The sequence below is a fragment of the Xenopus tropicalis genome, chromosome 1, assembly GCF_000004195.4.
Source record: "Xenopus tropicalis strain Nigerian chromosome 1, UCB_Xtro_10.0, whole genome shotgun sequence".
NCBI classification, from domain to species: domain Eukaryota; kingdom Metazoa; phylum Chordata; class Amphibia; order Anura; family Pipidae; genus Xenopus; species Xenopus tropicalis.
In genome coordinates, this window is record NC_030677.2 from 207,064,867 (window position 1) to 207,136,955 (window position 72,089).

The 72,089-nt window shown below is 43.9% G+C and overlaps 1 protein-coding gene across 3 annotated transcripts; it reads right to left on the reverse strand.

Moving 5' to 3' along the window:
* Positions 1 to 1,112: 1,112 nt before the first annotated feature.
* slc14a2 (solute carrier family 14 (urea transporter), member 2) lies at positions 1,113 to 33,425 on the reverse strand. 3 transcript variants are annotated; one of them, XR_004220804.1, is made up of 10 exons: positions 33,323 to 33,425; positions 15,934 to 16,105; positions 14,945 to 15,134; positions 14,591 to 14,719; positions 13,538 to 13,730; positions 11,056 to 11,203; positions 10,004 to 10,138; positions 8,135 to 8,184; positions 5,165 to 6,237; positions 1,113 to 1,258 (listed from the first exon to the last, which is right to left on the reverse strand). XR_004220804.1 is itself a non-coding variant. In XM_031894938.1 (9 exons), exons 1-9 carry the CDS (start codon positions 33,380 to 33,382, stop codon positions 6,055 to 6,057), a joined length of 1,260 nt encoding a protein of 419 aa, XP_031750798.1. In that variant the 5' UTR covers positions 33,383 to 33,425; the 3' UTR covers positions 5,019 to 6,054. The 3 variants fall into 3 exon arrangements, 2 of the variants coding, with proteins under 2 accessions (XP_031750798.1, XP_031750799.1); XM_031894938.1 differs by lacking the exon at positions 1,113 to 1,258 and having other exon boundaries at positions 5,019 to 6,237; XM_031894939.1 differs by lacking the exons at positions 1,113 to 1,258; positions 33,323 to 33,425 and adding an exon at positions 29,516 to 29,579 and having other exon boundaries at positions 5,019 to 6,237.
* Between the last annotated feature and the right edge of the window lie 38,664 nt (positions 33,426 to 72,089).

The window sequence follows — 72,089 nt, forward strand, 5'->3', positions numbered from 1 at the left end:
ATAATGAAACCAATGCTGTTTAGGGACCTTCTTGGATGGGAACATTGTGCCACTGGCCTAAAGCTGTTCAGAGAGTTTCTGTTGTTTTACAGAAACAGCCTTGGGGCCTCCATAGAGGGTCTGGGGGGGCGATGGTTCCAGCCAGAAGACCTTTCAGCATATGATTTGTATAGTATGCCTGTTTATTCTCCTAGATATTCCTGGAACCCTTCTGTTATATTTCATTTTCCATTGAAAAAAATTTGTTCACTTCTGATTCATTGTTTTCATCCAATCAGGAGAGAGCATTCCTAATGTGAAGACTTCCCAGAATGTCGAATACCGAACACAGAGATTTTACTTATATCTTCAACTTTGATCAAAGAATAAAAACAAATTTTGTGGAGTCAAGCGCAAGGGGGTGGTATAGTCAGTTTATTATATGCAGCTTTTTCATTGGGGTAACTATAAAGTCACGTGGGGGGCATAGAGGATGGGGAGCCTGCACTGCAGGGTCTGCTTCCTTTATAGCTGTATAATAAGCCAATAGAAATCCTCCTACCTTAGCCACTCTCCTACCTATGGCCAGGGAGCGGGGAAAGCAGGTGGAAAGTTCCAGGCAGGAATCAATGTGCACTGGGCCCCTCTGAAGACTTTTATGCTGGGGGGGCCCAGCACGTCAAGTTACACCACTGAGCCTTTTGTTACCCCTTATTGCACCCTGACATTGTTGGTTCCCAAATCGTGGTGCCCCTTGACCTAGGGAGCCCCAAAGCAGTGGTCCAGCCTGAAGGCCAATGATGCGCCCTATTTGGGGTATATATAAGTGTAGATATTCTCCTGTACTAAGCACAATTCAGAGGAATGTGAAGGTGTAGTAGCCTTATAGTAAAGTGTTGTATCTGGTATTTTTCCACTCGCGGTACCCCGTGTTTCCTTGAGACAAAATATTTCCTTTCCATCATACCTTTATACCCGAACTCAACCGCACCTTGCCCTCGGCGTGACTATTTGTTCTTATGGCCCCGGAATCTTTCTGCTCGGCCTGAGGAGAACATTCCGCAGCTTCCAGTTCCGCAAAGTAAAAATCCTCTGTACTCGAGCGCCGGAATAAAACAACAAACAAGGTTGTGCCATATTTGCTTAAAGGGAATTTAATTTTGATGTAATTTCTAGACATTTGTTTTAGTATTTGTATAATTCACCGGATCGAACGCCAGCAATTGTATTGCTCATGTTCCTGTCCTAGAGATATAATAGTAATATAACCTATATTTACCTACACTCGCTATAGTATTATATACTACATCATACTAATGACGAAAGCTTAAAAAAAATATATATATATGAAAAAAATGTTTCTCAAGGTGCTTAAAAAATAATACTTTTTTCATTTATAACATTTAGCCTAAAGTCAGCATCAGGGCCCGTATTATTTTCCAATTCACAGTTAAATTCCAACCTTGAATGGAATTTCTACTGCCAGCCAATTAACAATGTAGGTAATGGAACTTTCTAGATTAAATTTGCTCCATCTGTAACTGCTCCATCCATAACTACTCCATCTGTAACTGCTCCATCCATAACTGCTCCATCCATAACTGCTCCATCCATAACTACTCCATCCATAACTACTCGATCCATAACTGCTCCATCTATAACTACTCAATCTGTAACTGCTCAACTGCTCAATGGCACTCTGCAGCTCCAACCCGGCCCAAGGAAAGTCTCCCATAGGGCTCAATGGCACTCTGCAGCTCCAACCCAGCACAAGGAAAGTCTCCCATAGGGCTCAATGGCACTCTGCAGCTCCAACCTGCCCCAAGGAAAGTCTCCCATAGGGCTCAATGGCACTCTGCAGCTCCAACCTGGCCCAAGGAAAGTCTCCCATAGGGCTCAATGGCACTCTGCAGCTCCAACCCTGCCCAAGGAAAGCCTCCCATAGGGCTCAATGGCACTCTGCAGCTCCAACCTGGCCCAAGGAAAGCCTCCCATAGGGCTCAATGGCACTCTGCAGCTCCAACCCGGCCCAAGGAAAGTCTCCCATAGGGCTCAATGGCACTCTGCAGCTCCGACCCGGCCCAAGGAAAGTCTCCCATAGGGCTCAATGGCACTCTGCAGCTCCAACCTGGCCCAAGGAAAGTCACCATACCCAAGCTTGAATGAGGAAAAGCCTCCCATAGGGCTCAATGGCACTCTGCAGCTCCAACCCGGCCCAAGGAAAGTAACCCATAGGGCTCAATGGCACTCTGCAGCTCCAACCCGGCCCAAGGAAAGTCTCCCATAGGGCTCAATGGCACTCTGCAGCTCCAACCTGGCCCAAGGAAAGTCTCCCATAGGGCTCAATGGCACTCTGCAGCTCCAGCCCGGCCCAAGGAAAGTCTCCCATAGGGCTCAATGGCACTCTGCAGCTCCAACCCGGCCCAAGGAAAGTCTCCTATAGGGCTCAATGGCACTCTGCAGCTCCAACCCGGCCCAAGGAAAGTCTCCCATAGGGCTCAATGGCACTCTGCAGCTCCAACCCGGCCCAAGGAAAGTCTCCCATAGGGCTCAATGGCACTCTGCAGCTCCAACCCGGCCCAAGGAAAGTCTCCCATAGGGCTCAATGGCACTCTGCAGCTCCAACCCGGCCCAAGGAAAGTCTCCCATAGGGCTCAATGGCACTCTGCAGCTCCAACCCGGCCCAAGGAAAGTCTCCCATAGGGCTCAATGGCACTCTGCAGCTCCAACCCGGCCCAAGGAAAGTCTCCCATAGGGCTCAATGGCACTCTGCAGCTCCAACCCGGCCCAAGGAAAGTCTCCCATAGGGCTCAATGGCACTCTGCAGCTCCAACCCGGCCCAAGGAAAGCCTCCCATAGGGCTCAATGGCACTCTGCAGCTCCAACCCGACCCAAGGAAAGTCTCCCATAGGGCTCAATGGCACTCTGCAGCTCCAACCCGGCCCAAGGAAAGTCTCCCATAGGGCTCAATGGCACTCTGCAGCTCCAACCCGGCCCAAGGAAAGCCTCCCATAGGGCTCAATGGCACTCTGCAGCTCCAACCCGGCCCAAGGAAAGTCACCATACCCAAGCTTGAATGATACGATTTTGTTGCGCAAGTTTTGTGGCAAAGTACGAAAAAGTCGCGGAAGCAACGAAAAAGTCGCACAAGGTACGAAATTGTCGCCAAAAATACGATCATTATGAAAAAAAGGCATTCGGACGCATTCAGAGCATTTGTGGATTAGTAAATGTGCCCCTTAGAGTCTGCGGCCAGGAACCCTAACACTCTATATAATTAATATTGGCCTGTTCTGATGGTGAAACCCCCTTCTCTCCAGTCTCTATAAATAACATGTCCTCCTGTCCCCCGACCCTGTCCTACCATGGCTTAAATATTGATATTTACTCAGATCTTGTATTAAATGTGCACATTCTTCTACCTGTTAAACATCTCCTTTTTAAAGCTCCTCTTCTCCGTGTCAATAACCCATCATGTCGAGCCTTTCCTCATAGTTTCAGTCACCCATTGGCCTAACTTGTCATCTAAGATCAATATCTCCACTCCGCCCCCGCACACCTTACTGCTGCAAGTGGCAATTTCTGGAGAAGCAGAGAGGGTTGTTGGCAATCGCCCAAGACAATTTGCTGAATGTGTGAAACTGGGGGTTCAAACGGAGGTCCCCCGGTCGCGGGAGTGCAACTTGCGGTACAATAGTTACTGTATAATGAAACCAATGCTGCTTAGGGACCTTCTTGGATGGGAACATTGTGCCACTGGCCTAAAGCTGTTCGGAGAGTTTCTGTTTTTTTACAGGGGGCTTACATACTAGTTCAAGTCTCATTATGGTTAGTTAGTAGAGGCAGCACTTGCTACAGGGGTCTCTCTAACAAATCCTCTGCCCAGGCCTCTCTAACCGCCATCTTTACTGTAGGTGGCAGCCAATGCCTCATATGGCTCTATAAGCCTGTTTAGTGCAATGACTGTATATCATAACATGATTGTAACACTAGTACAGGCATACTATACAAATCATATGCTGAAAGGCCTTCAGGCTAGAACCATTGCCCCCAGACCCTCTATGGAGGCCAAGGCCACAGCCTTGGGGCCTCCATAGAGGGTCTGGGGGGCGATGGTTCCAGCCTGAAGGCCTTTCAGCGTATGATTTGTATAGTATGCCTGTTTATTCTCCTAGATACTGTATTCCTGGAACCCTTCTGTTCATTTTCCATTGGGGAATGTCTTGAAAAAAATGTGTTTACTTCATTCATTCATTGTTTTCATCCAATCAGGAGAGAGCATTCCTAATGGGAAGACTTCCCAGAATGTCGAATACCGAACACAGAGATTTTACTTACGTCTTCAACTTTGATCAAAGAATAAAAACAAATTTTGTGGAGTCAAGCGCAAGGGGGTGGTATAGTCAGTTTATTACATGCAGCTTTTTCATTGGGGTAACTATAAAGTCACACGGGGGGGGGGGGTAGCTTTATAGCTGTATAATAGCTGTATAATAAGCCAATAGAAATCATTCCACCTTGGCCACTCTCCTACCTGTGGCCAGGGAGCGGGGAAAGCAGGTGGAAAGTTCCAGGTTGGAATCAAAGTGCACTGGGCCCCTCTGAATTTTTTAATGCTGGGGGGGGGGGGGCATTGTTGGTTCCCAAATCGTGGTGCCCCTTGACCTAGGGAGCCCCAAAGCAGTGGTCCAGCCTGAAGGCCAATGATGCGCCCTATTTGGGGTATATATAAGTGTAGATATTCTCCTGTACTAAGCACAATTCAGAGGAATGTGAAGGTGTAGTAGCCTTATAGTAAAGTGTTGTATCTGGTATTTTTCCACTCGCGGTACCCTGTGTTTCCTTGTGACAAAATATTTCCTTTCCACCATACCTTTATACCCGAACTCAACTGCACCTTGCCCTCGGCGTGACTATTTGTTCTTATGGCCCCGGAATCTTTCTGCTCGGCCTGAGGAGAACATTCCGCAGCTTCCAGTTCCGCAAAGTAAAAACCCTTTGTACTCGAGCGCCGGAATAAAACAACAAACAAGGTTGTGCCATATTTGCTTAAAGGGAATTTAATTTTGATGTAATTTCTAGACATTTGTTTTAGTATTTGTATAATTCACCGGATCGAACGCCAGCAATTGTATTGCTCATGTTCCTGTCCTAGAGATATAATAGTAATATAACCTATATTTACCTACACTCGCTATATTCCATGAGTACATCATACTAATGAAGAAAGCTAAAAAAAAAAATATATATATATGAAAAAAATGTTTCTCAAGGTGCTTAAAAAATAATACTTCTTTAATTTCTAACATTTAGCCTAAAGTCAGCATCAGGGCCCGTATTATTTTCCAATTCACAGTTAAATTCCAACCTTGAATGGAATTTCTATTGACGTGCCAGCCAATTAACAATGTAGGTAATGGAACTTTCTAGATTAAATTTGCTCCATCTGTAACTGCTCCATCCATAACTACTCCATCTGTAACTGCTCCATCCATAACTACTCCATCTGTAACTGCTCCATCCATAACTACTCCATCTGTAACTGCTCCATCCATAACTACTCCATCTGTAACTGCTCATCGTTTCAACCATTGCATGCTGGGACTCACAATACAGAGTATGTCATTTCCATTCCTGGAGTGGAGACCCTTTCCTTACAAATACACTTCTCTTTAGACAACAATGGTTTCTAATACCTGTAAGCTATTAGGTAAGGGGAACTTGACCAACTATTGTACATCCAAGTGGGGAGCTAGAACCATAAATAGTCCAAAAACCACTTGGATTTAACTTGTTAGTGAATGTTTACACCATGGATACATATTGTATATTTCCTTATTGACTTCATGTCAAATATTAAGGTCCTTCACAGAAGGTCCCCTATTATCCCGTGGATGAGCTTTATGGTTGTCCCTGTGTGCACTGGTTATAGTCTTTGAAGCAAGTTCCATCACTGACTGTCCATGGTGGAACGCAAGTGCTAAATGTTCTCCCAAAATACAGTATATGTTCATGGTTGGGAGTCAAAGGACTTCCTAGAAGATAAGTCAAGCCCAGCAGGGAGGGTTCTTCATTCTAAACCTTGGTGTCTCCGGTTTCTTTCTTCTCCTTTTGCAGGTTGAGATAATAGTGCCTGTTTGCCTCAGGGTAGGTGACTTTACACAGGGGTAGTTTGTAAATAGCACGGTTATTTGTGGTCATTAACAAGAAGGTGAGCGCCGACAAACAAAACGGCCAAGTGCATGAAGGCAGTCGGACCTACAAAGAAGAAATGTATATTTGGTCATTCCTGGGAAGGAGGCTGATGGATGTTAGCATTTGTAAGAATTTTTACATTTGGTTGGAAGAGTAACAATAATCCAACCCTGACCAAACCATGGAAGGACCTGATGAACTCCACAATGATGGACATCATCATATTTTAGCTACTCAAACATATCAAAGGGCAGTTCCTATAAAATGAGTTTCTAGTGATTGTTACTTAGGTTTAGGTGTGCACTGGGCCCCTCTGAAGACTTTTATGCTGGGGGGAAAGTGGGGCGTCAAGTTACACCACTGAGCCTTTTGTTACCACTTATTGCACCCTGACAGTGTTGGCCCCAGGGCCAAACAATCAAATTATCCTGGATTCTCCCGATATTGCCCACCCGTAGGTGGGGGATATCGGGAGAAGATTCGCTCACTTGGCGACATCGCCAAGCGAGTGGATCTGCCCGTGTATGGGGACCTTTAGTCATTGTTATGACAGGACTGTACAAATGTTTCCTCCAATAGAGATGATGCACTTATATATGGGCTTATGTAGAAATACAGCATTTCCCACAGAATTCCAGCATCATTGTCAACAACAACCATAGCCAATTGCTTCTAATTCACTTTGCTCAGGGTCAGTTGTGTTCATGCCCCACCCACCAGGGGGACCACTTCTGGGGGACCCTAGTCTACAGTTGATTAGAGCAGTCTGAATGGGTGCATTGCTAGGTGCATCTATGGGCACAGGTACCTCTGTATATAGCATTAATGCACTCAATTTTGTATTGATACTAGTGCTTTGGACTTTGCTCTTTTATTTATAAATAAGCCCTACATTCTCTAGTCCAATGGGCTCCATGACAGGTAACTGTATATAGTGTTTCAGAGAAGGGACTACAGCAGGGGTCCCCAACCTTTCTTACTCGGGAGCCACAGTCAAATCTAAAAAGACTTGGGGAGCAACACAAGCACCATAAAAGTTCATGGAGGAGCCAAATAAGGGCTGTGATTGGCTATTAGGGGCCTCTATGCACCCTATCAGCTTACAGGGGCTTTATTTGGTAGGAAATCTTGTTTTTATTCAACCAAAACTTGCCCCCAAGTCAGGAATTCAAAAATAACTCCCTGGTTTGGGGGCACTGAGAGCAACATCCAAGGGGTTGGGGAGCAACGGTTGGATATCACTGGACTACAGCTTTAATGATTGGGTCTACAATTTGATCTACATCTTAATATCACAGAATATTATATTAAATGTTCAACAACCAAAAAGTAGATTTGAACCATAGAAGATAGCAGTAAGAGAATCTCCCTTCTTAAGCCGTACAGAGAAAAGTACTGTAAATTCCTTCTTTGGTGCCTCATTGAATGATATGGTGAGAGTTGTGTCTTTATTATATCCTGATGGATAACTTAGTAGCTGTAGTCTCTTTAGACTGTTGATGTAGTAAGATTTCCCTCTCAGTTCTGGCTATGATGGTGTGACCGTGGATAGTGTGCAAGTCATTTATAGAGTTCTTATCACTCGAGTTGCCAATGAGGCCAAAGGTATCACGACATATGAAGATAATACTTGACATTTTTGTATCCATATAACCTGGAACCACTTTGCTCCATTCGCTACCGGAACGTGCCGCTTGCTTTGTGCTTTGGTGCCAGTTATGTCTCGTATGTTTGTAACATCTAACCCAACTTTACCCTAGTGCTATTACCATTTACAGTAGTTAATCTTCAACTGTTCATATGTTTAGGTTTATATGCGGCACGGTGTCTTCCAGTTGGATCTGGGTCGATTTGCCTCTATAATTGCCCCTTGGTAAAGAGGAGCCACTTGTCCCTTAACAACCTCAAGCATTTAACAAGGCAGAAGACATTATCTCTACTTTTAACATAAAATACTTACCACGCTCATCATATTGGCAATGGCCGCCCCAAGGTATGCACAGAACAGAGCTGCAAATGGAAGAAGTGAGAATGGAAAACCAATAAGAATAGAGTATTAAGTTGCCAGAGTACAATGCATTACAGTTAGAGCCCAATGTAGACATATAGGGGGCATACAGGGTACTATATAATAGTAATATACTGTATGTGCCTTTGGGCTACTTTATTGGAGCTGCCCATAGATCCTTTCTGGTTCATGAAAGCTCAATAGGATTTGAGTAGCCAATCGCAGCTCTCACACAGGTTATGATATGCATTTCCCCCTCAAGCCCACTTGAATGGCTGTCTGGGGACATTTTCAATTATCATAAAATGTAACTTTTATATAGTGGGTAGATCTTAATAGGCTGATGCACAATATGGCAAATAAAAACATTTAGCCATGGGAGATATGATGGCTTTGGGCTACTGAAAGTCAACTGAGATAATCATATAGCACCACATGATATAATTCCCTGGTACAGGTATGGGACCTATTATCCAGAATGCTCAGGACCTGGGGCTTTCCGGATAAGGGATCTTTCCATAATTTGGAACTCCATACATTAAGTTGACTAAAAAATCATATTAACATAATTTAAACCCAATAGGGCTGTTCTGCCCCCAATAAGGGGTAATTATATCTTAGTTGGGATCAAGTACAGGTACTGTTTTATTATTACAGAGAAAAGGGAATCATTTAACCATGAAATAAACCCAATAGGGCTGTTCTGCCCCCAATAAGGGGTAATTATATCTTAGTTGGGATCAAGTACAGGTACTGTTTTATTATTACAGAGAAAAGGGAATCATTTAACCATGAAATAACCCAATAGGGCTGTTCTGCCCCAATAAGGGGTAATTATATCTTAGTTGGGATCAAGTACAGGTACTGTTTTATTATTACAGAGAAAAGGAATCATTTAACCATGAAATAAACCCAATAGGGCTGTTCTGCCCCAATAAGGGGGTAATTATATCTTAGTTGGGATCAAGTACAGGTACTGTTTTATTATTACAGAGAAAGGGAATCATTTAACCATTAAATAAACCCAATAGGGCTGTTCTGCCCCAATAAGGGGTAATTATATCTTAGTTGGGATCAAGTACAGGTACTGTTTTATTATTACAGAGAAAAGGGAATCATTTAACCATGAAATAAACCCAATAGGGCTGTTCTGCCCCAATAAGGGGTAATTATATCTTAGTTGGGATCAAGTACAGGTACTGTTTTATTATTACAGAGAAAAGGGAATCATTTAACCATGAAATAAACCCAATAGGGCTGTTCTGCCCCAATAAGGGGTAATTATATCTTAGTTGGGATCAAGTACAGGTACTGTTTTATTATTACAGAGAAAAGGGAATCATTTAACCATTAAATAAACCCAATAGGGCTGTTCTGCCCCAATAAGGGGTAATTATATCTTAGTTGGGATCAAGTACAGGTACTGTTTTATTATTACAGAGAAAAGGGAATCATTTAACCATGAAATAAACCCAATAGGGCTGTTCTGCCCCAATAAGGGGTAATTATATCTTAGTTGGGATCAAGTACAGGTACTGTTTTATTATTACAGAGAAAAGGGAATCATTTAACCATTAAATAAACCCAATAGGGCTGTTCTGCCCCCAATAAGGGGTAATTATATCTTAGTTGGGATCAAGTACAGGTACTGGTTTATTATTACAGAGAAAAGGGAAATCATTTTTAAAAATTAGAATTATTTGCTTATAATGGAGTCTATTGGAGATGGCCTTTCTGTAATTTGAAACTTTCTGGATAATGGATTCCGGATAAGGGATTCATACATCTGTACTAGGATAAATACAGTACTGAGGTACCTACCACACGAGATCGCCAGCAAGTGGGTCTGCCAAGTCAGGGCGTAAAACATGCCTCCGATTGCAATGCAGGCCAGAACGGAGTTGTAACCCCACAGCCCAAAGTAAATGTTCTGAAATGGCGCTGACAGACTCAACCCTGAAAAGCAAAAAAAAAATAAATAAATTAGGATTTAGTTCAATTGTCAAATAACTCATCTTATAGTTGGATGTTGTGTATTAGAGCTGTTGGTGCACTCCAGTGGCGTAACTAGGGTGTGCTGGGCCCCCCTACAAAAAAATGTTTGGAAGGGCCCAGCACATACCTCTCCCTACTTGAACCCCAGCCCGCTCACTGCTCCCCCCCGCTGGGGCCTCAGTAATATTCTGAGACAATTTGCAATTGGTCTTCATTTTTTATTATTTGTAGTTTTTTAATTAATTTGCTTTTTGTTCCTCAACTCTCAAGTTTAGAGTTTCAGCATAGGTTATATGGTTGCTAGGGTCCAATTTACCTTCGTAACCAGGAAGTGGTTTGATAGAGTGACTGATATATAAATAGCAGAGGGGCTGAATAGAAAGATAAGTCATAAAAAGTAACAATAACAATAGAACTGGAGCCTCACAGAGCAATAGTTTTTGGCTGCCGGGGTCAGTGACCCCCATTTGAAAACTGGAAAAGTGCAGTTGAACTTATGAGGATATGCATTGTTATGATTCATTGTGGCCAAGTAATCTCTAATGTGTTTATTACCTCTGGGGGTCATTAAGTCCCTTGTTTATTTAAGATTTATAGTTTGGAGTATTTTGGGATGTCCCCATGTGTTAATTACCCATTTATTTAACTACAAATTTATCTGGAATTGACTTTTCATGTAAAAAAGAATTTGAGATTTAAAAAAACAAAAAAAACAAACAAACTCGAATTCGCAAACTCGAAAATGGCTAAATAAGCCCATTAGCGCCATTCTATGCGCATTCGGGATATTGTTTTTATCGTTAGCGGTGAAGTAAGTGGCCGATAAGAGGCGCGTGTTGTGGTTACAGTGAGTCTGAATAGGGAGAAGCCATTGTTACCTGCCACGGTCCCCAAAGCCGACCCGATAGCCGCGTGCAGGCAAATAATGGGGGACGATAAGAACAAAGCCGCCAGGAACATCCCCCCGGTCCATGCGTTGTCGCAGCCATAAACCTGCCCAACACCGACCGGAATAGACTTTAAGAGCTGCAAGAAAAATATTGACAAAGTGGTGTTATCTGATGCCTTTACAATTGGGTGCCAAAGAGTGTCACTTTATTGCTTATCGCTACACAAACTCTCTCACCTCGGGCGGCGCAGGAATGGAGATTATACAAGAATTTCTATAGTAAAAATACAAAGGGAAACATCGCTGCCCATTCAACTAAACTGCGGCTGTTTAACAATTCCTAGAATGAGGGCAGGTTGGACTTCTGAACTGTTTCACCTTTACATTCACTTTTATTATGTTATACAATGTCCTATTCCTAGTAATTTTGCAATTGGTCTTCATTATTTATTTTTTATAGTTTTCAAACTATTTGCCTTCTACTTCTACATTTTGCCAGCTTTCAACTGACCCCTACGCCCAAAAACTATAGCTCTGTGCACTTACAAATTATATTAAGTATATACTTATCCAGAAACCCATTATCCAGAAAGCTCCGAATTACAGAAAGCCCATCTCCCATAGACTCCATTCTAATCAAATTTTTTTTAATTTTAAAACTGATTTCCTTTTTCTCTGTAATAATAAAACAGTACCTGTACTTGATCCCAACTAAGATATAATTACCCCTTATTGGGGGCAGAACAGCCCTATTGGGTTTATTTAATGGTTAAATGATTCCCTTTTCTCTGTAATAATAAAACAGTACCTGTACTTGATCCCAACTAAGATATAATTACCCCTTATTGGGGGCAGAACAGCCCTATTGGGTTTATTTAATGGTTAAATGATTCCCTTTTCTCTGTAATTATAAAACAGTACCTGTACTTGATCCCAACTAAGATATAATTACCCCTTATTGGGGGCAGAACAGCCCTATTGGGTTTATTTAATGGTTAAATGATTCCCTTTTCTCTGTAATAATAAAACAGTACCTGTACTTGATCCCAACTAAGATATAATTACCCCTTATTGGGGCAGAACAGCCCTATTGGGTTTATTTCATGGTTAAATGATTCCCTTTTCTCTGTAATAATAAAACAGTACCTGTACTTGATCCCAACTAAGATATAATTACCCCTTATTGGGGGCAGAACAGCCCTATTGGGTTTATTTCATGGTTAAATGATTCCCTTTTCTCTGTAATAATAAAACAGTACCTGTACTTGATCCCAACTAAGATATAATTACCCCTTATTGGGGCAGAACAGCCCTATTGGGGTTTATTTCATGGTTAAATGATTCCCTTTTCTCTGTAATAATAAAACAGTACCTGTACTTGATCCCAACTAAGATATAATTACCCCTTATTGGGGGCAGAACAGCCCTATTGGGTTTATTTAATGGTTAAATGATTCCCTTTTCTCTGTGATAATAAAACAGTACCTGTACTTGATCCCAACTAAGATATAATTACCCCTTATTGGGGGCAGAACAGCCCTATTGGGTTTATTTAATGGTTAAATGATTCCCTTTTCTCTGTGATAATAAAACAGAAGCTGTACTTGATCCCAAATACAACGTACAACATATTTGATCAGAGAAAAGGGAATCATTTAACCATGAAATAAACCCAATAGGGCTGTTCTGCCCCAATAAGGGGTAATTATATCTTAGTTGGGATCAAGTACAGGTACTGTTTTATTATTACAGAGAAAAGGGAATCATTTAACCATTAAATAAACCCAATAGGGCTGTTCTGCCCCAATAAGGGGTAATTATATCTTAGTTGGATCAAGTACAGGTACTGTTTTATTATTACAGAGAAAAGGGAATCATTTAACCATGAAATAAACCCAATAGGGCTGTTCTGCCCCCAATAAGGGGTAATTATATCTTAGTTGGGATCAAGTACAGGTACTGTTTTATTATTACAGAGAAAAGGGAATCATTTAACCATGAAATAAACCCAATAGGGCTGTTCTGCCCCAATAAGGGGTAATTATATCTTAGTTGGGATCAAGTACAGGGACTGTTTTATTATTACAGAGAAAAAGGAAATCAGTTTTAAAAATCTACATTATTTCATTAAAATGGAGTCTATGGGAGACAGGCTTTCTGGATAACGGGTTTCCGGATAACAGATCCCATACCTGTAATTCAAAAACTGACCAACTACAACCTGTCTCAGAATAGCACTCTCTACATCATAGTAAAAGATAATTCAAGTGATTCAAGTTATTTTGCGCTGAAGAAACTCTAATTCGAATAATGTTTCAAAAACTTGAATGTCTGGTATTTATTAAGAGTTTTTTATTCAACCAAATTTACCTTATTGATAAGTAAGAGAGCAGTTCACTTGATTTATGGGCTTATTTTTCAATTTCAGCCCATTAGACTGATATGCCGGCGGATATAATTAAGCCACTTACCAAGGGGACATCGATTTCAGACCAGGTTATGTTTGGGACAGACGCAATGGGCTCAAACATGGCAGTAGGAAAGAACACGTTGTAGGGCCCCGTAGCAGCCAAATACACGCAGACGGCGATATTAAAGGGCAAGGTAAATACGGGCAGGTCCCATTTTTTGAAGATTGAAGCCAAGGCGCTTGACAAGACTGGGCTGGGGAGAGAAAAAGCAACAAGTTATAGTTTATGGCAGTTTACAGAGTTGAAAGGGTAAGAAAGACTGGCCTTGAGTAACCGCTTTAGCCAAATAAAAACAACTGTTGGCACACCATTGCTTCATAGGAAGGAGACACTGAGAAATCCTTGCCACCATAGGTATAGTAGTGTCTAAATACTACAACCTCAATGTGGCCAATCAGTGATTTTCTTTTATCAGTCTATCTGTTTTCAACTGTTCTAAGCCAATAGCTGATTGATTGGTTGATAGATATATTTGGTAATTTAGCCCATTCTCTCTGCTCTATCACAGACAGATCGGGTACTCTGTATTTATTTCAAATACACTGGGCATCAAACGAAGATATGGCACTTTCCAGCTTTCAAATGGGGGTCACTGACCCCGGCAGCCAAAAATTGATTTTATAATTTTATTATTATTGTTGCTTCTTATTACTTAAATTTCCATGTAGGCCCTCTACAATTCCTATTCCCATTTCTCGTCTATACCGCTGCCTGGTTGCTAGGGTAAATAAGACCCTAGCAACCAGATAGCCACTAAAATACCAAAAGGCGAACTGCTGAACAAAAAGCTAAATAACTGAAAAACTATAAAAAATAAAAAATGAAGACCAATTGAAAAATGTCTCAGAATATCAATGTCTATGTCATATTCATTACAATGCGATGATCATATATATTAGTATACAAGTAGCAATTGGAAAGTCAAGAACCTATTGGGAGGTCTGAACTTGCTGCCAGTTGGGATGATTGCTTGAGCAATTAATGATTTGGGGCCCCATTATTTTATTAGTACTTATTTCCCAGAATGCCTTAGGATTTAATGATGGGGCTTACCAGGTCATGGACATGACAGAAACTGGAAGAAGAAGCCACCAGTACCAATTTCCCTTGGCAGAGAAGACGGCCATGAGCAAACCCACTAAGATGCCATTGTAGCCATGGAGTCCGGCAGCGATCGCTGATCTGCAGTTCAGAGAATAAAATAATTAACAGAGGAAATTGTATCCCAGCAGCCCAAATTATTTTGGTTCATTCTGGTGCAATTACGGAGCAAAATCTATTTTAATTGGATAACAAGGAGGGGTGGGTGGAGTTTAAGTTCTGATCAGTCTATTTGTGGCCTACTCAACCACAAAATGAAAAAAGTCCGACGAATTGGCGTCCAACAAATACGGCTGAGAATATTACCTGTCCTGACTGAGAATAAGGGCTGTGAGGGTGGATACTATGGTGCCGAGGCAGCCAGCGATCGCCCACCATGGATTCTGTAGGAAAAGCCCACCGACGATGATAAGTCCGCTGAGAGGGTTATTCACGAACATGACTTGGGATGTTCCACGTAGAACCCAGTCAACAAACTGGAATGGAATAGGTTTATCTGGAACCGAACACAACATATTTATTTGTGATTACATTTCTATAGCAGTGTAAATACATAAACTAACATTCTATTGGCCACTACCAACTCCTTTCTCCTCTAAAGAACATTCTCTTGGCCACTACCAACTCCTTTGTCCTGTAAAGAACTTTCTCTTAGTCACTACCAACTCCTTTCTCCTCTAAAGAACATTCTCTTGGCCACTACCAACTCCTTTGTCCTCTAAAGAACATTCTCTTGGCCACTACCAACTCCTTTGTCCTCTAAAGAACATTCTCTTGGCCACTACCAACTCCTTTGTCCTGTAAAGAACATTCTCCTGGTCACTACCAACTCCTTTGTCCTCTAAAGAACATTCTCTTGGTCACTACCAACTCCTTTGTCCTGTAAAGAACATTCTCTTGGTCACTACCAACTCCTTTGTCCTCTAAAGAACATTCTCTTGGCCACTACCAACTCCTTTGTCCTCTAAAGAACATTCTCTTGGCCACTACCAACTCCAGTGTCCCCTAAAGAACATTCTCTTGGCCACTACCAACTCCTTTGTCCTCTAAAGAACATTCTCTTGGCCACTACCAACTCCAGTGTCCCCTAAAGAACATTCTCTTGGCCACTACCAACTCCTTTGTCCTCTAAAGAACATTCTCTTGGCCACTACCAACTCCTTTGTCCTCTAAAGAACATTCTCTTGGCCACTACCAACTCCTTTGTCCTCTAAAGAACATTCTCTTGGCCACTACCAACTCCTTAGCCCATGATAATTAAGGCAATATAAAGGGAAGACTATGTATAACCTTACCTTTCATCCAGTTCCCAAACTCCGTCATTTCCCCAGAAATGCAATGTACTCCTTTGAAAAGGACCCCCAATCCTCCAGAACATGGATATCGACCTTCCACTCTCTTCTCTTCGACCTTTTCTGCCATATTCATGGGAACTTGACTCTCCATTGGTCCAAATTTTAAATAATCCTAGAATTCCAAAAACAAGATTATTATATGCATTGGATTTATTCTTCTTGAGATGTTTTCTGTGAGGAGTGGCTCTGGGCATTTAGCTGAGCCATTGCCACCCATCCTGTATGCTCAGTACCTATTGGCGGTTGCATCAAGATGGGGGTGGGGCAATTGTGTAAGCGCTACTGATAACTGTTGCTATAGGATAGTGAAGCAGGGCATATTTACTCATGTTAATACATAAACCCTATTTTACTCTAGATAGAATTGGAATTTGAAGGCTCCCTCTTGGTGCATAAGGGCAGGAATGTCCTTCTTGCTCACTTAGGGCTGTTAATAAACAATAAAGGATGTATTGATTAACAATGGAGATAAACATCACCGGTGAAGTTGCCCATACCAATATAATAGGTCTTTGCTTTTGTTTCCTAATTTGTAGGTGACTGTTCAAAACTAATTGCTGATTGGTTGCGATGGGCAATATCACCAATGATAATAAATACGCCCCTGAAACTCTTTGAATCTTTCAGAAGTTGGGGAATGCAGGGTGTGGGTTAGCTAGGGGGCCGCAGGATCACCATCTATGGAATACAGAATGGAAATGATAAAACATCTGTTCTTTCCCACAATTTATATAAAAACCTATCTCTTGTATTAATGAGTGTGGTAAAGGGGATAAATTATGAGGTTTGATTGTCAGGGGGCTGTTTTAAATTAAAGCAAGTAAGGGGGTGTGGTCGTATGGTGAGTGATATGTAGTGTGGTCTGGTATGTGAGTGATGATAGGTCAGTATGCGGTCTGTATTAGTGGATAGGTCAGTATGGGTCTGTATGTGAGTGGATAGATAGTTCAGTGTGGGATCTTGTATGTGAGTGGTAGATAGGGTCAGTGTGGGTCGATCTGTGAGTGGATAGATAGGTCAGTGTGGGTCTGTATGTGAGTGGATAGGTCAGTATGGTTGTATGTGAGTGGATAGATAGGTAGTATGTGGTCTATGTTGAGTGGATAGATAGCAGTGTGGGTCTGTAGTGAGTGGATAGGTCAGTGGGGTCTGTATGTGAGTGGATAGATAGGTCAGTGTGGGTCTGTATGTGGATGATAGGTCAGTGTGGGTCTTTGTGGAGTGGAGAGTGGTCTGTATGTGATGATAGTCAGTGTGGGTCTGTATGTGAGGGATAGATAGGTCAGTAGGGGTCTGTATGTGAGGGTAGGTCAGTTGGTCTGTATGTGAGTGATAGGTCATGTGGGTCTGTATGTGAGTGATAGAAGGTCAGTGGGTCTGTATGTGAATGGATAGATCAGTGTGGGTCTGTATGTGAGTGGATAGATAGGTCAATATGGGTCTGTATGTAGTGGATAGTAGTCAGTGATGGGTCGGTATGTGAGTGGTAGATAGTCAGTGTGGGTCTGTATGTGAGTGGATAGTGTCATATGGGTCTGTATGTGAGTGGATAGAGTCATGTGGTCTGTATGTGAGTGATAGGTCAGTGTGGTCTGTATGTGAGTGATATATAGGTCAGTTGTGGTCTGTATGTGAGTGGATAGATAGGTCAGTGTGGGTCTGTATGTGAGTGTGATAGGTCAGTGTGGGTCTGTAATGTGATGGAGTAGAATGGTCAATGGGTCTGTATGTGAGTGGATAGGTCAGTGTGGGGTCTGTATGTGAGTGGATAGGTCAGTATGGGTCTGTATGTGAGTGGATAGAGGTCAGTGTGGTCTGTATGTGAGTGGATAGATAGGTCAGTATGGGTCTGTATGTGAGTGGATAGATAGGTCAGTGTGGGTCTGTATGTGAGTGGATAGATAGGTCAGTGTGGGTCTGTATGTGAGTGGATAGGTCAGTGTGGGTCTGTATGTGAGTGGATAGGTCAGTGTGGGTCTGTATGTGAGTGGATAGATAGGTCAGTGTGGGTCTGTATGTGAGTGGATAGATAGGTCAGTGTGGGTCTGTATGTGAGTGGATAGGTCAGTGTGGGTCTGTATGTGAGTGGATAGATAGGTCAGTGTGGGTCTGTATGTGAGTGATAGATAGGTCAGTGTGGGTCTGTATGTGAGTGGATAGATAGGTCAGTGTGGGTCTGTATGTGAGTGGATAGATAGGTCAGTGTGGGTCTGTATGTGAGTGGATAGATAGGTCAGTATGGGTCTGTATGTGAGTGGATAGATAGGTCAGTGTGGGTCTGTATGTGAGTGGATAGGTCAGTGTGGGTCTGTATGTGAGTGGATAGATAGGTCAGTGTGGGTCTGTATGTGAGTGATAGATAGGTCAGTGTGGGTCTGTATGTGAGTGGATAGATAGGTCAGTGTGGGTCTGTATGTGAGTGGATAGATAGGTCAGTGTGGGTCTGTATGTGAGTGGATAGATAGGTCAGTGTGGGTCTGTATGTGAGTGGATAGATAGGTCAGTGTGGGTCTGTATGTGAGTGGATAGAATAGGTAGTGTTGGTCTGTAGTGAGTGGATAGGTCAGTGGTCTGTTGTGAGTGGATAGATAGGTCATGTGGGTCTGTATGTGAGTGGATAGATAGGTCAGTGTGGGTCTGTATGTGAGTAGATAGATAGGTCAGTGTGGGTCTGTATGTGAGTGGATAGATAGGTCAGTGTGGGTCTGTATGTGAGTGGATAGATAGGTCAGTTGGGTCTGTATGTGAAGTGGAAAGATAGGTCAGTAATGGGTCTGTATGTGAGTGGATAGATAAGTCAGTGTGGTCTGTATGTGAGTGGATTAGGTCAGTATGGGTCTGTTGTGAGTGGATAGATAGGTCAGTGTGGGTCTGTATGTGAGTGGATAGGTCCAGTATGGGTCTGTATGTGAGTGGTAGATAGGTCAGTGTGGGTCTGTATGTGAGTGGAAAGATAGGTCAGTTGGGTCTGTATGTGAGTGGATAGATAGGTCAGTGTGGGTCTGTATGTGAGTGGAAAGATAGGTCAGTATGGGTCTGTATGTGAGTGGAAAGATAGATGGTCAGTATGGGTCTGTTGGGGAAAGTCAGTGGTTATGTGAGTGGATAGGTCAGTATGGGTCTGTATGTGAGTGGATAGATAGGTCAGTGTGGGTCTGTATGGAGTGGATAGATAGGTCAGTATGGGTCTGTATGTGAGTGGATAGGTCAGTGTGGGTCTGTATGTGAGTGTATAGATAGGTCAGTGTGGGTCTGTATGTGAGTGGATAGGTCAGTATGGGTCTGTATGTGAGTGGATAGATAGGTCAGTGTGGGTCTGTATGTGAGTGGATAGATAGGTCAGTGTGGGTCTGTATGTGAGTGGATAGGTCAGTGTGGGTCTGTATGTTAGTGGATAGATAGGTCAGTGTGGGTCTGTATGTGAGTGGATAGATAGGTCAGTGTGGGTCTGTATGTGAGTGGATAGGTCAGTATGGGTCTGTATGTGAGTGGATAGGTCAGTGTGGGTCTGTATGTGAGTGGATAGGTCAGTATGGGTCTGTATGTGAGTGGATAGGTCAGTGTGGGTCTGTATGTGAGTGGATAGGTCAGTATGGGTCTGTATGTGAGTGGATAGATAGGTCAGTGTGGGTCTGTATGTGAGTGGATAGGTCAGTATGGTCTGTATGTGAGTGGATAGATAGGTCAGTGTGGGTCTGTATGTGAGTGGATAGGTCAGTGTGGGTCTGTATGTGAGTGGATAGATAGGTCAGTATGGGTCTGTATGTGAGTGGATAGAGGTCAGTGTGGGTCTGTATGTGAGTGGATAGATAGGTCAGTGTGGGTCTGTATGTGAGTGGATAGGTCAGTATGGGTCTGTATGTGAGTGGATAGATAGGTCAGTGTGGGTCTGTATGTGAGTGGATAGATAGGTCAGTGTGGGTCTGTATGTGAGTGGATAGGTCAGTGTGGGTCTGTATGTGAGTGGATAGATAGGTCAGTGTGGGTCTGTATGTGAGTGGATAGATAGGTCAGTGTGGGTCTGTATGTGAGTGGATAGGTCAGTGTGGGTCTGTATGTGAGTGGATAGGTCAGTGTGGGTCTGTATGTGAGTGGATAGGTCAGTATGGGTCTGTATGTGAGTGGATAGGTCAGTGTGGGTCTGTATGTGAGTGGATAGGTCAGTATGGGTCTGTATGTGAGTGGATAGGGTCAGTGTGGGTCTGTATGTGAGTGATGATAGGTCAGTGTGGGTCTGTATGTGAGTGGATAGGTCAGTGTGGGTCTGTATGTGAGTGGATAGATAGGTCAGTGTGGGTCTGTATGTGAGTGGATAGGTCAGTATGGGTCTGTATGTGAGTGGATAGATAGGTCAGTGTGGGTCTGTATGTGAGTGGATAGGTCAGTGTGGGTCTGTATGTGAGTGGATAGATAGGTCAGTGTGGGTCTGTATGTGAGTGGATAGACTAGGTCAGTAGTGGGGTCTGTATGTGAGTGGATAGATAGGTCAGTATGGGTCTGTATGTGAGTGGATAGATAGGTCAGTGTGGGTCTTATGTGAGTGGATAGATTGGTCAGTGTGGTCTGTTATGTGAGTGGATAGATAGGTCAGTGTGGGTCTGTATGTGAGTGGATAGATAGGTCAGTGTGGGTCTGTATGTGAGTGGATAGATAGGTCAGTATGGGTCTGTATGTGAGTGGATAGATAGGTAAGTATGGGTCTGTATGTGAGTGGATAGAATAGGTCAGTGTGGGTCTGTATGTGAGTGGATAGGTCAGTATGGGTCTGTATGTGAGTGGATAGATAGGTCAGTGTGGGTCTGTATGTGAGTGGATAGATAGGTCAGTGTGGGTCTGTATGTGAGTGGATAGATAGGTCAGTATGGGTCTGTATGTGAGTGGAAAGATAGGTCAGTATGGGTCTGTATGTGAGTGGATAGATAGGTCAGTGTGGGTCTGTATGTGAGTGGATAGGTCAGTATGGGTCTGTATGTGAGTGGATAGATAGGTCAGTGTGGGTCTGTATGTGAGTGTATAGATAGGTCAGTGTGGGTCTGTATGTGAGTGGATAGATAGGTCAGTGTGGGTCTGTATGTGAGTGGATAGATAGGTCAGTATGGGTCTGTATGTGAGTGTATAGATAGGTCAGTGTGGGTCTGTATGTGAGTGGATAGATAGGTCAGTGTGGGTCTGTATGTGAGTGGATAGAATAGGTCAGTATGGGTCTGTATGTGAGTGGATAGATAGGTCAGTATGGGTCTGTATGTGAGTGGATAGATAGGTCAGTGTGGGTCTGTATGTGAGTGGATAGATAGGTCAGTATGGGTCTGTATGTGAGTGGATAGATAGGTCAGTGTGGGTCTGTATGTGAGTGGATAGATAGGTCAGTGTGGGTCTGTATGTGAGTGGATCGGTCAGTGTGGGTCTGTATGTGAGTGGATAGGTCAGTGTGGGTCTGTATGTGAGTGGATAGATAGGTCAGTGTGGGTCTGTATGTGAGTGGATAGGTCAGTGTGGGTCTGTATGTGAGTGGATAGATAGGTCAGTGTGGGTCTGTATGTGAGTGGATAGGTCAGTATGGGTCTGTATGTGAGTGGATAGATAGGTCAGTGTGGGTCTGTAATGTGAGTGGATAGATAGGTCAGTGTGGGTCTGTATGTGAGTGGATAGATAGGTCAGTATGGGTCTGTATGTGAGTGGATAGATAGGTCAGTATGGGTCTGTATGTGAGTGGATAGATAGGTCAGTGTGGGTCTGTATGTGAGTGGATAAATAGGTCAGTGTGGGTCTGTATGTGAGTGGATAGATAGGTCAGTATGGGTCTGTATGTGAGTGGATAGATAGGTAAGTATGGGTCTGTATGTGAGTAAATAGATAGGTCAGTGTGGGTCTGTATGTGAGTGGATAGGTCAGTATGGGTCTGTATGTGAGTGGATAGATAGGTCAGTGTGGGTCTGTATGTGAGTGTATAGATAGGTCAGTGTGGGTCTGTATGTGAGTGGATAGGTCAGTGTGGGTCTGTATGTGAGTGGATAGATAGGTCACTATGGGTCTGTATGTGAGTGGATAGATAGGTCAGTGTGGGTCTGTATGTGAGTGGATAGATAGGTCAGTATGGGTCTGTATGTGAGTGGATAGATAGGTCAGTGTGGGTCTGTATGTGAGTGGATAGATAGGTCAGTATGGGTCTGTATGTGAGTGGATAGATAGGTCAGTGTGGGTCTGTATGTGAGTGGATAGATAGGTCAGTGTGGGTCTGTATGTGAGTGGATAGGTCAGTATGGGTCTGTATGTGAGTGGATAGTTCAGTATGGGTCTGTATGTGAGTGGATGGATAGGTCAGTGTGGGTCTGTATGTGAGTGGATAGGTCAGTATGGGTCTGTATGTGAGTGGATAGATAGGTCAGTGTGGGTCTGTATGTGAGTGGATAGATAGGTCAGTGTGGGTCTGTATGTGAGTGGATAGATAGGTCAGTTTGGGTCTGTATGTGAGTGGATAGATAGGTCAGTGTGGGTCTGTATGTGAGTGGATAGATAGGTCAGTATGGGTCTGTATGTGAGTGGATAGATAGGTCAGTGTGGGTCTGTATGTGAGTGGATAGAAAGGTCAGTGTGGGTCTGTATGTGAGTGGATAGGTCAGTGTGGGTCTGTATGTGAGTGGATAGGTCAGTGTGGGTCTGTATGTGAGTGGATAGGTCAGTGTGGGTCTGTATGTGAGTGGATAGATAGGTCAGTGTGGGTCTGTATGTGAGTGGATAGATAGGTCAGTATAGGTCTGTATGTGAGTGGATAGATAGGTCAGTGTGGGTCTGTATGTGAGTGGATAGGTCAGTGTGGGTCTGTATGTGAGTGGATAGGTCAGTGTGGGTCTGTATGTGAGATGATAGATAGGTCAGTGTGGGTCTGTATGTGAGTGGATAGGTCAGTGTGGGTCTGTATGTGAGTGGATAGGTCAGTATGGGTCTGTATGTGAGTGGATAGATAGGTCAGTGTGGGTCTGTATGTGAGTGGATAGGTCAGTGTGGGTCTGTATGTGAGTGGATAGGTCAGTGTGGGTCTGTATGTGAGTGGATAGATAGGTCAGTGTGGGTCTGTATGTGAGTGGATAGATAGGTCAGTGTGGGTCTGTATGTGAGTGGATGGGTCAGTATGGGTCTGTATGTGAGTGGATAGGTCAGTGTGGGTCTGTATGTGAGTGGATAGATAGGTCAGTGTGGGTCTGTAAGTGAGTGGATAGGTCAGTATGGGTCTGTATGTGAGTGGATAGATAGGTCAGTATGGGTCTGTATGTGAGTGGATAGGTCAGTATGGGTCTGTATGTGAGTGGATAGATAGGTCAGTGTGGGTCTGTATGTGAGTGGATAGGTCAGTATGGGTCTGTATGTGAGTGGATAGATAGGTCAGTATGGGTCTGTATGTGAGTGTATAGATAGGTCAGTATGGGTCTGTATGTGAGTGGATAGATAGGTCAGTATGGGTCTGTATGTGAGTGGATATATAGGTCAGTGTGGGTCTGTATGTGAGTGGATAGGTCAGTATGGGTCTGTATGTGAGTGGATAGATAGGTCAGTATGGGTCTGTATGTGAGTGTATAGATAGGTCAGTGTGGGTTTGTATGTGAGTGGATAGATAGTTCAGTATGGGTCTGTATGTGAGTGGATAGATAGGTCAGTGTGGGTCTGTATGTGAGTGGATAGATAGGTCAGTGTGGGTCTGTATGTGAGTGGATAGGTCAGTGTGGGGTCTGTATGTGAGTGGATAGGTCAGTGTGGGTCTGTATGTGAGTGGATAGATAGGTCAGTATGGGTCTGTATGTGAGTGGATAGATAGGTCAGTGTGGGTCTGTAAGTGAGTGGATAGATAGGTCAGTGTGGGTCTGTATGTGTGTGGATAGGTCAGTGTGGGTCTGTATGTGAGTGGATAGATAGGTCAGTGTGGGTCTGTATGTGAGTGGATAGATAGGTCAGTGTGGGTCTGTATGTGAGTGGATAGATAGGTCAGTATGGGTCTGTATGTGAGTGGATAGATAGGTCAGTGTGGGTCTGTATGTGAGTGGATAGATAGGTCAGTGTGGGTCTGTATGTGAGTGGATAGGTCAGTGTGGGTCTGTATGTGAGTGGATAGGTCAGTGTGGGTCTGTATGTGAGTGGATAGGTCAGTATGGGTCTGTATGTGAGTGGATAGATAGGTCAGTGTGGGTCTGTATGTGAGTGGATAGGTCAGTGTGGGTCTGTATGTGAGTGGATAGGTCAGTGTGGGTCTGTATGTGAGTGGATAGGTCAGTGTGGGTCTGTATGTGAGTGGATAGATAGGTCAGTGTGGGTCTGTATGTGAGTGGATAGATAGGTCAGTGTGGGTCTGTATGTGTGTGGATAGGTCAGTGTGGGTCTGTATGTGAGTGGATAGATAGGTCAGTGTGGGTCTGTATGTGAGTGGATAGATAGGTCAGTGTGGGTCTGTATGTGAGTGGATAGATAGGTCAGTATGGGTCTGTATGTGAGTGGATAGATAGGTCAGTGTGGGTCTGTATGTGAGTGGATAGGTCAGTGTGGGTCTGTATGTGAGTGGATAGGTCAGTGTGGGTCTGTATGTGAGTGGATAGGTCAGTGTGGGTCTGTATGTGAGTGGATAGGTCAGTGTGGGTCTGTATGTGAGTGGATAGATAGGTCAGTATGGGTCTGTATGTGAGTGGATAGGTCAGTGTGGGTCTGTATGTGAGTGGATAGATAGGTCAGTATGGGTCTGTATGTGAGTGGATAGGTCAGTGTGGGTCTGTATGTGAGTGGATAGATAGGTCAGTATGGGTCTGTATGTGAGTGGATAGATAGGTCAGTGTGGGTCTGTATGTGAGTGGATAGATAGGTCAGTGTGGGTCTGTATGTGAGTGGATAGATAGGTCAGTTTGGGTCTGTATGTGAGTGGATAGATAGGTCAGTATGGGTCTGTATGTGAGTGGATAGGTCAGTGTGGGTCTGTATGTGAGTGGATAGGTCAGTATGGGTCTGTATGTGAGTGGATAGATAGGTCAGTATGGGTCTGTATGTGAGTGGATAGATAGGTCAGTATGGGTCTGTATGTGAGTGGATAGATAGGTCAGTATGGGTCTGTATGTGAGTGGATAGGTCAGTATGGGTCTGTATGTGAGTGGATAGGTCAGTGTGGGTCTGTATGTGAGTGGATAGATAGGTCAGTATGGGTCTGTATGTGAGTGGATAGATAGGTCAGTATGGGTCTGCATGTGAGTGGATAGATAGGTCAGTATGGGTCTGTATGTGAGTGGATAGGTCAGTATGGGTCTGTATGTGAGTGGATAGATAGGTCAGTGTGGGTCTGTATGTGAGTGGATAGATAGGTCAGTGTGGGTCTGTATGTGAGTGGATAGATAGGTCAGTATGGGTCTGCATGTGAGTGGATAGATAGGTCAGTATGGGTTTGGGTGTGCTGGGTTCACGTGGAAGGGTCGAACTTGATGAACTCTGGTCTTTCTTCAACCTAACTTAACTATGTAACTATGTAACTATATGCATTATCTTGAAATGGGAGTTGAGTTAACCACTCTCACCCCAGTTACACCTGCAGTTTTTGTTGCCTGCGATAGATCTCTGCTAATCGGCTTTTGGCTTTGTTGCTGGTGGAAAGGCATTTCGGAGTGATTAGTTACCCACAGTAGCAGAGATCTATTGCGGGAGACTAAATTGCTCTGTGGGATGATAACCTAAATGCAGGAGATCATAAAAATCAAACTGTTTGCTGGTTGCTATAGGTTACCGGATGTTTTCCTTTGCTACTTAACCATCAGTGTATGGTTATACCAAGGAATTTGGGCCAACACTAGAAATCATGGGGCTTACCAGCTCTGGGATATTAGCCATATTAGCCCTGTCCCTTTGCTAAGAACTGGCCATTGAACCACCCCTTTAAGCTTGTTTATATCTGTTTAAGCACATTTATTGTTAAAAGAAACAATAAATTTATTTTTTTTTATATGAGATACCTGTATTTAATCCAACTCTCAACCTGAAGATTTATATTTTTAAATACATTTTACTTTCTGCCACTAGGTGGAGCCTGCTGTGAAAACTGACTGTTCAGAACACTGGTCTGCGACAATCCTTGGAATATGGCATTGCTGTGAAGGCTACAGACATCATTAAAAGCAGCTTTTTAATCAATATAATAGGCAGCGCAATAGAACTCAAGGATACTTGTGATGGAGATGAAAATCCTTTCCCAAGTGCCTGTTTTTGAGTGCCAGTGGCCAAGTAACCCCCCCCTCCAGTGCACTTCTCTTCTGGCCCCCCACTGAAAAAGGGCCCTAGAGAGGACTCCCACCTTTCCCTGGGATAGAGGGGGCAGGATGAAGAAGGAATTGGGGAGAGCTGGATGCAGAACATTCCTGGCAAATTGGTAATACCGCCTGGCCCTGGCTAGCATTTTACGGATCTGGCCAGTAAAATAGTATCTGGGTGCAACCCGAGATGGCTTCCCTGCTACAGATGCTGCTGTTCATGGAAAGATTAATTCAGACCCCCCCCCCCAATCCTGACCCCCCCATCTCTGTTCTATTTTTTCCCTCTTAATCAAGTATCATTTTCACAGTAAATGACCAGCCAAGTGGTGGCCTATTGATACAAGGGACAGCCAGCCCTCGGTTCTAGAACAAATCCCCCTTTTTCCCTGCTCCACTGTATTTCTGCGCAATAACCCACATTCCTGCCGAGGGGATGAGAGAATTATGGGGGATAGGGAGGAATGTGACAGGGGCAGCCAGGAGGCGATACACTCGGCCGAAAGATTTACAGTATCATAACAGGAAGGCTAGGAAATAATGTTAATGTGGCCTTTTTTTATTGCCGTCCAATAGCAGCCCCCACCCTGCCGGTGGGAAACAGATAACCGGGGCCACAGCCGCTGAAGGTCGGGCCCCTATTCAAAGACTGAAGTTCAAATTGAGAACAAACAAATGGCCCTAGGAGCCTGCAGTGAAAACTGACTGCAGAGAACACTCGTCTTCAACAGTCCTTGGAATATGGCATTGCTGTGAAGGCTACAGACATCACTAAAAGCAGCTTTTAAATCAAAATAATAAGAAGTGCAATGGAACTCAAGGATACTTGTGATGGAGATCAAAATCCTTTCCCAAGTGCCTGTTTTTGAGTGCCAGTGGCCAAGTGAACCCCTGTGCATCCCCTGTGAAAGGCATTGGGGCAGATAGCAGATCAAAGGGCCATTTGTGCTATCAGAGGCCCAAACAGCCCCCCCCGCCCAATAAATAGTGACTGTCTGTGGCACCTTACAGCCCCCCTGGCATTCCCAGTACCCAGAGGCACAAACAGCCCCCCCCCCAGCCCAATAAATAGTGACTGTCTGTGGCACCTTACAGCCCCCCTGGCATTCCCAGTACCTAGAGGCACAAACAGCCCCCCCCCAGCCCAATAAATAGTGACTGCCTGTGGCACCTTACAGCCCCCCTGGCATTCCCAGTACCCAGAGGCACAAACAGCCCCCCAGCCCAATAAATAGTGACTGTCTGTGGCACCTTACAGCCCCCCTGGCATTCCCAGTACCCAGAGGAACAAACAGCCCCCCCCAGCCCAATAAATAGTGACTGTCTGTGGCACCTTACAGCCCCCCTGGCATTCCCAGTACCCAGAGGCACAAACAGCCCCCCCCAGCCCAATAAATAGCGACTGTCTGTGGCACCTTACAGCCCCCCTGGCATTCCCAGTACCCAGAGGAACAAACAGCCCCCCCAGCCCAATAAATAGGGACTGTCTGTGGCACCTTACAGCCCCCCTGGCATTCCCAGTACCCAGAGGCACAAACAGCCCCCCCAGCCCAATAAATAGTGACTGCCTGTGGCACCTTACAGCCCCCCTGGCATTCCCAGTACCCAGAGGCACAAACAGCCCCCCCCAGCCCAATAAATAGTGACTGTCTGTGGCACCTTACAGCCCCCCTGGCATTCCCAGTACCCAGAGGCACAAACAGCCCCCCCAGCCCAATAAATAGTGACTGTCTGTGGCACCTTACAGCCCCCCTGGCATTCCCAGTACCCAGAGGAACAAACAGCCCCCCCAGCCCAATAAATAGGGACTGTCTGTGGCACCTTACAGCCCCCCTGGCATTCCCAGTACCCAGAGGCACAAACAGCCCCCCCAGCCCAATAAATAGTGACTGTCTGTGGCACATTACAGCCCCCCTGGCATTCCCAGTACCCAGAGGCACAAACAGCCCCCCCAGCCCAATAAATAGTGACTGTCTATGGCACCTTACAGCCCCCCTGGCATTCCCAGTACCCAGAGGCACAAACAGCCCCCCCAGCCCAATAAATAGTGACTGTCTATGGCACCTTACAGCCCCCCTGGCATTCCCAGTACCCAGAGGCACAAACAGCCCCCCCAGCCCAATAAATAGTGACTGTCTGTGGCACCTTATAGCCCCCCTGGCATTCCCAGTACCCAGAGGCACAAACAGACCCCCAGCCCAATAAATAGTGACTGTCTGTGGCACCTTACAGCCCCCCTGGCATTCCCAGTACCCAGAGGCACAAACAGCCCCCCCCCCAGCCCAATAAATAGTGACTGTCTGTGGCACCTTACAGCCCCCCTGGCATTCCCAGTACCCAGAGGCACAAACAGCCCCCCCCCCAGCCCAATAAATAGTGACTGTCTGTGGCACCTTACAGCCCCCCTGGCATTCCCAGTACCCAGAGGCACAAACAGCCCCCCCCCAGCCCAATAAATAGTGACTGTCTGTGGCACCTTACAGCCCCCCTGGCATTCCCAGTACCCAGAGGCACAAACAGCCCCCCCAGCCCAATAAATAGTGACTGTCTGTGGCACCTTACAGCCCCCCTGGCATTCCCAGTACCCATAGGCACAAACAGCCCCCCAGCCCAATAAATAGTGACTGTCTGTGGCACCTTACAGCCCCCCTGGCATTCCCAGTACCCAGAGGCACAAACAGCCCCCCAGCCCAATAAATAGTGACTGTCTGTGGCACCTTACAGCCCCCCTGGCATTCCCAGTACCCATAGGCACAAACAGCCCCCCCAGCCCAATAAATAGTGACTGTCTGTGGCACCTTACAGCCCCCCTGGCATTCCCAGTACCCAGAGGCACAAACAGCCCCCCCAGCCCAATAAATAGTGACTATGGCATCTCACAGCAGCCCCTCTGGCATTTGCCAGAACCCACAGATCTTTTAAAGTAGAATGAAACCTTTAGGCCACCTCAACCCCAAGCTCCGCCCTCTCCCAAACCACAAAGGACCCCCTAAACTTTCTTGTACCTTGTTCTTTAAACAACGCCCCCCCCCTTCTGTATGCAGAACTGCAAGACACAGCATTGTGAGCGCCATTGTAGGAGTGCAAGGAGCTGGGCCTTAGGGTGCCACCTGTGGGGCAACACACAAAGTGCAAGCGAAGAGGCAAATATCCCCTGTGTGAATGAGCTCCCTATGTCTCACTAATTTTGCCCCAGACAGGGGCAAATACCAGTAACACTGCCTCGCTGGGAAGCAATAAGCTTCTCTACTTACCTCTCGCTGATCCCCTGTGCATTTTGGCAGCTATAGCAGCCTCTTATCTATATATTCATGGTGTTTCCCCTCACCGGTGCCGGTGGGAGATAAGGGGAATATACAGAATATGACATATTCTGGGGCTGGGGCCAATGTTTATTTATCTGAGCCCTGGCTGCCCTGTTCCAAGTTTCATTTGGAGCTGATTCCATAGTATTTTAAACCCATATCAGTAAGAAAAAAATGACATTATTTATGAATTTCATTAGCAATTTGTTGTTTCTCTGTATAAATGTGTTCATAGGACATGGGGTACCAAGCCCAGGGCACAGTTTTGCCCTTAACGTGAATGCTGGGAAATGTTTTTGTGCCAAAAGCTCTACATGCAAATATATATTGACCACACCCATTTTTGTGACCACACCCCCTAAATACCACTCCCATTTGACTAAATTTGTAATGTTTGAACACATTTGTGGGAGTTTGGGGGAGTTTCATGTTTATTAAAGTCTCAGTTCCCCCAACAGACTTGTGTAGCTTATTAGTTACAATTGAATCTCAGTACAGGGGGTGAGTATTCTGGGCTCTGCCAAAAGCCTCCTTAGCTAATTAAGTTTGAGAAACTTTGTATCTTTTTTGGCATTCAGTGCAGGAGATCAAAGGGTAATAAGGGACTTTTCAGTAAGAATCACTTTATCCAGAGTCAGGGCCAGTCCCTGGGAAAGGTACTCAGGGGGTTACAAAGCAATGTATGACCATGATTAGTTGCCGTGACTCAGTCAGTGTATCTTTACCCTTAGTAGACATGGAAAAGTAGCTGCTACTAGTACAGGTATCGGACCCCTTATCCGGAAACCCGTTATCCAGAAAGCTCTGAATTACGGAATGCCCGTCTCCCATAGACTCCATTTTAATCAAATAATTCAGAATTTTAAAACTGATTTCCTTTTTCTATGTAGAAATAAAACAGAACCTTGTAATTGATTCCAACTAAGATATAATTAATCCTTATTGGATGCAAAACAATCCTATTGGGTTTAATTAATGTTTTATTGATTTTTTGGTAGACTTAAGGTACGGAGATTCAAATTACGGAAAGACCCCTTATCCGGAATACCCTTGGTCCCGAGCATTCTGGATAATGGGTCCTATACCTGTAACTTCTTGCATGTGGCTCATTTATCAAAAATGGGCAAATTTGCCTGTGGGCAGTAACCAATAGCAACCAATCAGTGATTTGCTATTTTCAGTCAGTATCAGGTAGAACAATGAATGCAACAATTTGATTGGCTGCCATGGGTTACTGCCCATTGTTGATAAATGACCCCCACATGTGTCTTCACTCTAAATGATTCTAAGTGATCATTTAATGCAGTTTCGGCCCACATAACTAGGTATGATGAATTCCTGGCAACTGGATGGAGCTTATTGGCGCCAGTTATGCCATCTACATAACCCGATTCCCTCTGGGGCCCCCAGTCTTATGCCTTATGGGCAGGAATGCTAAAAAAATAAATAAAAAAAAAAGTCACCAATCATAAATATTAATTTATTATTATTATTAAATTAAAACCATCAGTGCTATAGAGAATTTTATTTATAGTGGTCAATAGATAGATATAGATTTAAGGGTTGGGAGTTGTAGATCCACAACAGGTGTAGTGCAGCAGGTTGGTGGCTGTTATATACTGTCTCCTTACACTGTCACATTGCTGAGGTCCCTATTGGAGGGGCTGCAGGTGCTGTTGTACTTCTTGCACAGCCAAGAGGGGGGCTGAACTATTGCTGTTCTATTGAGCCCCCAATACAAGCCGCCCCTGACCTTGCCCCGCCCCTATAAAATCACTTTTATTTGCTTGTTACGTACCCCAAGCATCCAAACTTGTGCAGCTCAGTGTCACCCTGTCTGTGCCAGGGAAGAATCCCCACTAGACACGCAGTTACCTTACAGGGGTAGGTTCACCTTTGATTTGACTTTTATTATATTATAGAGTGACCAATTCTAAGCAACTTTTCAATTGGTCTTCGTTATTTATTTCTTATAGTTTTTAAATTATTTGTCTTCTTCAAATTCTTGGCAACTTTCAGATGGGGGTCACTGACCCCGGCAACCAAAAAAACTATTGCTCTGTGAGGCTACAAGTCTCTCATTCAAACCACTCCCTGGTTGCTAAGGTTATTTGGACCCTAGCAACCAGATAGCTGTTATAACTCCAAACTGGAGCGCTGCTGAACAGTTGTTGAAATAATTAAAAAAAAAAAACTACAAATAATAAAAAATGAAGACCAATAGCAAACTGTGTCAGAATATCCCTCTCTACATCATACTAAAAGTTCACTCTAAGGTGAATAACCCATTTACGTGCCTCTTGACCAGGGAAAAGTGTCAGCTCTTGGAGCTCCCAGTGCTACAGAAATGAATATCAATGCAGGGATGCCTGTCTTCCTTATGGTACTAATGCTTATAATAATATAACAAATATCTATAACATATCATCTATCTATCTATCTATCTATCATCTATCTATCTATCTATCTATCTATCTATCTATCTATCATCTATCTATCTATCTATCTATCTATCTATCTATCTATCATCTATCTATCTATCATCTATCTCTATCTGTATATATATCTATCGTCTATCTATCTATCTATCTATCTAATGTAATAATAACAATATAACTAATACCTATAATATATCAATCAATGTATCTATCCATCTATCTATCTATCTATCTATCTATCATCTAACTATCTATCTATCTATCTATCTATCTATCATCCATCTCTATCTGTATATATATCTATCGTCTATCTATCTATCTATCTATCTATCTATCTATCTATCTATCGTCTATCTAATAAAATAATAACAATATAGCAAATATCTATTATCTATCTATCTATCTATCCTCTATCTAATAAAATAATAATAATATAGCAAAATATCTATTATCTATCTATCTATATATCTATCATCTATCTAATAAAATAATAATAATATAGCAAATATCTATAATATATCTATCTTTCATCTATCTAATATAATAATAATAATACTAATAATAATAATAATAATAATAATAATAATATAGCAAATATCTATAATATATCTATCTATCTATCTATCTATTTATCTATATCTAATATAATAATAATACTATAGCAAATATCTATCTATCTATGTATGTATTAATATAATAATAATACTATAGCAAATATCTATAATCTATCTATCTATCTATCTATCATCTATCTATATCTATCTAATATAATAATAATACCATAGCAAATATCTATCTATCATCAATATAATAATAATGCTATAGCAAATATCTATAATATATCTAACTATCTAACTATCTAATATAATAATTATATAACAAATATCTATAATCTATCTATCATCTATCTATATATCTACATCTATAAGTAATACAGTGATACATGTTTCCTGATAAAGTGACCAATTGCATAAGTGTATTCTATTGATCTAATAGGCAGAAATCAGTCTCTATAACCTAGAGGGAAATATGTAACACTGTTATAATGGCCAGCTGGCTCCATATTGTAGGCGTGAAAAGTCATGCCCCCCGTTAGTGCCACTTTCCTGTGGCTGGGTGGGTAGTCAGTGGGCATAAATACAGTAGAATCAGGGATTTATGTGTAATTTGATGTCATTTAATGATTTCAGCCAATCTATGGCAAAGTGTATATTAATAAGCATATTTACGTAGTAGCTTAGGCTGAAAAAAGACACATCCATCAAATTCAATTAGACATATCCTGCAGTTAAATACAATGTACAATATAAAAGCTCACCTTTTTAAATGTTCTGGTGGGGTACTGTGTCCCTTCAGATGGGAGCTCCTTGCTTGACATCAGGCTCCTCAGCGGGTGCAGGACACTATTTTGTACCCCACAGAGTTTTTATACCTTTAGATCAGCAGCCAACTGGCAGCAAGTCCTAGCCCTGCCCACCTCTTGGAATCATGTTAAACCCAAATGTCAGGAGTGGAGGTTTGGTCTCCTGCCAGAATTCTTCTATCTGCGTATGAGAGCTCCCAGGTACTGCTGCTGCCTCGCTGCTAAACCCTGCAGCCATGCCCTGCATGCTGTCTCTCTATAACCTCCTGCCCCTGCTCTGTAGCTGGCACTTGCGGAGCCACTGCCTCAGGTTCTAGTGTTAAAGCAGATTCAAGGGGAAGTAGCATTTTTCAACAAGTGTCTGCCTATGCCTTTTTTGGTTCTGACTCGTGAAACAATGTAGCAGGAGTCATTCTTGCATTATTTTGCCTATTTCTGCCTGTGTTCCCCTCTATTCTCCTAGGCAGCAAGTCAGAGCATCTCCAAGTCCCTTCCTATTGCAGTCTGATCCCCCCCCCTGTTCATTTTACAGCTCCAGATTTCTCCTTCTTAGTGTGGTTGGAACGATTTGAACACATGACACAGAATAATATTTTGAGACAATTTGCAATTGGTCTTCATTTTTTATTATTTGTAGTTTTTCAGTCATTTCACTTTTTGTTTGGCGGCTTTCCAGTTTGGAGTTTTTGTCAGCTGTCTGGTTGCTAGGGTCTGAATTACCTTAGCGACCAGGGAGCAGTTTGAACGAGAGGATGGAAAATGAATAGGAGAGGGGCTGAATAGAAAAATAAGTTATAAAAAGTAACAATAAAACTGTAGCCTCACCGAACAATAGGTTTTTTGGCTGCCGGGGTCAGTGACCCCCATTTGAAAGCTGGAAAGAGTCAGAAGAAAAAGGCAAATAGATCTATAATCCATAAGAAATAAATAATGAAGACCAACTGAAAAGTTGCTCAGAATAGACAGAGAACCTTAAAAAGGGGTGGTTCACCTTTACATTAACATTTGAATGTTATAGAATGTCCTATTCCTGGCAACTTTGCAATTGGTCTTCATTATTTATTTATTTTTTTATATTGTTTTTTAATTATTTGCCCTCCTCTTGTACATCTTTCCAGCTTTCAAATAGGGGGTCACTGACCCCGGCTGTGAAAAAACTATTGCTCTTGAACTTACAGTTTTATTGTCACTTTTAATTCTTTATTTTTATATTCACATCCTGTCCTATTCATATTCCAGTCTTTCGATCAAACAACTGCCTGGTTGCTAAGGTAAACAAGACCCTAGCAACCAGATAGCTGCTGAAATTCCCTACGGCAGAGCTTCTGAAGAAAGAGATAAATAACTGAAAAACCGCAAAAAGTAAAACATGAAAACTGCAAGTTGACTCTGAATACTGTACGTATGTATGTCTATGCCATACTAAGAGTTAATTTAAAGGTGAACAACCCCTTTAAAGAGATACTACCATCCCATACTACCCCTGCCATCCAACTATTGCTACAATTTCTGCCATAAAGCGAGGAAGGGCTGCTGATTTTTGGAAGAAATCAAACGAACTCTCTTTATTCAAGTTCTGTTATCATTGCATTGGTACCAGCGCTGTAGGGCCCTGTACCAGCTTCAGGCTGCTTATCTACCCTAAAATCTCCCTAATGGAACCCCCCAACCCTATCATATTCATTATAGCAGCAATGGATATACATAAATAAATACATATATATGTAAGTATAGCCAGAAGGAAGTGAAACATCTGGCAGGACCCATAGATAAGTACAATACATATGGGAATATGTATATATATATATATATATATATATATGAGAATAATCACAGTTATGTACATTGCTTAGGGATGCCCACCCTCTTCGTATTGCTATATGGTTCCTGCCAACCTATGGCTGCCCGGTCCAGTCTAGAAATATTCAACGTTCCCTTGTCCCCACTCTGTGTGCATCAGAAGACTTTGCATTTAATAAGGATATGGGGACAGTTGGTGGGCATCTCCATCCCCATTTCCCTAGCAGTTAGTAAATAAAGCTGGTATCATTTTGTCAGCCATGAAGCTGGAGAGAAGCTTTGAGGGTTTGGGAGTGGAAGGCAGTGAGGTAACCACTGAGGAAACAGACTGGCCCCCCCCACGTGCCCTGGGCCCCCCGTGACCACAGGGACTGCTTCCTCCATTTAGCAGGGTAATAGAGTGGGCAGGATTTATAGGCCAGTGGGCGGGGAGTGGGGAACACATGACATCAGACCGGAGGGGCAAGGGGGGCCCGGTGAGTTCGCTTCTCTGCACAGAGCCCCTCTGAAGATTTTTTTGCAGGGGGGCCCGGCACTGAGTAGTTACGCCACTGGTGGGAGGGTTTCTGGAATGTCCTAGAACTCACTACTGTTACCTTACTACAAGCCATAGAATTCAGATGATATACTAAAAATAAAATATGTTTGCGAAAACTGAGAAAAAAATACCCCCCCCACCAAAAATAAATATATATATATATGAGCTGTACAGAACAGAAGCAGAATGTTGAACAATCATGCTTAGCTAAGAGATATAATAGTAATGAGCTTAATGACAGAGGGGAATGTGCGAGGGCAGCAAGTAGGCAGTGAGTAAGTGAGTAGGCAGCGAGTAGGCAGTGAGTAAGTGAGTAGGCAGCGAGTAGGCAGTGAGTAAGTGAGTAGGCAGCGAGTAGGCAGTGAGTAAGTGAGTAGGCAGCGAGTAGGCAGTGAGTAAGTGAGTAGGCAGCGAGTAGGCAGTGAGTAAGTGAGTAGGCAGCGAGTAGGCAGTGAGTAGGCAGCGAGTAGGCAGTGAGTAAGTGAGTAGGCAGCGAGTAGGCAGTGAGTAAGTGAGTAGGCAGCGAGTAGGCAGTGAGTAGGCAGTGAGTAGGCAGCGAGTAGGCAGTGAGTAGGCAGTGAGTAGGCAGTGAGTAAGTGAGTAGGCAGCGAGTAGGCAGCGAGTAGGCAGTGAGTAAGTGAGTAGGCAGCGAGTAGGCAGTGAGTAAGTGAGTAGGCAGCGAGTAGGCAGTGAGTAGGCAGCGAGTGAGTAGGCAGCGAGTAGGCAGTGAGTAAGTGAGTAGGCAGTGAGTAGGCAGCGAGTAGGCAGTGAGTAAGTGAGTAGGCAGTGAGTAGGCAGTGAGTAAGTGAGTAGGCAGCGAGTAGGCAGTGAGTAGGCAGCGAGTAGGCAGTGAGTAAGTGAGTAGGCAGTGAGTAGGCAGTGAGTAAGTGAGTAGGCAGCGAGTAGGCAGTGAGTAAGTGAGTAGGCAGCGAGTAGGCAGTGAGTAAGTGAGTAGGCAGCGAGTAGGCAGCGAGTAGGCAGTGAGTAAGTGAGTAGGCAGCGAGTAGGCAGTGAGTAAGTGAGTAGGCAACGAGTAGGCAGTGAGTAGGCAGCGAGTGAGTAGGCAGCGAGTAGGCAGTGAGTAAGTGAGTAGGCAGTGAGTAGGCAGTGAGTAAGTGAGTAGGCAGCGAGTAGGCAGTGAGTAAGTGAGTAGGCAGCGAGTAGGCAGTGAGTAAGTGAGTAGGCAGCGAGTAGGCAGTGAGTAGGCAGCGAGTGAGTAGGCAGCGAGTAGGCAGTGAGTAGGCAGTGAGTAGGCAGCAAGTAGGCAGCGCAGCAGTAGGTGGCACAAGGGAACCACAGATAATTATAACTGGCGAATGTCAGTCTTATACTCATTTCCCTTTCATTTAATGACCCATTACATGCTCTTATGCAAGATTTAAACATTCTCTCTCATCGTGCATACTTACATACACTACGGATAGTTACACACTTAAATAGACAATGGGCAGTCACATAGTTACATAGATAATGGGTGGTTACATAGTCACATAAACTATGGGTAGTTACATAGTTACATAGATATGGACGGTTAACAAAGTAATTTAGATTATGGTTAATTACATAGTACATAAGGTTGAAATATTTCCTATAGTCTCTCCTATAGACATGCACTTTAATCTATCATCTTTCTTTCTCTTCTAATATCCTTGTCATTTACAGTAGGGGGTACATTATCCCTTATAATACATGAGTGATACTCAGAGTTCCCTGTATAACTCAGCCTGCAGCCTTGTGCCTTTATATGGGCACAGAACCCCTCAGTGAATGCTAATATCCTTATCATTTACAGTAGGGGGTACATTATCCCTTATAATACATGAGTGATACTCAGAGTTCCCTGTATAACTCAGCTTGCAGCCTTGTGCCTTTATATGGGGGGCACAGAACCCCTCAGTGACTGCTAATATCCTTATCATTTACAGTAGGGGGTACATTATTCCTTATAATACATGAGTGATACTCAGAGTTCCCTGTATAACTCAGCCTGCAGCCTTGTGTCTTTATATGGGCACAGAACCCCTCAGTGACTGCTAATATCCTTATCATTTACAGTAGGGGGTACATTATCCCTTATAATACATGAGTGATACTCAGAGTTCCCTGTATAACTCAGCCTGCAGCCTTGTGCCTTTATATGGGCACAGAACCCCTCAGTGACTGCTAATATCCTTATCATTTACAGTAGGGGGTACATTACCCCTTATAATACATGAGTGATACTCAGAGTTCCCTGTATAACTCAGCCTGCAGCCTTGTGCCTTTATATGGGCACAGAACCCCTCAGTGACTGCTAATATCCTTATCATTTACAGTAGGGGGTACATTACCCCTTATAATACATGAGTGATACTCAGAGTTCCCTGTATAACTCAGCCTATATATGTAACAAGTAACATTGGGGATAAGCAAAAGAATCTGAAATTTTTTTAGTGGAGTTAAGTGAAACCCCCCCCCCCCCACAAAACACTCAAGTAAAAAAGTTATAATTACAGGATTTTCTCCTAACATCTGAAATGTAGAGTGTAAGCTCTTTTGGGCAGGGCTCTCTTCCCCTCTTCTATCGGTTACTGATTGCTTTATATGTTACTCCTTGTAGAGTGTAAGCTCTTTTGGGCAGGGCTCTCTTCCCCTCTTGTATCGGTTACTGATTGCTTTATATGTTACTCCTTGTAGAGTGTAAGCTCTTTTGGGCAGGGCTCTCTTCCCCTCTTGTATCGGTTACTGATTGCTTTATATGTTACTCCTTGTAGAGTGTAAGCTCTTTTGGGCAGGGCTCCCTTCCCCTCTTGTATCGGTTACTGATTGCTTTATATGTTACTCCTTGTAGAGTGTAAGCTCTTTTGGGCAGGGCTCCCTTCCCCTCTTGTATCGGTTATTGATTGCTTTATATGTTACTCCTTGTAGAGTGTAAGCTCTTTTGGGCAGGGCTCTCTTCACCTCTTGTATCGGTTACTGGTTGCTTTATATGTTACTCCTTGTAGAGTGTAAGCTCTTTTGGGCAGGGCTCCCTTCCCCTCCTGTATCGGTTACTGATTGCTTTATATGTTACTCCTTGTAGATTGTAAGCTCTTTTGGGCAGGGCTCTCTTCCCCTCCTGTATCGGTTATTGATTGCTTTATATGTTACTCCTTGTAGAGTGTAAGCTCTTTTGGGCAGGGCTCTCTTCCCCTCTTGTATCGGTTACTGATTGCTTTATATGTTACTCCTTGTAGATTGTAAGCTCTTTTGGGCAGGGCTCTCTTCACCTCTTGTATCGGTTATTGGTTGCTTTATATGTTACTCCTTGTAGAGTGTAAGCTCTTTTGGGCAGGGCTCCCTTCCCCTCTTGTATCGGTTACTGATTGCTTTATATGTTACTCCTTGTAGATTGTAAGCTCTTTTGGGCAGGGCTCTCTTCCCCTCTTGTATCGGTTACTGATTGCTTTATATGTTACTCCTTGTAGATTGTAAGCTCTTTTGGGCAGGGCTCTCTTCACCTCTTGTATCGGTTACTGATTGCTTTATATGTTACTCCTTGTAGATTGTAAGCTCTTTTGGGCAGGGCTCCCTTCCCCTCCTGTATCGGTTACTGATTGCTTTATATGTTACTCCTTGTAGAGTGTAAGCTCTTTTGGGCAGGGCTCCCTTCCCCTCCTGTATCGGTTACTGATTGCTTTATATGTTACTCTGTATGTCCAATGTATGAAACCCACTTATTGTACAGCGCTGCGGGGTATGTTGGTGCTTTATAAATAAATGTTAATAATAATAATAATAACTAGAAGGTGTCATTTCCCATCGGTGTCAGTTGCTATTACTCGTTAGCAGAGCTGATGACCCCAGCCTCTGACCGAACTGGCATGACGTGTGCTCCCCGAGGACAGTTCTCAGCCCATCCCATCCTCTGAATGCTGAAAACATTTTTTCTTTGCTCCGCAGGGTTGCTAGGTGAGTAGGACACGGAGACAGTTTGTCATTTTGAGGTCCTTGGTACAGTGATCAGGAAACTGAGTGCTTTCCTGCCTCCCCCGCCAACTTGAAAGTGGAACAGGCCAATGTACAGATGCAGGTAGCGAGTTTTCCCATTTTGCCTCACCATGTCCGGACACCATTTATTAAGTGTTAAATCCTGCCTCTAGGTCATTGGTTCTCAACCTTCCTAATGCCACAACTCTTTCATACAGTTCCTCATGTTGTGGTGACCCCCCAACCATAAAATTATTCCTAAGACCATCGGGAATATGTGTTAGGCGACCCGTGAAAGGGTCGTTTGACCCCCAAAGGTGTCCCGTCCCACAGGTTTAGAACCGCTGCTCTAGATGGTGCCAGAGTGCAAAGACTTGAAAGCAAAACACAATAGAAAATGCCATAGACTATGCGCCACCTAGTGGCAAATTTTGTTTTTTTTTCCCCCTGTGGAAGAGACATAACGCAACAACACGGTAAACACGCTTGGCTGCATCTGTCCAGGGCCAGTTCTAAAGGCAGGACACTTGCCAGGACTGAGACATTTATGAGGAATGATCTTCCTGTACCCAAATGGTTTATAGGGCATCCAGAGTCTGGCTAAATCCTGTTGTCAGAGGATGAGTAAGAGTTTAGAAGGATGGACCGGATCTTCAGCATATCCAACATAGGGGGTTATTCTACTTTGCCCACTCTCATGCAGAACTGCTTACACCATAGCGCCTGCACTAGGATGTTGGCATCTATGTTGGCACAGTTCCGTGCAGTCAGGGTGCCACGTTTGGAGTGGAACAGAATGTAACGCTATCAGCGCTGGAGTTGCCTAATTGTAGGTATAGATGCTTGGACTGGTTCCTGTACCCTGCTCGCTGCCTTACCCAACCTGCACTTTGACTTTAAACTGCCCCTTTGCTTAACCCATTAGTCTCCATGACCTCATATTTTTGCTCTATTGCCCAATGCCTGTTACCTTAATAGTACATAGTACAGCGCTGCGGAATATATGAATGATATAATGAAACCAAGTAGAACAGACAGACTGCGCAAAATGAAAAAACATTTGTAATATAGTAAGCAAAAATGTAATCTATAAAGGCTGGAGTGGGCAGATGCCTAACATAATAGCCAGAACCAGGGGCGCTTCTGCCATGAAGCGAGTTGAGAAACTCGCCTCAGGCGGCAGAAGCGCCCCAGTTACAAGGGGCGGCAAAAAGCCGCTCCTGGTAACTTTAAGAGCCGAATTTCCGGTTTTTAAACCGGAAATTCGGCTCTTCTAGTGCAGAGAGCGCAATTGCGCTCTCTGCACTAGCGATAAGACCGCCCCCGGACCCGCTCCTGCGCTGGAGAGGTAAGCGCTGGGGAGCGGGGGGGGGCGGCATCCAGGAGCCGCCTCAGGCGGCAAGAGGGGCCCAAACGCCCCTGGCCAGAACTCTACTTCCTTCAGCTCTCTAAGCTCTTAGTTAGTCAGTGACTTTAGGGGGAGGCCATATGGGACATAACTGTCAGTTAGTTTGTGAGCTCACAGGTCAGATTCCAATGCAAACTAACTGACAGTTATGTCCCATACGGCCCCCCCTCAAGTCACTGATTGGTTGCTGACTGCTATCAGCTTAGAAAGCTGTAAAGGAGGAAGTAGAGTTCAGGCTATTATGTTAGACATCTGCTCACTCCAGCCTTTATAGATGACATTTTTTCTAACTATTGTAACTAAATTGAAAACATCATTATTTTGTGCAGTCTATTTATTTTACTCATTTTACACTGAACTAGGGGGTATTTTTTATTATAGTGTGTAACACAACATCACCGGTGATGTTGCCCATAGCAACCAACCAGTAGTTAGATTTGGACAAAAAAAAAAAAAAGCAAAGACTTGATTTGTTGCTATGGGCAACATTACCGGTTATGCTGGCTTACACACAGTAATAAATATACCCAAATTGGACTTAGAATAGGGCATCCCCTATACTGGCGTAGGTTTATGTTCGTTCTGTTTATTGGATATGGGCAAACTAACAGCCATGACCTTAATGATCTGAATGGCTAAGGAAGGATATGGCCGGCCCATGTGCATTAATAGACTGGCAATAGGAAGGCAAACTAAGCAAAGGGAAGGGAGTAAAACAGACCCAGATTTGACCCAATGAAAGAAACCATAGTGGCAAAAGCATGACCCATAAAGACCATGCAGCCCAGAACAACATTTGTGCAAGGGTTCCTAGCTTCCCACCCTCTTTATCCCCTCACATCACTTGACCCCCACATGAGGCATTGGGAATAGGCAGTTTAGCCAGGGAGCCCCCAACCCTGCCACATCTGCACCCCCTTTAATCGGCTTTGACCAGGTGTGCACAATTGTGCCATTGTACACACCTGGTCAAAGCCGATTAAAGCGGGTGCAGATGTGGCAGGGTTGGGGGCTCCCTGGCTAAACCTGTGCCGGTAAGTGTCCAACTGAGGGTACTGCTGCGGTACAAGGTATAGACGTGGCTGCTAAGCCCTTGGGAATGCAAATAACTCTTAGCAATTCAATTAAAATCAGTGGTACAGCCTCTCCGTGGGTTTAGACTGGGTCATTTCCTGCGCTGCTTTGGCTTATAGGAAAGTCACTTGCTGTTTTGCCCATTGGTTGCTATTGGGCATAGCCCCATGTTGTTGGTGAGGCTGGTCAGTATCCAGGCTATGTACTGATCAGGCCCGGATTTGTGGCGAGGCCCCGCGCCCCGTCGCAACGAAATTTTAACATTTAATGGCCATACGGAGCAATGGGGACTTCTCCCCACTGCTCTGTATAGGAGTTTAAATGGCCGCGCATGCGAACTTGCGTCAGCATGGCAGGGAGGTTTGTTTGTTTGTCTGGGGGTGCGAATGGGGGGCGGCCTCGGCGCGGGTGGATTTGAAATCCGGCGCTGGTACTGATCCAGAGACTCCCATTCTGAAGCTCATTGGGGGTAGCCTTCAGGTGGGCCTTTTCACCTTCTGCTTGATCTAGTAGAGCCATGATCCCCAACCAGTGGCTCAGGGCAACATGTTGCTCCCCAACCCCTTGGATGTTGCTCCCACTGCCCCCAAACCAGGGAGTTATTTTTGAATTCCTGATTTTAGTGTTCCTGATTTGGAATTCCTAACAACCCAGTGCAATAGATGCTGCCAAATAGCCAATCACATCCATTATCTGGCACCCCCAGGTACATGTTTCATGCTTGTGTTGCTCCCCAACTCTTTTTATATTTGATTGTGTCACACAAATATTGATGACTGTATCTGTCTTGCTTTGTTTCACCCCAAAATTTGTGATACTGCTAAAAAAATCAATGAAGTGGCAAAAAAAATGCTAAAATTGGCACTTTTTTGAGGTGACCGCAACATTTTTAATGCGACTACAACTTTTTTGATGTGACTGCTACTTTTTTTGTGCAACTGCAACTTTTTCCTCACTTTGTTGTCTCAAATTTTTGTGGCAATTTCACAAATAAATTCAATGGTGAAATGTGTAATTTCGTAGCAAATCCATTCCCCGCAAAACCTTTGGCTCAAAAGAATTGGGACCCCCGTACTAGAGGGTCGGTAAGATTCTCCTGAACAAAATGTTGAACCTGATAAATAGTCTTTTCAACCTCAACTACTGTGGGGCATCAGCAAGCGCACCCAAAGGCTAACTGCAACCAACCTACACAACCACTTTTTAACTCTTTCAAGTAATGGATTAGGATGGGGTTTGAGGTGCAAATCCAGCCTTTCATATCGCTCCCTGAACCTATTGGGGGAAATGGATATTTTGTGCATAGATCATTTTATCCAAGGGCGGTGCCAGTAGCCTGAAGGGATAATGACGCTTTTGTAATGAAGATCTTCCAATGTCATTCTAAATGCAGAAACTGACAGCTAAAAATATTGCCATTTAAGAGGGCAGCGGAGGAGTGGCAAACGTTAATTTGATCATTAATTTTAATTTGACAGAGTCAGCATCCCTGCATATCATCCATAACAGAGCAGCGGTCTCCCCATGGGGATTAATAACAGATATCATTAACATTGTATTTAACAGAATGTCATGTCGGGACTCTTGGGGACTTGGTGGGGACAACAGCACAGAGAGATGTAACCATGGGGAACCACAGAGCTCCTTCCTGTACTTGTACCCTTCTGGGCAGATAAATGAGCACAGGACCGCACACTTCTAAAATTAATAGGGTGACATACTCTGGGTCCCAGCACCCATGACCTATGACAGGGGTGGGCAAACTTTTTGACTCAGGGGCCACATTGACTTACAGACGGACTTGGCCGGGCCAGCGTTACACCCAGGGCTGTCATTAGAAATCACTGGGCCTCTCAGCTCCCCCCCAGCATCCTACCCAACATCCTCCAGCTCCCCCCCCAGCATCCTGCAGCTCCCCACCCCAGGATCCTCCCCAACATCCTCCAGCTCCCCACCCCAGCATCCTCCCCAACATCCTCCAGCTCCCCCCCAGCATCCTGCAGCTCCCCACCCCAGCATCCTCCCCAACATCCTCCAGCTCCCCACCCCAGCATCCTGCAGCTCCCCACCCCAGGATCCTCCCCAACATCCTCCAGCTCCCCACCCCAGCATCCTCCCCAACATCCTCCAGCTCCCCCCCAGCATCCTGCAGCTCCCCACCCCAGCATCCTCCCCAACATCCTCCAGCTCCCCCCCAGCATCCTGCAGCTCCCCACCCCAGCATCCTCCCCAACATCCTCCAGCTCCCCCCCAGCATCCTGCAGCTCCCCACCCCAGCATCCTCCCCAACATCCTCCAGCTCCCCCCCAGCATCCTGCAGCTCCCCACCCCAGCATCCTCCCCAACATCCTCCAGCTCCCCACCCCAGCATCCTTCCCATCATCCTCCAGCTCCCCCCCAGCATCCTCCAGCTCCACTCCCCAGCATCCTGCAGCATAGTGACGTCACGCACCAATCAGGGCCCGTAATTCTTTAAAGGGGGCTGGATTATAAAGGCCAACAGGCCTGAAAATGAAAAGGGCAAAAATGTATTTTTATATATACTAAACTTGCTACACCAGCCTAAAGTTTCAGCATCTCAATAGCAGTAATGACTTTATACTTGTCACAGGAGCTCCCCATCTTGGAAGGTGTCTGTGGCACTGCATATGCTCAGTCGGCTCTGGGCAGCTGTTGAGAAGCTCAGCTTAGGGGTCGTCACAAGTTGTGAAGCAAAAATGAGATTTACAAGTCACTAAAGGTGATGCCAAAGGGCTTAAATTATGATGCTAATTGTACTGGCTTCAGATCTGCCTGTAATGTGTGTCGGTCCCTAAGCTCAGTAACTGACAGCAGCACAGAGTATGGGCAGGGAGTCAGCAGAAAAGAAGATGGGGGGCTACTGGGGGCATCTTTGGGGGGCACAGATCTTCCCTGCTAAAGGGCTGGGAGTGGTTTGAATGAAAGACTGATATATGTATAGAAGAGCATCTGAATAGAAAAATAAGTAAAATAAAGTAACAATTAAACTGTAGCTTCTCAGCACAATAGTGTTTTTGGCTCTGGGGTCAGTGACCCCTATTTGAAAGCTGCAAAGAGTTAAAAGAAAAAGGCAAATAATGCACTATGAACTAGGAAAAACAAATAAAAACAACTAATTAAAAAATTTCTTAGAATCAGGGTTGGAGCCATCACTAGAGATGGAACTCTGACCAACCAATAGAAGTTGTTGCCAGTTAACTTTATGGATTTATTCAATAAAATAGAGAATGTATTTTATCAATTTAATAGTTGGCATGTGTTACACGTGTTGCCAAGACACTGGTTATCGCTCCCTTTGATAAAATGGCTTGAACCCTTTACACTGCTTTTACTGATATCTCGCTATGGATAAACAGCAAATGTTGCCAGAGAGGTGACACATTCTATATCGCAGTTTTATATCGCAGTTTATCTCGAGGGAAGTTGAAGCTCATCTCCAACCGATCATCAAGAGCCGAGAGTATTTGCTTTTTGTTTACTGATCACACTGCTGCCAGTTAGATTAAGATATAAGTTTTAAAAGGCACCTATTAAGATAAAATTGTTTCCCTCAGAGGAGGTGCAGGCTAACAGGCCCACACACTGGTTGGGGAAAAAAACAGTATTTTATCAAGAACCCCCCTTCCCTAGCAAGCAAGTTGCCTCCGGCCATGTTTAAGTACATTCAATATATACAGTCCAATAACCTAGATAAAAGCACTTGGTCTTCAGCCTTCTTTCTTTATACTATAACAGAATCCTTTAGTGACTTCTAATATCCTTATCATTTACAGTAGGGGGTACAGTATCCCTTATAATACATGAGTGATACTCAGAGTTCCCTGTATATCTCAGCCTGCAGCCTTGTGCCTTTACATGGGCACAGAACCCCTCAGTGACTGCTAATATCCTTATCATTTACAGTAGGGGGTACATTATCCCTTATAATACATGAGTGATACTCAGAGTTCCCTGTATAACTCAGCCTGCAGCCTTGTGCCTTTATATGGGCACAGAACCCCTCAGTGACTGCTAATATCCTTATCATTTACAGTAGGGGGTACATTATCCCTTATAATACATGAGTGATACTCAGAGTTCCCTGTATAACTCAGCCTGCAGCCTTGTGCCTTTATATGGGCACAGAACCCCTCAGTGACTGCTAATATCCTTATCATTTACAGTAGGGGGTACATTATACCTTATAATACATGAGTGATACTCAGAGTTCCCTGTATAACTCAGCCTGCAGCCTTGTGCCTTTATATGGGTACAGAACCCCTCAGTGACTGCAAATATCCTTATCATTTACAGTAGGGGTACATTATCCCTTATAATACATGAGTGATACTCAGAGTTCCCTGTATAACTCAGCCTGCAGCCTTGTGCCTTTATATGGGCACAGAACCCCTCAGTGACTGCTAATATCCTTATCATTTACAGTAGGGGGTACATTATCCCTTATAATACATGAGTGATACTCAGAGTTCCCTGTATAACTCAGCCTGCAGCCTTGTGCCTTTATATGGGCACAGAACCCCTCAGTGACTGCTAATATCCTTATCATTTACAGTAGGGGGTACATTATCCCTTATAATACATGAGTGATACTCAGAGTTCCCTGTATAACTCAGCCTGCAGCCTTGTGCCTTTATATGGGCACAGAACCCCTCAGTGACTGCTAATATCCTTATCATTTACAGTAGGGGGTACATTATCCCTTATAATACATGAGTGATACTCAGAGTTCCCTGTATAACTCAGCCTGCAGCCTTGTGCCTTTATATGGGGGGCACAGAACCCCTCAGTGACTGCTAATATCCTTATCATTTACAGTAGGGGGTACATTATCCCTTATAATACATGAGTGATACTCAGAGTTCCCTGTATAACTCAGCCTGCAGCCTTGTGCCTTTATATGGGCACAGAACCCCTCAGTGACTGCTAATATCCTTATCATTTACAGTAGGGGGTACATTATCCCTTATAATACATGAGTGATACTCAGAGTTCCCTGTATAACTCAGCCTGCAGCCTTGTGCCTTTATATGGGCACAGAACCCCTCAGTGACTGCTAATATCCTTATCATTTACAGCGATATTTATATTTATATATTTATGTGGTCATAGCTGTGGTGTTTTTGGGGCTGCAGCCTCCTCTTCATCGTCAATGACTTGCTGATTCATTACATGTGTATCTATGAGCAAGTAACTTTCTTAGTGCCAATAATCATACAGGCTGTCACATTCCCTCATTGAATCCTGCCCTTATTGCTTATTGGTTGCTATGGGCAACATCACCAGTAATGCTGGCTTACACACTATTATACATTTCTGCCATTTTTGTGTTTTTACGTTGTAATTTCTCTTATTTTCTCTTATTTCTATCTGTGTTTGCTTTTCATCCTCTTTCCACTGCTTCGCTCCTTTCAAAATGACCTCACAACAAACACAAGCAGCTCTGTTGGTGACACAAGAAGCCACTCCCCCTTCCTCACACACTCTGGGGCCATTTTTTTTTTTTAATAGAAGAACAGAAAAAACTTTATTGAAAACTTTATTTAATTGCCTGCTCTGTCTAAAAAAAAAAATATATATTTTTTTTTCTGGCTGAATTTTTTCTTGGGGTGAACTTTCCAAAAGTAGAAGGTCCAGGTGTACAACCTTCATGCCCTTCAGCTGACAGGAAAATTTCAAACCAAAGTTACCTCATAAAATGTGAAAAGGCTGCCACACAACTGCACCAAACAAACAAAGATTATGCAGCTAAAAAGATGTTTGGAAACAACAAGGTTTATAAAGCTAAAAACACCAATCAAATTGCAGAATTACATGTCAAATTCAGGTATGGGACCTATTATCCAGACCTGGGGCTTTCCGGATAATGAATCTTTCTGTAATTTGGATCTCCATAACTTAAGTCTGCTAAAAATCATTTAAATACTGAATAAACCCAATAGGGCTGTTCTGCCCCAAATAAGGGGTAATTATATCTTAGTTGGGATCAAGTACAGGTACTGTTTTATTATTACAGAGAAAAGGGAATCATTTAACCATTTAATAAACCCAATAGGGCTGCTCTGCCCCCAATAAGGGGTAATTATATCTTAGTTGGGATCAAGTACAGGTACTGTTTTATTATTACAGAGAAAAGGGAATCATTTAACCATGAAATAAACCCAATAGGGCTGTTCTGCCCCCAATAAGGGGTAATTATATCTTAGTTGGGATCAAGTACAGGTACTGTTTTATTATTACAGAGAAAAGGGAATCATTTAACCATTAAATAAACCCAATAGGGCTGTTCTGCCCCCAATAAGGGGTAATTATATCTTAGTTGGGATCAAGTACAGGTACTGTTTTATTATTACAGAGAAAAGGGAATCATTTAACCATTAAATAAACCCAATAGAGCTGTTCTGCCCCCAATAAGGGTAATTATATCTTAGTTGGGATCAAGTACAGGTACTGTTTTATTATTACAGAGAAAAGGGAATCATTTAACCATGAAATAAACCCAATAGGGCTGTTCTGCCCCCAATAAGGGGTAATTATATCTTAGTTGGGATCAAGTACAGGTACTGTTTTATTATTACAGAGAAAAGGGAATCATTTAACCATGAAATAAACCCAATAGGGCTGTTCTGCCCCAATAAGGGGTAATTATATCTTAGTTGGGATCAAGTACAGGTACTGTTTTATTATTACAGAGAAAAGGGAATCATTTAACCATTTAATAAACCCAATAGGGCTGCTCTGCCCCCAATAAGGGGTAATTATATCTTAGTTGGGATCAAGTACAGGTACTGTTTTATTATTACAGAGAAAAGGGAATCATTTAACCATGAAATAAACCCAATAGGGCTGTTCTGCCCCAATAAGGGGTAATTATATCTTAGTTGGGATCAAGTACAGGTACTGTTTTATTATTACAGAGAAAAGGGAATCATTTAACCATTTAATAAACCCAATAGGGCTGCTCTGCCCCCAATAAGGGGTAATTATATCTTAGTTGGGATCAAGTACAGGTACTGTTTTATTATTACAGAGAAAAGGGAATCATTTAACCATGAAATAAACCCAATAGGGCTGTTCTGCCCCCAATAAGGGGTAATTATATCTTAGTTGGGATCAAGTACAGGTACTGTTTTATTATTACAGAGAAAAGGGAATCATTTAACCATTAAATAAACCCAATTGGGCTGTTCTGCCCCCAATAAGGGGTAATTATATCTTAGTTGGGATCAAGTACAGGTACTGTTTTATTATTACAGAGAAAAGGGAATCATTTAACCATGAAATAAACCCAATTGGGCTGTTCTGCCCCCAATAAGGGGTAATTATATCTTAGTTGGGATCAAGTACAGGTACTGTTTTATTATTACAGAGAAAAGGGAATCATTTAACCATTAAATAAACCCAATAGGACTGTTCTGCCCCAAATAAGGGGTAATTATATCTTAGTTTTGATCAAGTTGGAGTCTATGGGAGATGGCCTTTCCGTATTTTGGAACTTTCTGGATTGCTATACCTGTAGTAGGACTTAATTCATCCACCAATCAAAACACATTTCTCAAATAAATAGTGAGTATGTGTTCAGCAAGTGACTACATTTATACACAGAGTTTGAATGTTCCATGCTCCATGAGTGGCATGGAGCATGGAAAAGCTAAGTAAGCTGGCATGTGTTGGCATAATAAAGCTACATAACACGCTCTGGCACATAACCACATTGGGACCAGCCCTCACATTAACTATGCCCTGAAGCCTTCATTTGCATCTAATCTTGGCAGCGGGGAGTATGAAGCCATGGAGACCCGCCTCTGTTCTTTGGCTTGTCTCTGACCTGGGGTAAATCATTCTCGCTAGCAGAGAAATGGAAGTGGTGAGGACGCTGCCCTTCCCTCATTTGTTCCCCAAGGGGCAATTGTGACCCCACCTTGTCCCAGGATATAAGGGCGGCTGTGGGCACCAAGAATTAGATCATCAGGAACAAAGTATTAAAGGGGTTGTTCACCTTTAAGTTAACCTTTAGTATGTTATAGAATGGACAGTTCTTATTTTTTATTATTTTTGAATTATTTGCCTTCCTTTTCTGGCATTTCCCAGCTTTTAAATGGGGGTCACTGACCCCAGCAGCTAAAAAAACTTACTCTGTGACACTATAATTCTATTGGTATTGTTGGTTTATGACTTATCTTTTTATTCCTATTTATATTCCAGTTTCTTATTCAATGCCTGGTTGCTAGGGTCATTTGGACCCTAGCAATCATATACTGTAGCTGCTAAAATTTCAAACTGGAGAGCTGCTGAATATAAAGATAAATAATTTGAAAACCACAAATAATAAAAAAAAGTAAGACCAATTGCAAATTGTTTTAGAAAAGCGCTCTCTACAACATTAGTATTAAGATACTAGGGGTGATGTTTATAGAGTGCCCCCTAAGTTTATTTGTAGGCGACACATAGCAGTGCCATAAAACTATTGTGGCAAGTATTTTTTTGTATTAAAGGTGTTATTTACCTTTGAGTTAACTTTTAGTATGATGTAGAGAGTAACATTCTGAAACAAATTGCAATTGGTCTTCATATTATTTGTAGTTTTTTTATTTATTTTGATTTCAGTAGAGCAGCTCTTCAGTTTGGAGTTTCAGCAGTTATTTGGCTGCTAGGGTCCAAGTTACCTTAGCAACCAGAGAGTGGTTGGATGAAAGACTGGTATATGAATAGGAGAGGGGCTAAATAAAAAAGACATTTACAAAAAGTAAAAAAAACAATAAAACTGTAGCCTTACAGGTAATAATTTTTTGGCTGCCGGGGTCAGTGACCCCCATTTAAAAATGTCAAAGAGTTGGAAAAAGCAAATTATTCAAAAACTATAAGAAATAAATAATGAAGACCAACAGAAAAGTTGCTTAGTATAGGTCATTCTATAACATACTAAATGTTAGCTTAAAAGTGAGCCACCCCATAAACACAGTTGAGTAGAAACCGCCTCTTTATAATCTATATAGAAATATACTGTTAAACTAACCAGCATATGTCCTGTTTGTTGTACTGTTTAAAGGACAAATTTGCAGGAAAAGTGAGAATTCTGGGGACCATTAACTGTCATAGTAAGATTTTCACGGGATTACATTATACAGATACATTTGACACCATAAGGATAATTTATGCCTATGCCCCAGGAGCAAGTGTATCATTTTATATATAAAATTATAATTTAATATATGTTTCTACTTGGAGCAGGGCTCTTAGTGGGGTCTGTATTGGGTCAATTTATATCTTGGTGGAGGTCATAGTAAGTATATATAGGCACCCAAGGGCCACCCCCCTAAAGCTGCCGTCCTAGGCACAGGTGCCTATATATATACTGTATATATATAGAAAATAATTATCTGTGGCCAGCACACCCTTCAGTGTTTCATCAAAAAAATTTTTATTGTAGATAAATTGTTAAAACCAACGTTTCGGTCCTTATTAGGACCTTTCTCAAGGATAAAAGAAATCCTTGAGAAAGGTCCTAATAAGGACCGAAACGTTGGTTTTAACAATATATCTACAATAAAAATTTTTTTGATGAAACATTGAAGGGTGTGCTGGCCACAGATAATTATTTTCTATACAGACATAATTTAGGCTATGCACCCCGCAGAATATTGAGCCTTGGAGTGCGGACACCATTTGGATTGATATATATATATATATATATATGGCCCTAAGTAGTTAATTAGTTAATGTATCAGTATTTGCTGATGATACAAACTATGCAGCCAGTTAATTCCATCCAGGATGTGGCATCCTTGCAGGGAGATCTGGACAAACTGGTAGACTGGGCGGCTAAGTGACAGATGAGAGTCAATGCTGATAAATGAAAGGTCATGCATTTTTATGTAAAAGTATGCAGCCAATTATACCCTAAATGGAATTAAATTAGATGCACTCTTTGTGATGAAGAACCTGGCGGTACTTGTGGATAATGAATTTGGCTGTAGCAAGCAATGCCAGGCAGAAGCAGGAAGGGCAAACAGGGTATTGTCCTGTATTAAAAGGGGTATAGATTCATGGCGATATTATAAGTCACAGAGGAGTTCCTGATAATATATAGTGAATAAAGTGTCCCCTATTGTAACATATAGGGATATTATAAGTCCCCGAGGAGTTCCTTATAATATATAGTGAATAAAGTACCCCCTATTGTAACATATAGGGATATTATAAGCCCCCGAGGAGTTCCTTATAATATATAGTGAATAAAGTACCCCCTATTGTAACATATAGGGATATTATAAGCCCCCGAGGAGTTCCTTATAATATATAGTGAATAAAGTGCCCCCTATTGTAACATATAGGGATATTATAAGTCCCTGAGGAGTTACTTATAATATATAGTGAATAAAGTGCCCCCTATTGTAACATATAGGGATATTATAAGCCCCCGAGGAGTTCCTTATAATATATAGTGAATAAAGTACCCCCTATTGTAACATATAGGGATATTATAAGTCCCTGAGGAGTTCCTTATAATATATAGTGAATAAAGTACCCCCTATTGTAACATATAGGGATATTATAAGCCCCCGAGGAGTTCCTTATAATATATAGTGAATAAAGTACCCCCTATTGTAACATATAGGGATATTATAAGTCCCTGAGGAGTTCCTTATAATATATAGTGAATAAAGTACCCCCTATTGTAACATATAGGGATATTATAAGTCCCCGAGGAGTTCCTTATAATATATAGTGAATAAAGTACCCCCTATTGTAACATATAGGGATATTATAAGTCCCCGAGGAGTTCCTTATAATATATAGTGAATAAAGTGCCCCCTATTGTAACATATAGGGATATTATAAGCCCCCGAGGAGTTCCTTATAATATATAGTGAATAAAGTACCCCCTATTGTAACATATAGGGATATTATAAGCCCCCGAGGAGTTCCTTATAATATATAGTGAATAAAGTACCCCCTATTGTAACATATAGGGATATTATAAGCCCCCGAGGAGTTCCTTATAATATATAGTGAATAAAGTGCCCCCTATTGTAACATATAGGGATATTATAAGTCCCCGAGGAGTTCCTTATAATATATAGTGAATAAAGAGGCTTCAGATGGGGTTTTTTGCCTTCCTCTGGATCAACTAGTAGCTAGGCAGGTTAGATATAGGCATTATGGTTGAACATGATGGACGTATGTCTTTTTTCAACCCAACTTACTATGTTACTATGTACCCCCTATTGTAACATATAGGGATATTATAAGTCCCCAAGGAGTTCCTTATAATATATAGTGAATAAAGTACCCCCTATTGTAACATATAGGGATATTATAAGTCCCGAGGATTTCCTTATAATATATAGTGAATAAAGTACCCCCTATTGTAACATATAGGGATATTATAAGTCCCCGAGGAGTTCCTTATAATATATAGTGAATAAAGTACCCCCTATTGTAACATATAGGGATATTATAAGCCCCCGAGGAGTTCCTTATAATATATAGTGAATAAAGTACCCCCTATTGTAACATATAGGGATATTATAAGTCCCCGAGGAGTTCCTTATAATATATAGTGAATAAAGTGCCCCCTATTGTAACATATAGGGATATTATAAGTCACCAAGGAGTTCTATGACCATAATATATAGGTCATAGAACTCTGAGGTGATGACTAATATCCCTATATTTTACAACAGGGGGTCATTTATTCAATATATATCATATTTTACAGAGGGTACTTAATTTATTATAATATAATATTAAATAGTTTTAGTGAGTCGTGTGACAGAAATGACATCACTAAGCTCTGATTATAAATGATGACATCACTTTTATAGGCACCGATATAATTTAGCTTGGTCCCATAGGGAAATGGCTAAACTGTATATTACTTATATATATATGTATAGTGAAGGGGATTTGGAAACTGTCCAATTATGAAATAGTTCTCCACTGTAATATTAAGTTGGTATTATGGTTTGGGTTATTCATTAAAACAACATTTTCTATTTAGGATTACCCAATAGCACATACTACTAAAAAAGTATATTTTTATAAAAATGTTTTATTTGGATGAAGCAGGGTTTTACATATGAGCTTTTTTATATATACATTGTTTGGGGGTATAGTTTTCCACCCGGCATAGAGACTGATTGTATCTAGACGATCAGGTTAGTGGGATGTGCACAGTTGCGGATGATGATCTATCGATTGATGCTGATGATCGGGTGCTTTGTCAGTAAAATTAATGGTCATTATGGGGAAAAAAATATAGTGAGTAGAATCAGGGTTGGAGATTGTAGCTGACAAATGGGAAAGAAGGTTGTAACCAGAGAACTGAAGTCTTTCTAGACAATTCAAATGTGTTTAAATGGGTGATACAGGCAAGTAACTAACAGGGAGCAGGGGGCCCATAGACAAAAGGGGCCAGTAAAGATCTGTGATCCACTTGCACCCAGCTATGCCCCCCGTATCCCAGGCCACCCATGGCTGGAGGGTGCTGATCATGGCAGGACCCTAGCTACTCCACTGATAAGAACCTTTCTGTTGATGATTAAACCTAGAGTAGGCGTTTGGACATAGGTGGAACACAACCAGGGCAATAGTTCCTGTGCTACCGGGGTCAATGACCCCCATTTGAAAGCTTGAAAGAGTTCAAAAAATATAAAAAATAAAAACTGAAGACCAATGAAAAGTTGCTCAGAATTGGAATTCTCTAAAATATTAAAAGTTATCCTGAAGGTGAACCACCCCTTAACTAATGAGCAAATATAATGAGAAAAGTTGCATTTGCATTTGGAATCTCATTAACTAATTGAAATTGGATGAACTTTCTGTGCCCTGATCCTGTTAGGTGGTTAATACTGTATAACCGAGCCAGCTGGTATTTAAAAACGATGATCAAGCACTAAGAAACCAGGTCTGGGTGAGGTTCTTCTCATCTGATGACGTCAATTGATAGATGCTGATGAAAATTTGCATTGCTGAACATACGAATCTTCCTCATCCAATAGCGGTAGGACATTGGTAATGAAAAGCTACAGCTGGCCAGGTAATTTATTTGTGGCCCACATAGCCTCACCCTTTTTATTGGCTCTATCTATATCTTCAGGTGTTGGCCAAAAAAGACCTAGATGCTACTATCTAAGCAAGGGTAGGGGGTTCCTCACGGTGAGGGCAGTGAGGAGGTTGGGGAATGCCCTGCCGGGGGATGTTGGGTAGGGGGTTCCTCATGGTGAGGGCAGTGAGGAGGTTGGGGAATGCCCTTCCTAGTGATGGGGTAATGGCAGATTCTGTTAATGCCTATAAGAGGGGCCTGGATGAGTTCTTGAACAAGCAGAATATCCAAGGCTATTGTGATACTAATATCTACAGTTAGGGGCCGATTCATTAAAACAGGAGTTCGAATCCCAAATGGGATAAATTTGGATTGGATACGAAAATTTCTGAAGATCGCAAATATCACGAAAATGCTTACGACAAAATCGCATTAGTCCCGATAATATCGTGCAAAGCGACGAAAAATTCGGCGAAAATTAATGCTCCGAGCGTTCGTGTGTTAGTAAATCTGCCCCCTAGTATTAGTGGTTGTATATTTAGTTTATGTATGTGAGTGGATAGATAGGTACAGTAAGTATAGGTTGTGTGTGCTGGGTTTACTTGGAAGGGTTGAACTTGATGGACTTGATGGTCTTTTTTCAACCCTATGTAACTATGTAACTATGTAATGGACCCTTTGGTTCATCAATCATCAAAATACTACAAAATTCTGCTGACACAAAGCTGTAGGGAGTCACTATGAGCAGCAGTTAAAAATGATTGTGCAGAACATCAAAGGTAGCTTTGTCTAAACTCCTGTGGCCAAAATGTGTAATTAACGATGTACCTTACCTATTAATTGGCATTCTCTAGTTACACAATATTACCTACGTTATGGCTCCCAACCTGTCAAAACTAGATAGGCTTTTGGCATCATGTCCAACAGAAATGTTTTTTTAATGATCTATAGAGGTGATTGATAGACATATAATTGCAGCCTGGACTGGATTTTCGCTAGGGTGCAAGTTTAATCAATCTCCATTTTAAATACACCCATTTTCTTCTAGGAATTATACTGGAGTTATTTCTGGTCATCGTCTGGCTTTCACTGTACGTTCCAGAAGAAAATGGAAAAAGATTAAGATTCCCTGCATTTTTTTGACAGCCAATAGGAAAAAAATTTCCAGTAGTGGACTAGAAATGAAATATATTCATGTCTACTGGATTTTGGATAGATTTATTCACTAAAGTAATGCACGAGCTGTTCATAGGGAACCCCACTTTAGCAGAAATCATTAGTAATGAGCGATTTTGTTTCGCCAGGTTTAGATACGCTGCAGAATTCTGCATTTCCCCATTGGCAACATTTTTTTGTGAAACTGTGGCCAAAAAAAAAAAAACTGACCACAAAAAATGCCCCTGCACTTCAATGCTCATTGATTTTACTGTATTTGGAATGAGAAAAAAATGTAAGAAAAATTTCCATTGACTTCTGTGCATTTGGAATGAAAACAAAAAGTCATAAACGTGCGTAAAAACAATAGCCTGGTAGCTGCAAAAAACATCTATTGGCTTCAATGCCCTTTGTAAATTTTTTAACAGTTTCACAAATTTTTCTGCAAAATAATATGGGACAGATTTGCTCATCACTATAAATGAAAATGAACGTATTTTTGGAGACTTTTTCATTAATTTGCGCGACAGTACGAAAGTTTCGTTATTCATTCAAGCTTCAGTATGGTGACTTTCCTTGGGCCAGGTTGGAGCTGCAGAGTGCCATTGAGCCCTATGGGAGACTTTCCTTGGGCCGGGTTGGAGCTGCAGAGTGCCATTGAGCCCTATGGGAGACTTTCCTTGGGCCGGGTTGGAGCTGCAGAGCGCCATTGAGCCCTATGGGAGGCTTTCCTTGGGCCGGGTTGGAGCTGCAGGGTGCCATTGAGCCCTATGGGAGACTTTCCTTGGGCCGGGTTGGAGCTGCAGAGTGCCATTGAGCCCTATGGGAGACTTTCCTTGGGCTGGGTTGGAGCTGCAGAGTGCCATTGAGCCCTATGGGAGACTTTCCTTGGGCTGGGTTGGAGCTGCAGAGTACCATTGAGCCCTATGGGAGACTTTCCTTGGGCCGGGTTGGAGCTGCAGAGTGCCATTGAGCCCTATGGGAGACTTTCCTTGGGCCGGGTTGGAGCTGCAGAGTGCCATTGAGCCCAATGGGAGACTTTCCTTGGGCTGGGTTGGAGCTGCAGAGTGCCATTGAGCGATATGGGAGACTTTCCTTGGGCCGGGTTGGAGCTGCAGAGTGCCATTGAGCCCTATGGGAGGCTTTCCGTGGGCCGGGTTGGAGCTGCAGAGTGCCATTGAGCCCTATGGGAGACTTTCCTTGGGCCGGGTTGGAGCTGCAGAGTGCCATTGAGCCCTATGGGAGACTTTCCTCGGGCCGGGTTGGAGCTGCAGTGCAGAGTGCCATTGAGCCCTATGGGAGGCTTTCCATGGGCCGGGTTGGAGCTGCAGAGTGCCATTGAGCCCTATGGGAGGCTTTCCTTGGGCCGGGTTGGAGCTGCAGAGTGCCATTGAGCCCTCTGGGAGACTTTCCTTGGGCCGGGTTGGAGCTGCAGAGTGCCATTGAGCCCTATGGGAGGCTTTCCTTGGGCCGGGTTGGAGCTGCAGAGTGCCATTGAGCCCAATGGGAGACTTTCCTTGGGCTGGGTTGGAGCTGCAGAGTGCCATTGAGCCCTATGGGAGACTTTCCTTGGGCCGGGTTGGAGCTGCAGAGTGCCATTGAGCCCTATGGGAGGCTTTCCGTGGGCCGGGTTGGAGCTGCAGAGTGCCATTGAGCCCTATGGGAGACTTTCCTTGGGCCGGGTTGGAGCTGCAGAGTGCCATTGAGCCCTATGGGAGACTTTCCTCGGGCCGGGTTGGAGCTGCAGTGCAGAGTGCCATTGAGCCCTATGGGAGGCTTTCCATGGGCCGGGTTGGAGCTGCAGAGTGCCATTGAGCCCTATGGGAGGCTTTCCTTGGGCCGGGTTGGAGCTGCAGAGTGCCATTGAGCCCTCTGGGAGACTTTCCTTGGGCCGGGTTGGAGCTGCAGAGTGCCATTGAGCCCTATGGGAGGCTTTCCTTGGGCCGGGTTGGAGCTGCAGAGTGCCATTGAGCCCTATGGGAGGCTTTCCTTGGGCCGGGTTGGAGCTGCAGAGTGCCATTGAGCCCTATGGGAGGCTTTCCTTGGGCCGGGTTGGAGCTACAGAGTGCCATTGAGCCCTATGGGAGACTTTCCTTGGGCCGGGTTGGAGCTGCAGAGTGCCATTGAGCCCTATGGGAGACTTTCCTTGGGCCGGGTTGGAGCTGCAGAGTGCCATTGAGCCCAATGGGAGACTTTCCTTGGGCCGGGTTGGAGCTGCAGAATGCCATTGAGCCCTATGGGAGGCTTTCCTTGGGCCGGGTTGGAGCTGCAGAGTGCCATTGAGCCCTATGGGAGACTTTCCTTGGGCCGGGTTGGAGCTGCAGAGTGCCATTGAGCCCTTTGGGAGACTTTCCTTGGGCCGGGTTGGAGCTGCAGAGTGCCATTGAGCCCTATGGGAGACTTTCCTTGGGCCGGGTTGGAGCTGCAGAGTGCCATTGAGCCCTATGGGAGACTTTCCTTGGGCCGGGTTGGAGCTGCAGAGTGCCATTGAGCCCTTTGGGAGACTTTCCTTGAGCCGGGTTGGAGCTGCAGAGTGCCATTGAGCCCTATGGGAGGCTTTCCTTGGGCCGGGTTGGAGCTGCAGAGTGCCATTGAGCCCTATGGGAGACTTTCCTTGGGCCGGGTTGGAGCTGCAGAGTGCCATTGAGCCCTATGGGAGACTTTCCTTGGGCCGGGTTGGAGCTGCAGAGTGCCATTGAGCCCTATGGGAGACTTTCCTTGGGCCGGGTTGGAGCTGCAGAGTGCCATTGAGCCCTATGGGAGACTTCCCTTGGGCCAGGTTGGAGCTGCAGAGTGCCATTGAGCCCTATGGGAGACTTTCCTTGGGCCGGGTTGGAGCTGCAGAGTGCCATTGAGCCCTATGGGAGACTTTCCTTTGGCCAGGTTGGAGCTGCAGAGTGCCATTGAGCCCTATGGGAGACTTTCCTTGGGCCGGGTTGGAGCTGCAGAGTGCCATTGAGCCCAATGGGAGACTTTCCTTGGGCCGGGTTGGAGCTGCAGAGTGCCATTGAGCCCTATGGGAGACTTTCCTTGGGCCGGGTTGGAGCTGCAGAGTGCCATTGAGCCCTATGGGAGGCTTTCCGTGGGCCGGGTTGGAGCTGCAGAGTGCCATTGAGCCCTATGGGAGACTTTCCTTGGGCCGGGTTGGAGCTGCAGAGTGCCATTGAGCCCTATGGGAGACTTTCCTCGGGCCGGGTTGGAGCTGCAGTGCAGAGTGCCATTGAGCCCTATGGGAGGCTTTCCATGGGCCGGGTTGGAGCTGCAGAGTGCCATTGAGCCCTCTGGGAGACTTTCCTTGGGCCGGGTTGGAGCTGCAGAGTGCCATTGAGCCCTATGGGAGGCTTTCCTTGGGCCGGGTTGGAGCTGCAGAGTGCCATTGAGCCCTATGGGAGGCTTTCCTTGGGCCGGGTTGGAGCTGCAGAGTGCCATTGAGCCCTATGGGAGGCTTTCCTTGGGCCGGGTTGGAGCTACAGAGTGCCATTGAGCCCTATGGGAGACTTTCCTTGGGCCGGGTTGGAGCTGCAGAGTGCCATTGAGCCCTATGGGAGACTTTCCTTGGGCCGGGTTGGAGCTGCAGAGTGCCATTGAGCCCAATGGGAGACTTTCCTTGGGCCGGGTTGGAGCTGCAGAATGCCATTGAGCCCTATGGGAGGCTTTCCTTGGGCCGGGTTGGAGCTACAGAGTGCCATTGAGCCCTATGGGAGACTTTCCTTGGGCCGGGTTGGAGCTGCAGAGTGCCATTGAGCCCTTTGGGAGACTTTCCTTGGGCCGGGTTGGAGCTGCAGAGTGCCATTGAGCCCTATGGGAGACTTTCCTTGGGCCGGGTTGGAGCTGCAGAGTGCCATTGAGCCCTATGGGAGACTTTCCTTGGGCCGGGTTGGAGCTGCAGAGTGCCATTGAGCCCTTTGGGAGACTTTCCTTGAGCCGGGTTGGAGCTGCAGAGTGCCATTGAGCCCTATGGGAGGCTTTCCTTGGGCCGGGTTGGAGCTGCAGAGTGCCATTGAGCCCTATGGGAGACTTTCCTTGGGCCGGGTTGGAGCTGCAGAGTGCCATTGAGCCCTATGGGAGACTTTCCTTGGGCCGGGTTGGAGCTGCAGAGTGCCATTGAGCCCTATGGGAGACTTTCCTTGGGCCGGGTTGGAGCTGCAGAGTGCCATTGAGCCCTATGGGAGACTTCCCTTGGGCCAGGTTGGAGCTGCAGAGTGCCATTGAGCCCTATGGGAGACTTTCCTTGGGCCGGGTTGGAGCTGCAGAGTGCCATTGAGCCCTATGGGAGGCTTCAAAAGAAACTCAAAAGAAACACAGGATTTCTTGTCTCCTTTTTTGTAAACATGTTCTTAGGGTATCTGACTTCCTCTCTCAGAAAAATCCTTCATTCCTGGGCCAGAGTCTGCCAGCTCTCTCCTGCTCCCCCCTCCCAAAAAAATTAATAAAAATCACTCCCCCACCTTTAGGAATGTGTGATCTGTAGCAGGAAGCTAAGTAAAATGGCAGTTGCTATCTTAAACAAACGGAGAAAGCTTCTAGGGCTCTTTACTCAGGTATGGTAAAGCTTTCTGCAGAATAAATATAGCATTCTAGGTGGCACTAATGTGGCAAATCTATTGGCACTTGAGTTGGTGATGGAAGGTGTGAATTAAACCTTTTGTACTTTGTGTCTGAAGATCATTTTGAATCTACAGTATCTGCCCATTGGTCAAGGTTCTTTCACCACAGCTTCTTGATAACATTACGTACAATGGACACAGGAACATTATGGTATCTGGAGATGGACTTAAATGCCCATTCTTTCTTACAGTTTTCTGTCTCACAGTCCTCTACTGTTCTTTCCAATAATTGTGTCAAATTGTGTGCTGGAGTGGGTTTAGTATCATGGTGATATCCACTAGCTGTGTAACCAAACCACATTTGGATTTGGTCAACTCCTTACTACTAGGCTACATTGATATACTGGTGGGCTATTCTTTTTTATTCTTGCTCCCTGATTTGAAAGCCACCTTCTCCCAACTGCATTTTTTTATAGATCTCTCCACATCTTTGCTCATCACTGGGCAGTTCAGAACAGTCCAAATGTTTCCAAATTCCTGGGTGCTTTTTGATAACTGTTGGTCATTGCCCTCCTGGAAGACTCATGATTTGCAACCTCTGATTGCCACTCTGGGTTCAATACTGAGTCATGAACAGAAGATAGTGTCAAAGAACCCAGTTTCAGTGTCATAAAATAAATCCCAAATCCCCCTCCTTGAGGGATGATGTTCCTTCTTTGAAGGCTTTATTTTTCACTATAAGCTTTAATTTGTTGGCATCTGTCCATACAACATTCTTCCAGAAGAATTTTGGCTTGTCCAGGAATGCTTTGGGAAGACTCTAGTCAGGTTTTCTTATGTTGCTTTGAAATCAGTTGGGTCTTCCTGTGTTTCTTACCATTTTAAGTGAGGTGGTAACGGATGGTGCGAATTCAATCTTCTGTATCTTGTTTCTGAAGATCAACTTAAATCTATCTGCCATTTGGTCAAGGTTCTTTCACCACAGCTCTTCTCAGCTATTTTTGAGCAATTGTTCTACAGCAGGGGTCCCCAACCTTTCGTACGCGTGAGCCACAGTCAAATATAAAAAGCCTTGGGGAGCAACACAAGCACCATAAAAGTTCATGGAGGAGCCAAATAAGGGCTGTGATTGGCTATTAGTGGCCTCTATGCACTCTATCAGCTTACAAGGGCTTTATTTAGTAGGAAATCTTGTTTTTTCTTGCCACCAAGTCAGGAATTCAAAAATAACTGCCTCAATTGGGGGCACTGAGAGCAACATCCTAGAGGTTGGTGAGCAACATGTTGCCCCTGAGCCACTGGTTGGGGATTACTGTTCTACAGTGTATGCAGGATTGGCTGCAGTGTTAGCTTGGTGATAACATTACGTACAATGGACACAGGAACATTATGGAGATGGACTTGAATGCCCATGCTCAGTTACAATTGTATCCATTATCCTCAAGTGTAAAATTCCAAGCTTATCATGTTGGACGTAACATTGCAAAATAATACTTTTTTATTTAACCCTGTTTCAGAAAGTCGAATTATCAAGAAGTAGATCCCCTGATGAGGGATATAAGTTCTCCTGTTGTCAGAAATGACTATATATTTCTTTAACTTTGACTAAACAAAACAGCTTTATTACCCTGGGCAGAAGATCGATTACTCGCAGGTACCCTGGGGAAACGATCGATTACTCGCAGGTACCCTGGGCAGAAGATCGATTACTCGCAGGTACCCTGGGGAAAGGATCGATTACTCGCAGGTACCCTGGGCAGAGGATCAATTACTTGCAGGTACCCTGGGCAGAAGATTGATTACTCGCAGGTACCCTAGGGAAAGGATTGATTACTCGCAGGTACCCTGGGCAGAGGATCGATTACTCGCAGGTACCCTGGGCAGAGGATCGATTACTCGCAGGTACCCTGGGCAGAGGATCGATTACTCGCAGGTACCCTGGGCAAAGGATCGATTACTTGCAGGTACCCTGGGCAGAGGATCGATTACTTGCAGGTACCCTGTGCAGAAGATCGATTACTCGCAGGTACCCTGGGCAAAGGATCGATTACTCGCAGGTACCCTGGGCAGAAGATCAATTACTCGCAGGTACCCTGGGCAGAGGATCGATTACTTGCAGGTACCCTGTGCAGAAGATCGATTACTCGCAGGTACCCTGGGCAGAGGATCGATTACTCGCAGGTACCCTGGGCAGAGGATTGATTACTCGTAGGTACCCTGGGCAGAGGATCGATTACTTGCAGGTACCCTGGGCAGAGGATTGATTACTCGTAGGTACCCTGGGCAGAGGATCGATTACTTGCAGGTACCCTGTGCAGAAGATCGATTACTCGCAGGTACCCTGGGCAAAGGATCGATTACTCGCAGGTACCCTGGGCAGAGGATCGATTACTTGCAGGTACCCTGTGCAGAAGATCGATTACTCGCAGGTACCCTGGGCAGAGGATCGATTACTTGCAGGTACCCTGGGCAGAGGATCGATTACTTGCAGGTACCCTGGGCAGAGGATCTATTACTCGCAGGTACCCTGGGCAGAGGATCTATTACTCGCAGGTACCCTGGGCCGATGCATTTTTCTGCTAACAGAAGCCCCCGCCTGGGGTACCAGGTAAGTGATTACAATCAGTGGGGGTGCCTAACATTTGGTGATTGTAACTTTCCACTCCCTTTAAAGGAAAACCTGCCTCTTTATTAGGAATTTTGGAATCCATGTACTCCATTTTGGATTCATTCCAGCATCCTGAGGAGTGGTAGCCACAGCCCATGCCCAACTGGACAAATGAGAGCCAGACATGCAGATATTTTGAATAGCAACCTGATCACCCTCCCATCTGATTACATATCCAGTTATCTTGAGCCTCCGAGCCTTTGCGTAGGCAGGATTTAATTAGATCCATTTCCTATATTAACCTTTAATCATTGATCATTATGTGCAATGATGAATTAAATAATATAATAATTCATTGTAAAAAGTAACAATGCAGCATTGCTGTAGTGAAGCAATAGTTTGGCTTATATGAGATCTACCAGTAGGCAATTGTGTGTAAAATAAGATTTTATCAATATTTAGATATAATTACATGCCTAAATGTTAATTCTTAAAGGGAAACTACACCCCCAGAATGAATACGTAACCAACAGACAGTTTATATTATGTTAAGTGGCCTATTAAAGAATCTCCCCAAACTGGAATATATATATCAGTAAATATTGCCCTTTTACAGCCTTTCCCTTGAGCCGCCATTTAGTGATGGGCTGTGTGCTCCCTCAGAGATCAGCTGACAGGAAGTGATGCAGCTCTAACTGTAACAGGAAGTAGTGTGGGAGCAAAAGGCAGAACTCTGCCCACTCATTGGCTGATGGGGCCTAGCATGTATGTGTACCTTGGCTTGTTTGTGTGCACTGTGACTCCTATGATCCCAGGGGGCGGCCCTTAATTCTTAGTTTACCTTAGCAACCAGACAGTGGGCTAAATAAAAAGACTGGAATATGAATAGGAGAGGGTCTGAATAGTAAGATAAGTAATAAAAAGTAACAATATTAATACATTTGTAAGTGCAGAGCAAAAGTTTTGGCTGTTGGGGTCAGTGACCCCCATTTAAAAGTTGGAAAAATGTAGATGTGGAAGGGAAATAGTTTAAAAAAATTGCCGGACTTGGATTTTTAGCCATTTTGACACATAGTAAATCTCTGAAAACTTTTATTTTTCTGTGACTTTTAGTGCAAAAAATCCGAATCCGAAAAAAAAATGGTAGTAAATGGCCCCCTTAGTGTTAGTACATAAGTCTGTGTATCACTTGCTTCTATATATTTATAAAACTCTTTTTTTTCAACACAACCACACCCTACGCACAACCGAGTATCTACAGCCAATAAAATTCTACCAGTTGAGGAAGTGACATCACAGGGAAACATACGCACACATCAAAGAGACCCGGGCTTTCAAGCAATATTTCTAAAACATCAAGGAAAGTGTCCTGAGCAGAATAACTTACAATAAAAGCAAACAGTAAAGATTTTTTATGTCATAATAAAAAGTGTGATGTGAATACTGTGCACATACATATATAATAATCATAAAACCATATCCCAGTACATATGTTACACACAGAGTACATTCCTCAGCTACAACAGGATCCTAAATTACTCAGTATCCGGGGGCCCCATAATATACTTCAGCTATTGGTTTGACTGCCTACATTGGCGGAAGCAGAGGGTCAAGGGGGCCCGGACTGCAAGTCAGCTTCCTTTATACCAGGGGTCCCCAACCTTTCTTACTCGGGAGCCACAGTCAAATGTAAAAAGACTTGGGGAGCAACACAAGCACCAGAAAAGTTAATGGAGAAGCCAAATAAGGGCTGTGATTGGCTATTAGGCAGCCTCTATGCACCCTATCAGCTTACAGGGTCTTTATTTGGTAGTAATCTTGTTTTTATTCAACCAAAACTTGCCCCCAAGTCAGGAATTCAAAAATAACTCCCTGGTTTGGGGGCACTGAGAGCAACATCCAAGGGGTTGGGGAGCAACATGTTGCCCCTGAGCCACTGGTTGGGGATCACTGCTCTATAGCCACTTTTCTTCCTCTCAGGAAGGCAGTGGGCAGCATAGTGTTTTCAGTGTGCACGGGGCCCCTCCCAAGATTCTTTGTGTGGGGGCCCGGCAGCACTTCTGTACGCCCCTGATTGCCTATATGGCATAAACAAAACAGCATATGAGAAAAAAAACATACAAAAAATAACAACATGCCCCAAACAATGCATATATTAATACCACTGCTGGATAATGCCATCCACACCTTCAATTAAACATGTCATAAAACATTTAGCACAGTAGACTATCATAATACGGATGCTGTGGAGGAGTCCTGCATTGGGTCAGGATACCAGCAAACTGGTCTGGACTCAGCCAGAATCAACTTGATGTCCCCACTGTGCGGGTACCATACCCTCTGTAGTGGGGTGTCCATTTATGAAATAACAAAATTAAAATCTAGTTTTTCGCAATGCAAACAGATTTTTTTCCTAAGTGCAGCACTTACGAGCTACTTAGTAGCAGCTATGGCTACAGAATACTAGAAAATCCCCTGCCATAGACAATACTGAGAATTGCCTCTGCTAAACACACGTACTTGCCTGTACCCAGTATTATAACAGAAATATGAGCCTGCTGTGATCCATTCTTGGAATGGAACCAAACATGAGGGGTGTCATATGTTCTAGGTCCCCAGAAACATCCCTCCTAACTGGCGGGTATAGGCTGGCACTGTTTGGTATCATTAGGAAGCACATGATCTCCTTATAGCCAATATGTGATCTATAAGGGGCTGAACACTACATCCTATAATCCATCAGTTTTTCATAACTGCCCCCCCTGCAGCTTTACGTTCACAAATCCTTTATTTGGATCCACAGTTCAGGGAGTTACAATTCCACCTTCCTTGCCCTAAGGGAACCTGGGCAGTAACCCATAGTAACCAATCAGCAAATTGCTTTTATCAGCCAGCTGCAGATAAAACAATGAGTGCAACAATCTGATTGGTTGCCACGTGTTACTGCTCATGGGCAATTTTACCCAGTGTTGACGAATTACCCCCAATGGGTTTTTGGGCACCAAAGTGGTTAACGAAGGGTGCCTGGGACTGTGGGGAGGTGCAGTGAACAACCTTTTTGAATTCTTTAAATACCTGCCACTCTGGTTGTTAAAAGGTTAATAGTAAACCTGCAGCATCCCCATAAAGGGGTTGTTCACCTTTAATTTAACTTTGATGTAGAAAGTGTAATTCAGATGACAATTTGCAATTGGTCTTTATTTTTCATTATTTGCTGTTTTTGAATTATTTAGCAGCTCTCCATTTTGGAATTTTGGTAGCTCTGGGTAGCTAGGTTCCAATTTAACCTAGCAACCAGGCATTGGTTTGAAAGAGAGACAGGAATATGAATAGAGGAGGCAATAAATAGAAATATAAGGAATAAAAAGTAACAATAACAATAAAACTGGAGCCCCACAGAGCAATAGTTTTTTGGCTGCCGGGGTCAGTGACCCCCATTTGAAAGCTGAAAAGAGGCAGAAGAGGAAGGCAAATAATTAAGGAACAAGGATTTGAGGTGCAGGTATCGGACAGGAATAAGAACAGGAACAAGGCTGGAGTCAGAACATGAGGGGCAAGATCCCCACAGGGGAGGCAGGAAGGGACTGGCATATATAGGTCTCTAATGACTAAATTATACACACCTGGCCTTAATGAGAGAGAGGATGGAGACAGTGATGGAGACACCTGCTACGGTGTTTATATGGACAGGTGGAACCAGTAAACCCCAAATATCAGGGGTTAAACCCCTAAGAACCCTGACAAGTTCTTCCTCCTGTCCTGAGCTCAGCATGACCATTACAATCCAAGCAGGACTCAATATAAAATAAAAGTAAGTTCTGCCTGTGTAATTGTGCCTGTGTAAGCTTGCATTCTTCATTGCATAAACTTTATTTGCTATTTACAGATGTATGTGTCACTGATGATGAAAAATGGTAGGAAAATGTAGAGTCTACATGTCCTTTGAGCCACATAATCTTGGTCAAATGTCCTAAATGCTTCCTTCCAAAGCAACATATTCAGGCCCGGATTAGTGGAGAGGCCACAAAGGCCCGGGCCTAGGGCAGCATGCCATCCCGCCGCATCTAAAAATTTGCGTTCCCATACAGAGCAATGGGGACTTCTCCCCACTGCTCCGTATGCAAGTTTGGCCAATGGCGCATGCGCGCTTGCAACCCCCCTCTCCCCCGCTATTCGCGCATGCGCGCTCGCACCCCCCCCCCCGTTCATGCACGCACACATGCATGCGCACTCGGGGGGGGGGGGGGTGTGTGCGACCGGGAGCGGCAAATTTATAAATCCGTCCCTGAACATATTGTCTATACAGCGTCTATAGTAACCCCAGTATTGGTGAAATAGAGAGTGGCCCAATATGTGCATAAAGGAATTGGTATATAAGGGTGCCACATTGGATCCCATAATGGCCCCCCGAGGTTGTAGGAAATTAAGGGGACCATTATATGATATATTACCACTCATTAGTTCATTAGTTCCCTGACCCCCCATCCTTATACCCCCATCATATGGTAGGCACGTGTATAAACAATGGGCGTCGTTGATAACCAACATAAAAGGCCAAGTCCGCGGGGTCTATGTAACCAATGGCATGTAGAAAATCTGTGGGATCCTCAAGCACCAATGGCTGCAGTAGGCCATCTACTTATTTGCCTATTTCTCATTAAATAACCCATCACAGATATTGAAAGCCAGGTCTTACCGGATATTCCATGGACAATCCATCTATCAGCTCAACGTACCCAAACATACGCAGCTTCACAGAGGGCAAAAAAAATAAATAAGCCCCGGTGTAAGATGCTCACATCCCCGGTCTCAGTTGATACTTGGAAAGATTAATGACTCCTTGTTTCCCCAAGGCAACCACACCCAACCGAGTATCTATAGCCAATAAAATTCTACCAATAGAGGAAGTGACATCACAGTGCAACATACGCACACATCAAAGAGACCAGGGCATCATCATTTGCTTTCAAGCAATATTTCTAAAACATCAAGGAATGTTTCCTGTGCGGAATCATTTACAATAAAAGCAAACAGTAAAGCATTTTATGCCATAATAAAAGGTGTGATGTGGATACTGTGCACATACATATATAATATTCATAAAACCATATCCAACTACATGTTAAAATCCAGCCAGAGTCCATACATCTGCTACAACAGGATCCTAAATCCCTAACTAAGTATCTTGGGCTCCTAATTAGAGATGTAGCGAACTGTTCGCCGGCGAACTAATTCGCGCGAACATCGGGTGTTCGCAAGTCCGCAAATTCGCGAACTTTTCGTGATGTTCGCAAGTTGGGTTCGCCGGCACCGAAAAAATCGCAAAACTTACGATAACGGTACGAATGCTCCGAAAAAATCGCAAAACTTACGATAGCGGTACGAAAAAATCGCAAAACTTACGATAACGGTACGAAAAAATCGCAAAACTTACGATAACGGTACGAATGCTCCGAAAAAGTCGCAAAACTTACGATAAGGGTACGAATGCTCCGAAAAAGTCGCAAAACTTACGATAACGGTACGAATGATCCGAAAAAGTCGCAAAACTTACGATAACGTTACGAAAGCTCCGAAAAAGTCGCAAAACTTACGATAACGGTACGAATGATCCGAAAAAGTCGCAAAACTTACGATAACGTTACGAAAGCTCCGAAAAAGTCGCAAAACTTACGACTGCCTATATGGCATACAATAAATAACATACAATATACAGTAATTCCCTTTTTCTCTGTAATAATAAAACAGTACCTGTACTTGATCCCAACTAAGATATAATTACCCCTTATTGGGGGCAGAACAGCCCTATTGGGTTTATTTCATGGTTAAATGATTCCCTTTTCTCTGTAATAATAAAACAGTACCTGTACTTGATCCCAACTAAGATATAATTACCCCTTATTGGGGGCAGAACAGCCCTATTGGGTTTATTTAATGGTTAAATGATTCCCTTTTCTCTGTAATAATAAAACAGTACCTGTACTTGATCCCAACTAAGATATAATTACCCCTTATTGGGGGCAGAACAGCCCTATTGGGTTTATTTAATGGTTAAATGATTCCCTTTTCTCTGTAATAATAAAACAGTACTTGTACTTGATCCCAACTAAGATATAATTACCCCTTATTGGGGGCAGAACAGCCCTATTGGGTTTATTTCATGGTTAAATGATTCCCTTTTCTCTGTAATAATAAAACAGTACCTGTACTTGATCCCAACTAAGATATAATTACCCCTTATTGGGGGCAGAACAGCCCTATTGGGTTTATTATTTCATGTTTAAGTGACAATGTATGGTGGTCCAAATTATGGAAAGACCCTTATCTGGAAAACCCCAGGTCCATTCATATAATGGATCCTCATTCTCTGTGTTCAAAAATTGTTTGGTTTATTTAATCAACATAGCAGTATCTGTGTTTGCCCCCCCCCCCCCCCACCCCCCGGGGACCTTTGTTAAGGATATTTATATTTATAGAAAACATATACTGTATGAAATGAAATAGACACTACACCAAGACAAATACATTAGGATTGCACTGATGATTCTAGCACAGTTTTATGCAAGTGCCATAATTATATTGCTAATGCTAATGTTACTTACACTTTTTCCATAATTAATATAATTAACATGTTATGAGTAATGAACAAAATCCTTAGCATATGAGGTCACGCTTGAGTGTGTACTGAGTGAGTATTCCTCAGGCAACTTAACATGTAATATATTTATTTAACATCTCAAATAGGGGAATCAAGATTATCGAAATATCATTATTATTGAATGAAATATTATTACTGTATAGAGAATGCTATTCTGAAACTATTTGCGTTTGGTCTTTATTTTTTTTATTTTGTAGTTTTTTATTTATTTAGCTTTTTGTGGTGTTCCACTCCAGTCTGGTGGAATTTCAGCAGCTGTCTGGTTGCTGGGGAATAATTTTACCTAGAAACCAGGCTGTGGATTGAAAGAGAGACAGGAAAGTTCAAAGAGGAGGGCCTAAATAGAATAAAGTAATAAAAAGTAACAATAATAATAATATTGTAGCTTCAAAGAGCAAAAGGTTTTGGACAATTCTTTAGACGCGCCAACCGGCCATTACCCTGTGTAACGTGGCACCAACCGGCCATTACCCTGTGTAACGTGGCACCAACTGGCCATTACCCTGTGTAACTTGTCCCACACATGGTCAGACTGGGTTTTAGATGGAGTATTTTTGGATCTTGAATTGCTTCCCAATAAATAGTGACTGTCTGTGGCACCTTACAGCCCCCCTGGCATTCCCAGTACCCAGAGGCACAAACAGCCTCCCCCCCCAGCCCAATAAATAGTGACTGTCTGTGGCACCTTACAGCCCCCTGGCATTCCCAGTACCCAGAGGCACAAACAGCCCCCCCCCAGCCCAATAAATAGTGACTGTCTGTGGCACCTTACAGCCCCCCCTGGCATTCCCAGTACCCAGAGGCACAAACAGCCCCCCCAGCCCAATAAATAGTGACTGTCTGTTGCACCTTACAGCCCCCCTGGCATTCCCAGTACCCAGAGGCACAAACAGCCCCCCCAGCCCAATAAATAGTGACTGTCTGTGGCACCTTACAGCCCCCCTGGCATTCCCAGTACCCAGAGGCACAAACAGCCCCCCCAGCCCAATAAATAGTGACTGTCTGTGGCACCTTACAGCCCCCCTGGCATTCCCAGTACCCAGAGGCACAAACAGCCCCCCCAGCCCAATAAATAGTGACTGTCTGTGGCACCTTACATCCCCCCTGGCATTCCCAGTACCCAGAGGCACAAACAGCCCCCCCAGCCCAATAAATAGTGACTGTCTGTGGCACCTTACATCCCCCCTGGCATTCCCAGTACCCAGAGACACAAACAGCCCCCCCCAGCCCAATAAATAGTGACTGTCTGTGGCTCCTTACAGCCCCCTGGCATTCCCAGTACCCAGAGGCACAAACAGCCCCCCCAGCCCAATAAATAGTGACTGTCTGTGGCACATTACGGCCCCCCTGGCATTCCCAGTACCCAGAGGCACAAACAGCCCCCCCCAGCCCAATAAATAGTGAGTGTCTGTGGCACCTTACAGCCCCCCTGGCATTCCCAGTACCCAGAGGCACAAACAGCCCCCCCAGCCCAATAAATAGTGACTGTCTGTGGCACCTTACAGCCCCCCTGGCATTCCCAGTACCCAGAGGCACAAACACCCCCCCCCAGCCCAATAAATAGTGACTGTCTGTGGCACCTTACAGCCCCCCTGGCATTCCCAGTACCCAGAGGCACAAACAGCCCCCCCAGCCCAATAAATAGTGACTGTCTGTGGCACCTTACAGCCCCCCTGGCATTCCCAGTACCCAGAGGCACAAACACCCCCCCCCCAGCCCAATAAATAGTGACTGTCTGTGGCACCTTACAGCCCCCCTGGCATTCCCAGTACCCAGAGGCACAAACAGCCCCCCCAGCCCAATAAATAGTGACTGTCTGTGGCACCTTACAGCCCCCCTGGCATTCCCAGTACCCAGAGGCACAAACACCCCCCCCCCCAGCCCAATAAATAGTGACTGTCTGTGGCACCTTACAGCCCC

Excerpts from the sequence above, each read along its gene's own strand:
- slc14a2 (XM_031894938.1), bottom strand. The coding sequence starts at position 33,382 with ATGTCAAGCAAGGAGCTCCCATCTGAAGGGACACAGTACCCCACCAGA. Across the intron at positions 15,135-15,933 it reads GTTTGGGAACTGGATGAAAG|ATAAACCTATTCCATTCCAG; the intron begins GTAAGGTTATAC and ends GTTCGGTTCCAG. Across the intron at positions 13,731-14,590 it reads TCTGTCATGTCCATGACCTG|CCCAGTCTTGTCAAGCGCCT; the intron begins GTAAGCCCCATC and ends TTCTCTCCCCAG.